Below are 72,089 nucleotides of genomic sequence, written 5' to 3' on the forward strand. Positions count from 1 at the left end.
TGATACAATGTCATAATTGTTGGTGTTTTGGACATATAAAATTGAATTGTAAGAGCAAAACCATGTACCATTGGTAAATATTTAAACCAGGCTTACAAAACAGATAAAGGAATAAGTCATGTAGGTCAAGTACATAATAAAGGATTTGAGAATAATTATAACGGAAGGTAGAAGAAATAGATGACACCCTTCAGACAGCTTCTTAAAATTAAAAACAAATAAACAAACATGGACAATATTAATATTCTTCAACTAAATTGTAGGTCATTACTAGCAAACAAGGAAAGCATAGAAAGCCTGATGTACCATAAGAAAATTCATATTGCTGCTCTAACAGAAACTTGGCTGAAAATAGGACAAAAATTTAACTTTAAAGACTACAAAATATTTTGAAGTGACAGACAGGATGGTTATGGCGGCTCAGCCATACTGATCAGAAACAGTATTATCTGTGAGGAATTCACACATTTTCTGAACAACAGAGACATTCAAATGACTGCAGTTATAATTAAATCGACTACCCCCTTTTGCGTGGCATCCATATATTGCTCACCTCAGGCCACAAAGGATTTATATTTAACCAAAAATTTTATTGAACAAATTCCAGTTAGACTAATCGTCACCGGAGATTTCAATAGTAAACACAGCATGGGGAAACAAAATAATTGACAGAGGAGGAGCTATAATGTATGATATTGTAGATAGTCTCAACCTAGTTATCTTAAATGATGGAACTCATACGACAATACAAACTATCAAGAAAAAATCTACCGCCATCGATCTGTCCTTTTGCTCGACATCTACTAATGACAGGATTCATTGGAGTGTAATCCCGGAAAATGTTGGTTCTGATCATTTACCAATTTTAATAAAGTTGCATTTTAAATTTAACACAAGGATGGGTTGGTATCCCGGTCGAATATGGAACACTAAACATGCAGATTGGAAAAAATATGGTTCAGAGATTGAAGATATTCTGGAGACCTTCACAATCCCTTCAAATTGCAAAGAGAAATATAAGTTTATCCAAGATACCATAAATAAGGCGGCTGCAAAGCACATTAAACAATATAAAGTGTCGGATACCTTTAAACCGGTCATATGGTGGAACAGAGACTGTGAGATCCAAACAAAAAGAAGAAACAAAGCCTTTAAGAAACTAAGAAAGGATTTTAACTACAAAAATTACTCGAGTCTACAAAAAGTTATAGCACAAACTAAACGACTGTTTAAAACAAATAAAAGAGAAAAATGGCGTGAGTTAGTAAATTCGTTCAATAGGAATACAAATATTAACAAAATTTGGAACATCATCAAAAAAATTAATAATAAAAATAATAGACAGAACCAACATCATCAAATGAACGATAACTTTTATGAGTCAATTCTTAAGATCCATACTCCCGATTTTGTTCCTGGACCTGCCCAATATAATCAAGAACGGTCGGAAGACTGGATTGATGACAATGAACACGAAGAAATTAATGGATGCATCAAATATGAGGAACTTGTACTGGCACTAAAGGAGAAAAGAGACAGTTCTCCGGGATTCGACAACATAACATTAGCAAAAGCCCTAAGGCATTTAAAAACCTAATAATTGAGATGTTCAATTATATATTGCTTTCAAACTGAATCCCGGAAGAGTGGAAAAGAGCGGTATTAGTTCCCATACTAAAACCACAAAAAGATCCTGGTGATTATAAATCCTATAGACCAATAATGTTACTACCCTGCCTTTCAAAAATATTTGAAAGTATTCTAAAAAAAAGATTAGAATGGCATATAAAAAAGAATGTACTATTAAATAAATATCAGTTTGGTTTCAGAAGAGAAAAAGGCACGATTGATTTACTCAGCGAACTCCTGGTGGACCTATATGGCGCATTGACAGAAAATAAGTATGTTTTATTAGTTACGACAGATGTTGAAAAAGCCTATGATCATGTAGATCATAAAATACTCAAAAATAAATTAACAAAGATAAATATTCCAAACAACATTGCTAACATCATAATGTCACTTCTATCTGATAGAAAGATTTATGTGAGGAACCAGAATCGACTTATAGGTCCGAGAATAACTTACAATGGTATCCCTCAAGGCTCGATTTTAAGTCCCATATTATTTAACATCTATATGTCGGATTTCATAGAGACAGAAGGGTCAAAAGTGAAAAAATTACAATATGCAGATGATTTGGTCATGTATATTTCTTCGCGATCATTACAGGAATGTAGTGATGAAATGAACATCTCTTTAAGAAAAGATTTAGAATTGATGCGGGACAATAAACTTACACTAGAACCTCACAAGTCTAAATGCATTTTATTTACAAGGCATAGGCTTCCGAAAAATTGCACCAGTATAAATATAGGCACGATTCAAATTAATATAATGGAGAACATCAAAATTCTAGGAATGTTATTTGATACAAAATTAAATTTCAACAAACATGTTAACGAAATGTTAGCTAAATGCAAAAAAAGAATCAATATCCTCAGACGAGTAAGTGGCACCAGTTGGGGTGCACATCCTAATGTCTGTCTCTCGTTATATAAAGCTGTTATTAGACCCCACTTTGACTACGGGTGTCAAATTTATGGAGGGAGTTCTAAAGGGTTTTTGGAAAAACTAAATAGAATACAATATGCAGCTTTAAGAACATGCTTGGGAGCATTAAAGTCGACACCTACGAATTCGCTGTAGGCAGAAGCTGCAGAAGCTCCGTTAGACATAAGAAGACAGGTTATAACTAATAGGTTTTTGATTGAAAAATTTAATTATAATCATGCATGGATACAAAATTGTTTAGAGCCACTTGCAGTTCTGCATTTCGAAAATAGATTCTGGTATAATAAACCAATCCCACCTTTAATTGCTGGATTCCATACACTTAAACCACTAGAAGAAGAAATGATGTTAAATAACAGATTGACATACTTCACTATGTCTTGGAAAGGCACGTTACCTAAAACGTATGTACACTTATCAGATGACTTTGATAATGAAAAGAATATAGATAAGAAATTAATAAATCTGAAACTGAACAATTTAATGCATTCAAGATGGAAAAATTATGTTCAAATATATACCGACGGTTCCAAGACAGAAAATGGGGTTGGAAGCGCAGTTTGGATCCCAAGTCAAAATAAACAACTTCAAATTAAAATACCCGATTGGGCTACAATATTCACGGCGGAAGTGATGGCCATTAATGGAGCATTAGACCTAATCCGGAAACATAAATTGGAAAAAGTTATCATTTTGTCAGATAGTAAATCTGCTTTACATGCTTTAAATATACCTAAGAATTTTGGCAATCCACTAATTTTCGACAGTATTAGAAAGATAGAAGATTTAATCAAACAGAAGCATAAAATCGAATTAATATGGATAAGAGGACATTCGAATATCACCGGTAATGAGATCGCGGATGGGCTGGCCAAAGATGCACATAGCACATCCACAATTATAAATAAAATTCCTGCAGTAGACCTTAAAGGATTTATTACAAAAAATGGAATGTCTCAATGGCAAAAGGTATTCGATCAAGATTCATGTTTGAAAGGAACACTTTACCAACCGTGTAACCCAAAGGTATCGAGAAGGACATGGTTTCAAAACATAAAATGGAACAGGAGAGAAATAACAACAATCTATAGACTAAGGCTATCACACACAAGGAATAACAGTCATCTATTCAGAATCGGTATTAAAGAAGATCCGTTTTGTGCTTGTAGTATCACATTAGATACGTTGGATCACATATTTTGGAATTGCAAATTATATAAAAATGGACGGAAGAAATTGTATAAAAGGCTACAACAGCTAAAAGTTCAATTTCAAGTAAATGCAAGACACATTATTAGTGAGAGTAATATTGGAATATATAGAGTGTTGCTGGATTTCATGACTGATTGTAATATAAAATTGTAGAAATTTACGGAAATCAAGTTAATGATGATAAGTTATTATTGTTATTTTTTCTTCAGTTTTGTTAATAGTATTATTATTATTATTATTATTATTATTTATACATTTATACAGAAGTAATGTTTTGTAATGTATACTATTGTAGTATGTAATATGTATTCAATTGATATTGGCTAAAATGTCTGTATAGAACGAGGCCATTTTAATAATAAAAAAAAAAAGTAGAGGGAAAAATGTACAACCAGCCATCACCCTGATTCTTACGGCATTAAAAAAATAATTTTTACAAGAGATAAATTAAATAAATATTTATTCAAACTCTGCTGGTGATTATTTTAGATAAAATATCAAATCAAGGTTATATACAGAGTCATCTCTGTAAAAAATGTATGTATAAAATTCATATTTTTCATTGGATGAATAATGTAGCTATTACTTCGTTAAATCCCTTTAAAATTAAAAATAGTAAATTGGATTGTTTGTCCTCTCGCCGATTTTTCCCCGCCTATGGGGTAAAAAAGACCAAGTGACAAATTTTTTAAAAACAGCAAAATAACACATTTTTACAGTGGTGAATTAGCTGGAAGATGTACTGAAACATAGTCAGATGATTTTTTGTTTGATGTGTCTTATTGGTTGTTATGTTTTTTGTTTACTTTTCACAATATAATTGCTCAAAGTTAAATTGGACCCGCTTAACCTTATATATGTGAATTTTTTTAGAAATAATCTGCATCTTTAACGTGAGTCAAAATTTGACCTTTTCTCGACGTTTTCTCGTCTGAACTGATGTTAAAAGTTAAAAACTATAAAATGAAACTGGATAAGCGCTTGCGTTGATTAGTTTTTTGAGACAATTGGTCGATCCGTTTCTTTACTATTGACAGAAAAGTGCAAAAATGTTCGTCCATGTTTTTGTCAAAAATTCTTAACCGTTTTTGCTTAAACTATTCGAATGTTATCTAATGATAATTTGGAAATAAATGGCTTCTGGCGAAGATCGGTAAAGTCGTTTCTTTTTCATAATAGATTGTCATTTTTTTGGCAATTTAAGTGAAACTTTGCATGGCGATAGAGTTTCTGCTCTAAATGAACGTGGTAAACTATGTTAAGGCTCGCGACAAGTGGTTTACTTATGATAATTAAAGTTTGAATTATTTGGCCGAGCTTTTAAAAAATTCACCGTGTGTATGTATTAGGCTTCTTGTTTTGTATGTGTTTAGTGTGTAATATTCAAACCATTTTTCAAAAATAACTACTATACTTGAAAAAAAAAATAACTTGCAATAGTTTCTCACATCAAAATGGTTTACAGCGGTTAGGTATACTTCTCTAAATCAGTCATTATTAACTTCCCATAGGGTAGTTATAGTAATAGGCCAAAAATCTAACGTTTTGAAGGTTTCTGAACACTTTGGCATACCTCAGAAAAAATGGATGTTTGTGTGTGTTTTGTGTGTCCGCATTTTTTCGTCCACGTTTTCGGGCGCACGGATTAACCGATTTGAATGGTTCAAAAAGCATTCGGTTCTTATTGATAGGGATATATGCTGATTAGTTTTTGGCAAAGACAAGTCCAGCAGTTACGAAAATACGGAGTAAAGAGTGCAGAAAAGACAAATTGAGTTTTTAAGAGAACGGAGTATCCGATTTAAATGATCTAAATAACATTGGGTTTGTAATGATTGTGAGATAAGGTGATTAGTTTTTGGCAAAGGCAGGTCCAGCAATTTTGAAGATACTGAGCTAAATATGTAAAAAATGGCAGTTTTTGAAAGAACTGAGCGACCGATTTGAATCATTCAAAGGACTTTCTGCTTGCTTTGACAAAATAATTGCTTTTGAAAAAAAATGTTTCAATTTTTTTTTCAAGATTTAATTTTTTTTGTATATCGAAAATAATTTAGATTTTAATTTTAATTCTGACTAAAGTTTAAAACTTATATACTATGAATAAATTGTTTTAACTTTTCAATTTAGTTTATATAATTATTATAAATATTAGACCCTGTTACAATATTTATAATAATCTATTTGGAAACATTTAATATTCCTCGAACATTTCGTTACGGTACGGGAAGTTCCAGCAATTTGCCTTAAGGCACGATGCCATACACCACTAGTTCATATATTGATTAAGTCGTCTATTTACCGATGGTAGGATTACAGAAACTTCATGCATTCATGAATTTTGAATGAATTTTTTTCCTAAACTGTAATAAAACATATATTCGCAATACGATTAGAAACTCCTTAAATTTTAGGGTTTTTGACTCCGCCATTCGTCTACATTCAGTTAAATATTCAAGTTATGAAATGTGTTTGATAATAAGATACATAAATGAAATCATTATGAAGTAATTTTGTTTTGTGGAATTAACGATTCGATTAATTGATAAAACATTCGGTTCGTACTCGATCGCTTTTTTTCAGAAAAATCGAATATTTTCAAAAATTTCCAAATTCCTAAGAAAATTTAGAAAAAAACTTTTTTTTTTAAATTCCAAAAATTTTAAATTTCTAAAAAAATTTCAAAATTTTGAAAAAATTTCTAAATTATCAAAAAAATCTAATTGAAAAAAAGAACAAATTTCTTATAAACATGTGGTTAATAAGCACTTATTAATTTACAGTATGTATTTATAGTGCAGTAAACGGAGAGGAAAAAAGGGTATAACCTCTGAATTTTTTTACTGTGCTCCGAATTCAATGAAATTTTGGAATTAGGTTCATCTTACCCTCAAGTTCAAAAGTGAAAACAATTCGGGTTGCGCCATCACCCCCCGGGGGGGTGACACCTCCTCTCAATTGTGTAATTACATTTTTTCAAAATAACGTCAGAAATCGATAGAAGAACTAATTATAAGAAAAAAATGTCTCTTATAGTTTTTCAAAAAAACTAATACTTTTCAAGTTACTGGCCACTAAAGATTCATATATTTTTGGCGTTTTTCTTCGTTTTTTTGCAAATATCTCCTAAAATATACATTTTAACGAAAATCATGTAAGGAATAAAATAATGTCAATAAAAATATTAATAAATCGGTATTACATAAAGTGTTCTAGGTAAAATATTAAGCAAGATTTGAAAGAGCAAAGTCGTTTTTTATTTCGTTCAAGATATAATTGTTGTATTTAAAGCCATCTAGTGTCGAGGTTTTGCATTTTATCCATTTCGGTGAAATTGGGTTTTATAGTGCTCAACATAAGCTTTAAAATGAGTGCTGTTCCAAGTTTTTTGCGTGTAAAATGAATGAGCTATCATGCAAATAAGAAGCATATACGATGTTTTATTCTTTTAAATTTTTTGGTGTAATGAGCGCCATTTCCACCAGAATTAAAGTAATTCACATTCCATCTAGAATTCACTTCATTATAGACATCTTGATGGATTCTAGCAGATTCACTACTTTAGTACAAACTATTTTCAGAAAACTCACGATTTTATAAAAACTTTTTTTCCATTTTTTTTAAAAAATCGAAATTATTTTCATTATATCTCAAAAAGAATAAAAGATACGAATAAAAGCATATAGATAAAAATCAATGGAATCTTTCTGGCATATTATTGTTTCTTATTATTTTTCTCTCACACAAAAATTGACAGGGTTATGAATGTTTAAAGACTGCGCGGCCGCGCAAATAGGAAAAAAAAGTTTTTATAAAATCGTGAGTTTTCTGAAAATAGTTTGTACTAAAGTAGTGAATCTGCTAGAATCCATCAAGATATCTATAATGAAGTGAATTCTAGATGGAATGTGAATTACTTCAATTCTGGTGGAAATGGCGCTCATTAAACCAAAAAAATTAAAAGAAAAAAACATCGTATATGCTTCTTATTTGCATGATAGCTCATTCATTTTACACGCAAAAAACTTGCAACAGCACTCATTTTAAAGCTTATGTTGAGCACTATAAAACCCAATTTCACCGAAATGGATAAAATGCAAAACCTCGACACTAGATGGCTTTAAATACAACAATTATATCTTGAACGAAATAAAAAACGACTTTGCTCTTTCAAATCTTGCTTAATATTTTACCTAGAACACTTTATGTAATACCGATTTATTAAGATTTTTATTGACATTATTTTATTCTTTACATGATTTTCGTTAAAATGTATATTTTAGGAGATATTTGCAAAAAAACGAAGAAAAACGCCAAAAATATATGAATCTTTAGTGGCCAGTAACTTGAAAAGTATTAGTTTTCTCAAAAAACTATAAAAGACATTTTTTTCTTATAATTAGTTCTTCTATCGATTTCCGACGTTATTTTGAAAAAATGTAATTAAACAATTCAGAAGGGGCGTCATTTCCCCGGGGGGTGATGGCGCAACCCGAATTGTTTTCACTTTTGAACTTGAGGGCAAGATGAACCTAATTCCAAAATTTCATTCAATTCGGAGCACAGTAAAAAAATTCAGACCTAAAACGCTCCGTTTACTGCACTATTATAACAAATAATCTATTTAAAAAGATCAAAGTATATTTTCATTCCTCGAATGTTTAATTACGGTACGGGAAGTTCCAGCAATTTGCCTTAAGGCACGATGCCATGCACCCCACTAGCTTTTATCTTATTGGTAAATATCAGTATAGGTTATTTAAAAAAATTGGAACTTTTGAATTGTAGACATGGGTACAGGACAACGTCTGTCGGGTCAGCTAGAATATATATACAAACAACCCTCGGTTAACACGGCACTCTGGGTGCACGGTTCCCATATTACTCGGAACTAAATTTAATTAGATTATATAATAGCTATCTAAAAACACGTTTGAATTATACCAAACACATCTGAAAAAACGCTCGGCGGTTTGTAAAGGTTTGGTCGCGTTAGATGTAAACCGTCCTGTCAAATCATTGGAAACTGTCATGAGATGGCGCATGCGCAGTATACAAAATCATAACGCGTTTGAGGAAGTTGTGGATCGTCACAAACTGGCACATCGAACAGACCCTATGTCATACATGTCATTTCATCCGTATTATTTCTACTTCAAGTTGTATTTTTTAGTCTCCATACAGCACGATAAAAATGGTGCGATTTGTACTAACTCTGATTCTCATAGCTGCACTATATAGTCCAGTCATTTTAGCATTTCACCTCGGAATGTGAGATACCCAGCTGTAAGTTTGTAATAGTTGTATCTTGACACCCTAAAAGTTGTCTCAAAACCTACATATGGTAGGGTGTGCGCAACTATTAAATTTCGGGGTCAAAGGTCACAAAAATCGCGGTTTTTCGCTTTTTTTGTAAATATCTCATTTCCTATGGGTTTTTTGCTATTTATGTTTATTATCAATATTGTAGAATACAAAATTTTCCACAAATTTTCTTTGAAAATTTTTTTCATACGGTGAACCGTTTTTGAGATAGAGGGCGGAGAGCGCGCGGTCATAGCATCCCTTCAGGTCAACCGTTTATGAACTATTGATAGATCAATAATTATAAATATTTGTCAATTTTTATTAACTATTATATCATATTTTAGCATTTTCTTCATGCCTTAAATCTATATCTATTCAATAATACTGATCACCGTTTCCTAAAATTAAAAAATAATTAAGGAAAAAACTTAAATCATAATATGATTATTGTCCCATAAACACTCTTAAAATTTTAAATAGAAAATCATTAATCATTACTCTTCCAAAGAATTACTCTCAGAAAACAATTTGAAAGTAATCTTGAAGAATATCATCAATATGAATTTAGTCCGTATCCAACAGCTCTATTTGATAATAATGGCATGAGAAAAACAACAAAATTGTCATATGACAATATGAGCCCAATAATTGATTTTGTTCTCAATGAAAATAATGTGACGTTCATTATTGATGGCGGATTTCTTCCTCATCATGTTGTATGGAGCAGAGAAAATACTTTTTTTTATTATTTTTGATGAATACATAAATTATTTACAAAGGCATTACAGGTACAAAATAATTGTTGTATTTGACGGATATTCAGACTACAGTAAGAACGTAAAAGCTATGGAGCATCTGAGAAGAACTGCACTTTCAAAATCATATGAAGTATGTTTCGATAAAACAATAGTTGTACCAGTTTCTCAAGAATTTTTTTTTATCAAATCAAAATAATAAAAATAGGCTCAGTACTAATACAAACTTCCACTTTATACGATTGAATATTTATTCCATTAAAAGTAACCCATATGAACACATTTGATATATATATATATATATATATATATATATATATATATTGCATCTTTAGGAGATTATTCGCGGAGAGTTGTCTTATTCTTATAAATGTTTCTAACAGTGTCAACCAACATTAGATCAGATCACAACCTATTACATGATTCATATTTAAATTTTTTACACTTTTTGACAAACAATTAATATCGACTTTCTTTTAAGATCAACAATTTAAGTATTCACACCCTAACATATAAAAACACACACATACAATCTCACAGCTCTCGTTCAAGTGTTTACACGTGTTACAAATGACACACCAGTTTCAATTAGTTAATTTTCAAAAGCCAATCGTACAACATCTAAAAAACAATATTATTTGTGTTTCAAATAATAATTTTAAAAAAGACAAATCTTTTAGTAATTTTGATTTACAAAATCTAATTATTCGGCGGAAAATTAACTCACAAATTCATTTTTGTTAAAAAACTTGTTTAGTGAAAAAGTGCTAACATATATTCAAACATACAGGTAATTAATTCAACTTTGTCATTAACCTTTTCTTAAAAAATTTTTCCATAACTTTCAAAAAATTTTCTATTATGTTTAATATCCTGTTCTGATAATCCACTCATTTATTTTTATCATTTTTATCATTTTCATTGTGATCATATTAACATATTTCTGTACATTATTATATATATATATATATATATATATATATATTTTGCAATTAATTTATTATTTAAGAAAAATCTATTTTCTTTTCCTAAACATATTGTTTGCTAAAATCTCATCAAGATCATGTTTCTTGACAGATGTCCTGAAGATGGAACGTACCTAGTTCCGAAACGTCGACAGTAAAACAAATAATTAAATAAAGAAATTGTTTATTAAAAACTTTTCTTGTTTTTTATTTTGTATTATTTTTGGATTCTTGTTCGAAACTCTACAAAATATATATATATATATATATATATATATATATTAACTTCCCGCAGGGCAAGTTATTGTAATCGCAAGAAAATCGAAAATGGAAATTTTCTTATATCTTTACGTTTCAAAACCTTTTGAACATTTTGGCATACCTTAGAAAAAATGGACGTATGTGTGTGTGTGCGTGTATGTGTATGTGTGCGGATACAAATTTTCGTCGACGATTTCGAGAACACGGATGAAGCAATTTGAATAATTCAAAAATCATTCGATTCGGGTGGTTAAGGAAACGTGCTGATTAGTTTTTGGCGAAGGCAGGTCTATCCGTTCCGAAGATACGGGGCAAAAAGTGACAAAAACCGTAACTCAGTTTTTAAGAGATAGGAGCGTCCGCTTTTAATAATTCAAAAAGCATTTTACTTGTATTGACGAAATGAACAACTGGTAAAATTTTGGGGAAAGCAGGTCCAGCGGATATGGACTCTCTATAAAAATAAATTGAAAAATTGCCATTTGGCGGTCAAAAATTGGACATATGTACATCAAATTATCAGATATTTTATGGTGATTTTAATATTGTGTACACATTTTGTGTAAAATTTTTTGGGTTCCGTACCAAGATTTTTAATTTTGAGGTTTTTATATGGTTCAAACAAATGTCCTCGAAATTTTTGACAGCATGGAATAACTGGTAATCATACAACCGATTTGTATGATGAATAAATCATTCGGTTCGTACTCATCGCGAGGCGTTTTTGATGAATACATAAATTATTTACAAAGGCATTACAGGTACAAAATAATTGTTGTATTTGACGGATATTCAGACTACAGTAAGAACGTAAAAGCTATGGAGCATCTGAGAAGAACTGCACTTTCAAAATCATATGAAGTATGTTTCGATAAAACAATAGTTGTACCAGTTTCTCAAGAATTTTTTTTTATCAAATCAAAATAATAAAAATAGGCTCATTAATATGCTAATGGAAAATTCAAAGGCTGCAAATATAACTACTAAACAAGCCAGAGATGATGCGGATGTCCTTATTGTTGAAAGTGTAATTCAAGAATCAATGTCTGGAAAAACTGCAATTATAATAGAACAAGATATTGATTTACTCGTCATTTTAATTGGGCGTATCCTGTCTCACGAAAAAGAAATTTTCTTTAAAAAAGTTGGGACAGGAAATGTAAAAACGGAGATATAATAGACTAAAAATTTTGATAATTATCCTTATTACACATATTTTATTTCTGCACGCATTAAGTGGATGTGACACAACTTCTGGGTTTTTTAAAAAGGGAAAAAAACATTTTTAAAAGTTTTTGAGAAACTGACAAATTTGGATCAACTATCTAAAACATTTGAGGAAGAAAATTGTTCGCCCCAAAGATTATTAGAGAGTGAAACTCAAACCTTATTGGCAGTCTATAATGCTCCAAAATCTGTGAAAAGTCTCGATCATCTTCGTTATATGCATTACGTCAAGTCTACAAAACTTAATAAACCTGTTCAGCTTGCAAATATTCCACCAACAAGTGCAGCTACTCATCAACATTTCGATGTGTATATTATCAAGTTCAAACTTAGTTAGGTCATGATTTGGAACCAAAGGTATGAAGTTGGGCAATGCGAAACGATTTTCTGGAGCCTATCATGACTATTTTACCACCTGCTCCAGAACATTTGCTAAATACAATTTTCTGCAACTGCAGGAAAGCGGGCTTGCAATGCTCTTTAGCTTGTGGCCAATGTAATGGGCAAGCTTGTTTCATTGCTCTACCATACCAGAGCGACATTAACGAAGATGGAACTTTTTTTATATAAATTGTAGTTTTTGTACCCTTTATTTCATTTTTTTACTTTAAAAAAATAAATGTATCAAATGATATTTTTTAACGAAAAGATAAATTCCTAATTTATTTGTTTTTTTTTCATCATGTAAGAATTTATAAATATTAATTGGGTTTAAATTCAAATATAATTCTTATATTTTCATTAACAATTCTGCAATTACATGGGCAGGTAAGTGTTGTTAAATAAATTAATACTAAATAAAAAGTGGATAGGTTAGGAAAAAATAAAATATAATATAAAAGTTAATAAAAATTGACAAATATTTATAATCATTGATCTATCGATAGTTCATCAACTATATATGGCGCGATTTTGACCAAAGGCATCGGTTGACCTGAGGGGATGCTATGACCGCGCGCTCTCCGCCCTCTATCTCGAAAACAATTTACCGTATGAAAAATTTTTTCAAACAAAATTTGTCGAGAATTTTATATTCTACAATATTGATAATAAACATAAATAGCAAAAAACCCATAGAAAATGAGATATTTACAAAAAAAGCGAAAAACCGCGATTTTTGTGACCTTTGACCCCGAAATTTAATAGTTGCGCACACCCTACCATATGTAGGTTTTAGGACAACATTTAGGGTGTCAATATACAAATATTTACAAACTTACAGCTTGGTATCTCACATTCCGAGATTCTTGCCTAATTTAACCTAAAATGACTGGGCTAATATAAGGTTCCATAGAACGCACCCTAGGCCTAGAGAATATTAGAATTTAGTGTGTTCATGGAACGCACTACGAATTAGCCTGAATTGTATGTTAAAAACAAGTTTTTATTAGCACGCTCCCCATTCTGCACGGTACGCACTTGCCGCGTAAAGCGAGGGTTTACTGTATATTCGATGCGGTGTTTCAGTTGTATAAACTGAAATATCAGCATGCGCATTAAGTACACAAGGCGTGTCATGTTATCGTAATAAATGAAAGGAATATTTTGCACAATCGCATATTGAAATGAAATAAATACAAGTGAACGTAGCACTATTTATTTATTTTTAATTTTTGCTCTTAGTAGAAAAGATAATTTTAAAAATATTATTAAAAATTACAAGCTGTAGTTTATATATAATAAAAATTAACAATGTATTACAGTTATTAATTTTTCACTATAAATGAAGAATTCATAAAAAAGTGTGGTGTGTAGAATGATTAAGTGTTCAAGTCAAATTGTCAAATGTGCAAAAACTTTCAGTGAACTAGAATAACTTCAACAAAATTTTATAAAAAATTTGAAAAATTTGTAGAATTATGACGGCTTGCATACGACCTCAATGTTTGAGCTCATCACTTTGTTCTCTAAAAGTAATCGTTAAACATCAATTTATAAATTTATATAACAATAGTGAAATGTTTGTTAATGGAATATCATAACAGTGCTTTGTAATGGAAAGTCTTTTATTAAAATATAAATCGATGAAACTATTACTACCCTTACTTAACACCACAGGGAAAAAAATGTGGAATCAGTGATGACACAAACCCTCCTGGAAACCAAGATGCACCAAAGTCAGGGCGACATAAGTAAATAATTTACGAAGAACATGCTTAAATTGAGCTATTTTTTATACAAAAAATGAATATAATATTTATTCATAGTAATCGTATAATGTTCGTTTGCTCTCATCACTTCTACGCTAAGTTTTTATTTTTGAACTGTTTAAAATCATAGAATTTTAAATTTTTAATACTTAATATCAATATAAAGTCCATTTAATACATTTATTACGTATTTTTTATTTTTTATTAATTTTTAGTTTTTTATTAATTAGTTTAGTTTTAATACATTGTTCAGTACAGTTTTTTGTCGTTATTGGCATCGTTCAAACATTCCTGTTAAATAATTAAAAAGAGTAGATTAAATCATTATTAAAGCATATTATATATATTATATACTTGTTTTGTAGTATAAAATAGTTATACAAATCTCATTTCAAAGAAAAAAAATGCTAATTAATCCTTATTTTGGAACAGCTTTAAACATAATTACAAGTTAACTAATTAATGTACAAAAAATATAACTAATATTTTATATTAACATATGGTACTCGTGCACTTCTTAAAAAATCATTTATTACAAATTTCTCATTTATAATTTTTCCTCATTTTGTAAGATAAATAAATTGTAGTCGTGATGTATTGATTTAAGTTTCTACATACTATTTTACTAAAATTTGAATATGAGTACTAATACAAACTTCCACTTTATACGATTGAATATTTATTCCATTAAAAGTAACCCATATGAACACATTTGATATATATATATATATATATATATATATATACGTATATATATATATATATATATACGTATATATATATATATATATATATATATATACTCGTATATATATATATTAACTTCCCGCAGGGCAAGTTATTGTAATCGCAAGAAAATCGAAAATGGAAATTTTCATATATCTTTACGTTTCAAAACCTTTTGAACATTTTGGCATACCTTAGAAAAAATGGACGTATGTGTGTGTGTGCGTGTATGTGTGTGTGTGCGGATACAAATTTTCGTCGACGATTTCGAGAACACGGATGAAGCAATTTGAATAATTCAAAAATCATTCGATTCGGGTGGTTAAGGAGACGTGCTGATTAGTTTTTGGCGAAGGCAGGTCTATCCGTTCCGAAGATACGAGGCAAAAAGTGACAAAAACCGTAACTCAGTTTTTAAGAGATAGGAGCGTCCGCTTTTAATAATTCAAAAAGCATTTTACTTGTATTGACGAAATGAACAACTGGTAAAATTTTGGGGAAAGCAGGTCCAGCGGATATGGACTCTCTATAAAAATAAATTGAAAAATTGCCATTTGGCGGTCAAAAATTGGACATATGTACATCAAATCATCAGATATTTTATGGTGATTTTAATATTGTGTACAAATTTTGTGTAAAATTTTTTGGGTTCCGTACCAAGATTTTTAATTTTGAGGTTTTTATATGGTTCAAACAAATGTCCTCGAAATTTTTGACAGCATGGAATAACTGGTAATCATACAACCAATTTGTATGATGAATAAATCATTCGGTTCGTACTCATCGCGAGGCGTTTTTGCAAAAGGCAATTTTGCCGTTTCGGGGGTATGGAGCGCAAAGGGTGTAGGAACGGTTATGCAGTTTTTGAGAAAACGTATTATCCGATTAGATTAATTCAAAAATATTTTGCTTAAGTAGATGGTGTGCAAAAAATGCATTTACAGAAAATTTAGTAACCTTGAAAATTAAAAAAAAACAAATATTCAAAAAAATTCAAAGTTTCAAAAAATTCTAATTTTTGAAATTTGAAAGAAATTAAAAAAATTGACTTCTTACAAAATTTTGAGAATAATAAATCAAATATTTTCAAAAATTTCCAAATTCTCAAAATATTTAAAAAAACGTTTTTTAGATTACAAAAAATGTTATACTACGAAAAAAAATCAAAAAATCAAAATTATCAAAAAAATCTAATTTAAAAAAAATGGACTCTTGTAAACGTACACATTAGTTGTTTATAAAATACGCTCATCACTCAATTTAAAAAGCACTTATAAATTTACAGTATGTATCCATTTATAATAAATAATTTATTTGAAAATCCTCAAAACAGTTATTGATTACTTTTTTCATTCCTCAAATGTTTAATTACGGTACGGGAAGTTCCAGCAATTTGCCTTGAGGCCCAATGCCATGCGCCCTACTAGTTTTTAATTATTTTTTGAACAGCAATCTGAACCTAATAGTCCGATGTAATAGCTGTTGTGCTGATTTTGACTTAATACTAGTCTGTTTGACAGATGGCAACCCAATCAGTTGTCACATCTCTGTACGATTATTATTATTACAATTTCTGTAATAGGGCAAATATTTTTCAATGGTGCAGCAATGCCGGGCGAGGACTATTTTCACTTGGAAATATATTGCTATCTATATTTATAATGTAATTTATTTAACTTCCCGTAGGGTAAGTTATAGTAATCGCAAAAAAATCAAAAATGAAAATTTTTATATATCTTTACGTTTCAGAGGTTTCTGAATATTTTGGCATACCTTAGAAAAAATGGATGTATGTGTGTGTGTGTGTGTGTGTATGTATGTATGTATGTATGTATGTATGTATGTATGTATGTATGTATGTATGTATGTATGTACGTGTGTGTATGTATGTGCGGATACAAATTTTCGTCGACGATTTCGGGAACACGGATCAACCGATTTGAATAATTCAAAAAACATTCAATTCGTATTGATAAGGAGACGTGCTGATTAGTTTTTGGCGAAGGCAGGTCTAGCCGTTCCGAAGATACGGGGCAAAAAGTGCCGAAAACGGTAACTCAGTTTTTAAGAGAACGGAGCGTTCGATTTGAATAATTCAAAAAACATGTCACTTGTATTGACAAGATGAAGAATCGATAAAATTTTCATGATGGTAGGTCTAGCGGTTTCGGAGATATGGAGGAAAAAGTAAAAAAATGAGCCATTTGGCGGTCAAAAATGATCATTAGACATATGCACATCAAATTATCAGATATTTTATAGAGATTTTAACAATAAGTATACATTTTGTTAACATTCTTATGGGTTCCGTACCAATGCTTATGCGTTAGACAGCGACGCGGCGCTTACGCGCTTTATATTTTGTACCTATGCAGTTAAAGCAGTACGATTGCTTTGAAAAAAAGTTCAGATCTTCTACAATATGTCAAAATAAAGAAAAAAATTTTTTGTAAAAAGTAATTTTTTGTCCAATTTATAGTTTCTCAAAAATCTTATTTTTTCAAAGTAATTTTTTTTTACAAAAATGTTAATCGTTTTTAAAAAAATAATAATTTTTGGTACGGGAAGTTCCAGCAATTTGCCTTAAGGCACGATGCCTTAATTGCCTTAAGACAGAATTCCACTTACAGCTAGTTTTGTTTTCTTTTTGTTATGTTTTGTTTGATGTTTGGTGAACTACACTTTTGTTGTACCAGTTCAATTTGCAATTTTCTTATATTTTGGTGACAATTGAATTTGTTTAATGTATAATGTAGTAATATAGTAATTAACATATTAAAATTAATAATTCCGCATTTCAGAAATCGTTTTAATCAAGGATAATTCACAATTGTATACTAGTTCAATAGTTATTCTGAGTATTTATGGGTAAGGATTTTCATATATTATTTAATATATGTGGCACAAATAAAAATCGAATGCCGATATAATATTATTATTTGTGTATATTTTTCATTTTTTATTGAAGAAAAATTGTATGAAATATAAATCATATAGTATATTTGAATACACTATTTAAGCACCGTAACTTATAAACTATATGTACATCTATAAAATTGAAAATAATACATTAAGTTAAATTATATTTGTACATTCAATACACATTACACATATATACATTCAAAAATATCAAACAAACACAAAGGTTAATAAATAACTATGTCACGACAATAGTATAGAACTAGTGGGGTGCATGGCATCGTGCCTTAAGGCAAATTGCTGGAACTTCCTGTGCCGTAATTAAAAATCTTGGTACGGAACCCAAAAAAATTACATAAAATGTGTACACATTATTAAAATCTCTATAAAATATCTGATAATTTGATGTGCATATGTCCAATAAACATTTTTGACCGCCAAATGACATTTTTTAACTTATATTTATTGAGAGTCCATAACCGCCGGACCTGCCTTCCCTAAAGTTTAATCAGATCTTCGTCTTGTCAATACAAGTAAAATGTTTTTTGAATTATTAAAATCGGATGCTCCGTTTTTTTTTAAAAAAAGAGTTACCGTTTTTTGGACTTTTTGTCCCATATCTTTAGAACGACTAGACCTGCCTGTGCCAAAAACTAATCAGCACGTCTCCTTATCAATACAAATCGAATGTTTTTTTAATCATTCAAATCGGTTGATCGGTGTTCCCGAAATGGTCGATAAAATCTGTATCCGCACACACACACACATACACACGCACAAACACATACCTCCATTTTTTCTAAAAATAAGGTATGCCAAAATGTTTAAAAACCCTGGAAACCTTGGAAAGAAATATACAAATTTTCATTTTCGATTTTTTTGCGATTACTATAACTTATGCTATGGGAAGTTAATAACATTACTTTCATAACTATTTACACGTAAATATTATTAATTACTTCATTGACTATTAGTTATTAAGTACCATGGCCTGTAAGTATTTATGCGTCCAATGTTATTTATGGTAGGGTTCTAATTAACTAAACATGTAGTATAGTACTTTTTTGAAACACTGTCAATGTAGGTTTTTATGAAGGGTATATTAGTGGCTTCATGGAGAAATGCAGTGCTTATATAATGTTTTGTGATTGGGTTTTTTGATTGTCCTATAATCATCCTTGTAGGTGTAGCAGTATTTTGTAGTTTTTGTAATTTGTCTAAATTCAGGATATTTCTCATACACCAGATATGTTGAAATAGGTCTTATTATATATAGGATAGGTCTTATTACAGTTAGATATAACTTTCTTTTATTTTCTACATTTAGACAGCTGCTGAATTTTATTAATGGGTATAGCATGTACAAAATCTTTTGAGCTTGGTTAAGTTTATTTTTTTGTGTACATTTAAATTAAATTTTCTGTCCAGCGTCAGTCCCAAATATTTAACTTCATTATTCCATGGTATTACAATATCGTGCACTTGAAGTGATAGCAATGTGATTGGGTTTTTTCGTTGTTTGGTAAAGAAAATTGATTCAGTTTTGTCATAATTTATTATAATTTTTCATTTATGTGCATATTTTAAAATTTCATCCAGTTGGTTTTGGAGTCGCATAATATTTGAGTTTTCAGATGTACGTGAAGGGAAGATTGCTATATCATCAGCAAACATTAATAGCTGATGTTGTTATTAATTGGAATATCAGAGACGAAGATAGAATATAATACAGGACCCAGTATACTGCTTTGAGGTACCCATGCAGAGATATGTTTATTGGAAGATATATTGTTATACATACATACATTCTATTACAGAGATAACTCTTAATAATATTAATTAGATAATTTGGAAACTTTGTGTCATTTTGAATAGTAGACCACTAATCCATACTGTATCAAATGTCTTTTCAATGTCCAGCATTACCATTGCACTATTTTTTCTTTGGTTGAATTTGAGAATATTTCTTCTGTAATAATTGATAACGGATGCAAAGTAGAATGTTTTTCTCTAAACCCATATTGAAAATTTGGGATAATTGTATTCTCTAATAAAAACTTATTAATACTAATGTGAATTACCTTCTCATCTATTTTACTTAAGTGACTGACGGCCTGTAGCTGTTGGGTAGATCACTGTCCTTGTTCGATTTCTTTACAGGTATGATTTTAGAAGTTTACCATGTGGATGGAAAATAGTTAAGTTATTATTTATTTATTTATTTATTTATTTGGCCTTCGACCGTTAGGTCATTTGGCAATATTCACATATTTTGGTGTACATTATACAGTACAGTTCAATAATCTTGTTATTACATAAATACTATAGAACCTAATTTATGATATAAACTTACATAGCTATATACAATATATAAATATATACATACACACTATATATAGATCAAATCCTGATTAATTATGTAGAAAATGCAGTATAATTTTGTAAATATTGGGTTTGTTCAAAGCCATAGCAATTGCCGTGTTTATAGGGAAAGTTATATTGTTCCTATATAGTTCTTGCAGAAGATCTTCTCTTTCTTTTGAATACACAGCATTTCCAAAGGATGTAGTCTATTGTTTGAAATTCTGGTCCACAGGAACAGAAGGGGTCCTGTGTTCGTCCAGTTTTGTATAGATGAGACCTACAAAATGTGTGAATGCATCTAATTCTATTAATCATGGAAATGTCTTCTCTGGTCATATTTAGTTTGCTGAACCAGGTACTAAATGTGACTTGGGGTTTGTAAGGTTTAAATAAAGAGCCCTTTGAAGTCGATTCTAGGTCATAATCGTTTTGCCATTGACTTAGTCCTAGAGTTCTTATCAATCCTTTTGTTATTGGGGCCTTTTTCATAGGAACTACAGCAGTGCATGCTTCTTTTGCCAGTTTGTCTGCCCGTTCATTTCCACAAATTGAGGAATGGCTTTTAATCCAGGCTAACTTAATTATATATCCAGAATCCCGGAGGACTTCTATTTTGTAAATAGTATCAAGAGTCAAGAAATTTCCATCTTCTCTAGGTTTGTTCAGGGCTAAAAGAGCGGATTTGCAGTCTGTAAAAATTATTGATTTTCTGAGCTTTTCATTTTTGACGTACTCTAAAGCCGCATTGATGGCTGTTATCTCTGCTGTAAATACCGATGCAAAGCTAGCTAACTTGAATTGTAATTGATTATCTTTGGAAGGGACAAAAAACACGCAGCCGACGTCGTTTTCCCTTCTGGAACCGTCTGTGTAAATAACTGTAAAGTCTTTGTAATAGTGTTGTAACCATTCTTCAAATTCTAGGTTTTTAATATGATTTTTGAAATCGTGTGTAATGTAAGGTTCCTGACACCAAGAGATGTAATTCTTGGAAAAAGAGTATTTCTGAGGGAATAAAAAAGCTGGAAGTTCACTGTTTATATAAGTCATATCTTCCAAGGGTTTGATGCAGTAGAAAGCAGTTATCAGAGGGGTAGTAGGTTTATTCTTTCAGTAATCATTCTATAATGCAACTCAGCTAACTTCTGTAGTTGTTTTATAAAGACCGTGTAATCTGAATTACACTTTTTAATTATGAACCTGTTCGTAAGTATTTCTCTTCTGATTTTTAGTGGGGATTCGCCAGCTTCTACTAGAAGGGAGTTGCACGGTGTTGATCTTATAACCCTCAGACATAATCTTAATGCTGCGAATTGTACTTTGTCTGAAGTATACTCCTTCTTAGGAGATAATCCTCCATAAATCTGACATCCGTAATCAATATGCGATCTTACAATGGCTTTGTATACGAATATAAGGGAGGTCGAATGTGCTCCCCATCTTGTTCCTGAGAGTCTTTTAATAATATTGATGCCTTTTTCCGATTTTTTTACTACTTCTCTGATGTGTGTCTGGAATGACATGTTTTTATCGAAGGTTACTCCTAGAATTTTTATACTGTCACATAATTTGACCTGCAAATTGCCTATGTTTAAGGCGAGAGAATTCGGTATTTTTCTATGTCTGCTAAAGATGATTTGATTTGGTCGGAGATAGATTTAAATTGTTAGCGTTAAGCCACGATGATACTTTAATAAGAGAGTTTTGGATTTTATTTTTGAATACTTCCATTAAGACACATATTGTGTCAAGATCAGACATATAAATATTGAAGAGTAAAGGTAGTAGACCCGTAGAAATAACTCTTGGACCAATCTTATTTTTGAATTTAATGTAAATTGCCCTGTTATCTAATAGTGACATGATAACACTTGTAATGTTCTGTGGAAGGTTCATACCATTTAATTTTTGTCTCAAGACATTGTGCTCCACATTATTATAGGCCTTGTGGATATCTGCGGCTATTAATAGTAAGTATCCATTCCTTGAGTTTGAGATGTGTATATCATTCGATAATACACTCAGTAGGTCTATTGTACCACGTCCACGTCTAAAACCCATATGGCAATCATTTAATAGAGATTTATTTTCTACATAATATTGAAGTCTTCTTTTCAGTAAGCCTTCGAAGGTTTTGTGTAAGCACGATAATAGAGCAATAGGTCGGTATGATTCTACAAGTCTTGGATCTTTCTGAGGTTTTAAAATTTGTATTAGCAGTATTTTCTTCCAGTCTTTAGGAGTCCGGCATGTGGATAATATAGAGTTAAAGTTTTCTAAGATAAGTTGTTTAAACTTTAAAGGGCACCTATGTAACATTATATATGTAATATGATCTATACCGGGAGCGCTATCCTTTTCAGTTTTCAGAAATAGGTTTAGTTCTTCTAGATTAAATTTGGCGTTTAAATTAAAGATATCTTTGTATATATTATGAGGAATGTTAACCATGGCTTCCCTTTAGGCTGAACCCGGAGCAAAATTTGTTAGAATAGATTCGTAGAAGTCGGAGTTCTCCGGAATGAATTGAATGGATCGATTATTTTTGTTGTTGAAGGATTTGATTAAGTTCCACAATTTGGATGAGTTTACATTGCCGTCTAAGGAATTAGTCAAATTCATCAATTTTTCTCTTTTTTTGTTTTTGAAGAATTTTTTTGTTATGGCGTTTACTTTCTGGTACTCTATGAAGTTTTTATAATTCCATTCCTGTTTCATTTTCTTAAAAGCGTCTCTTTGTTTTTGAATTTGTATGTTACATTCCTCGTCCCACCAAGCAGCAGGTTTGGGTTGTTTGAGTCCAGTTATTTTGTTTTCTTCCAGGTGTGTCCTAGCATCTTTATATATGACTTTAATTAATTGATCGTATTTACTTTCATTATCTTCTGGAATCACCTCTTCTTGAAGGATGTTTTCTACTTCCGATGTAAATTTGTTCCAATCCGTTCTTTTTGTGTTCCACTTTCGTGATGGGTAATGATAACTGTTGACTTCTAAGCTAGTCTTCAGTTTAATACTTATTGTGACATGATCGGAACCTAAGCTGTCAGGAAAAATGTCCCAGTTGAGATTATCATATAGGTTACCTGAGCAGAAAATTAAGTCTAACGCAGCGGCTTTTCTTCTGGCTGAGATGATGGTGGTAGGTCTCCCATCATTCAAGCTGATAAGATTGATCTCCTCCAAATAATTGTAGAGTATCTCACCCCCTCTATCGTTTTTTTCACATCCCCATGCAATGTTCTTACAATTGAAATTCCCAGTAACAATCACTGGCATTTGAATATTATCAATATATGCTTTAATATTATGAAGAGAGTGGAATGCGTTTGGAGAACAATATTTTGATAGTACACAAATTGGATTACTCAACTCGATGACTGTATTACATCGAGCACAAATCTGTATTACATCGTTCTGGAAAGTGAGATGGAATTTTTAACTTGTGTGAACAGATTTTTTGACGTAAAGCGACGTTTTCTCAAAAACGGCTAGACCGATTTCAAAAATTTAAAAGACATTTGATGTATCTCGATGAGGACTAGCGTTTCTAACTTTTGTACGACGATCGGCCAAGCCGTTTCTTTGTAAATCGCAAAAAAGTGAAAAATTTTTCGTCCACGTTTTAGGCCGCAATTCTGAATCGATTTTGAAAATTCAAAAACTGTTCGAAACATATTGGTTGGGAATCGACCTGATTAGTTTTTGGTAAGGATCGGTCGGGCCATTTTCTTGTAATAGAGTGTTAAAAAATTTTTTTTCGACGATTTTCATTTTTTTTTTGACGGTAGATACCATAGTCTTAAAGATCATACTGAAATATTACGGTCCTATGACAAGTAGTTTAATTTTAAAAATTCGTCAAAGTTTGCAAAAATTAGCGTCTTTTTCTGACGTCTGTCAAAATTAAAACTTTCATCGACGTTTGCTCAAAAACGCTTGAACCGATTGCATAAATTTAAAAGCCAAACCTCAAACTACCGAATCGATTTTAAAAAATCAAAAACTGTTCAAAAGATATTATTTGGGAATGATACTGATTGGTTTTAGGTGAAAATCTACGAAGCAGTTTTCTTGTAATTAACTGTTGAAAAAAAAATTGAAGCCGATTTTTATGGAACTTTTTTTGGCGATATATATCATGGTCTTATAGAACTTACTAAAATATTACGGCCTTACGACAAGTAGTTTAATTTTAAAAATCCATCAAAATTTGAGAAAATGAGTAGTTTTTTGACGTTTGTTAAAATTAAAAGTGCTTAGTCTTAATGAACCTAAAACATTAACGTCCTACCAAAACTGGTTCAAATATAAAAATTGTTGATTTTTGAAAATTTGCTTTTAAAAAATAATCCGAGTTAACGTGTTCGCTCGTTTTCAATCATGGGTAATAAATCCACTCGGAATACTTTTAATCACTCATAAATTAATTTATTTTTTATTGATTAAGTAGATTATTTACACAGATCGGGAAGTTCATGTAACTTGCCTCAAGGCTAAATACCAAACCAACTAGTTCGGATTCTATATTATTTTTTACTAGAATGGCCGCACCTCCATAACCGTCATTTCTATCTTCTCTTAATATTCTGTAACCTTTGAAACAATAGTCATATTCCTTCTTGAGCCAAGTCTCAGAAAACCATGCAATATGTATCTTTTGCTCCCAAAGGCAGAATTCTATACTGCCTTTGTTGGTTATAAGCGATCTGCAGTTCAATTGTAAAATTTTCAGGTCCATTTTAGCTTATAATTGTAGTAAAGATTTTTGTTTAGCCATGTCTCTGAGGAACATGCTATCAATATTTTATTATCAAACAAAAAGGATTTTTTGCTGCCTCTGTTACTATGTAAAGAAATCGTAATTGAATTTATTTTGAAGTAGAAAAGTAAAGTTTAGCAAAACGTTAGGATATCGAAGATATCCTATATGTTCCGGTGTCATTATTACTAGAATTAAGTTTGTTTTCTGTTTCTCCTTTACTTAATTTATCGATAATAAATTCTAATTTTCTTTTAATGAAAGTCATCGTTTCATCATTGTCTATCTTGTGTTCTTCTGTAAATTTTTTGCATCTTTCCTTACTCTTGTATTGAGATTTTATATGGCCAAATCTTCAGCAATTATGACATTGTATAAGTCTTTGAATAAATGGTGAAACTCTACAGCTGACTGAATGAATGAAGACTCTTTCTGGTAACTTATTTCCCTTAAATAATATTTTAACTCTCTGCGAATTTGTTTTTCTTGACTCATTGTTCTTACTCTTTAGGCATCTAATGCTTATAATTTCGCTTACACTTCTAATGTTGCCTAAAATTTCTTCTTTGTCCAGGCTTGCGTTAATATTAAATATAATCCCAGATCTTACTAATTTGTGCCTTGGTATGTATGGATTAATATAAAAACATCCAGCATTTATCCATCCCTTATAACTTTATTTGCGCTTTTGTAGTTGTTAAATATCATTTTTATTTTATTTTTGCCAATGGAACTAATGTCTTCTATTTCTTTACTGATAATAATTCAATTTTTATGAAAAATTCTACCCACCGCCATCGGACGTAATCTACCAATATTTTTGTCCCTACTTTCCGCATGTAAAGTGAATGGGATTTCGTCTGTATTATGATAGTATTTCAATTCCTTCATAATTTCATCTGCTTTAGTCGTGACGTTTTCCTTCACCCACATGTTGTACCAACTAGTACCGGCGGCGCACTATCGGTGTCCATGATCTGTTATGTAACTTACACTTCACAAAAATAATTCAATTTCTACCTGCGGACGATGTGCTCCTCACGGCTGTCGAAACTCGAATGAAAAGTTAGGTTGTAATATACTATTTACTATTTTGGTTAATAATATTGTTACGGATTCCTCTTAATTCTTTCATTTATAATCCTTATTTTATTGTTAGTCAGTTAAACTCACTGTTACCTTTTATCGCGTACTGCTGAAAGATTATTTAAATTTACAACTACAAGTAATGAGAGGCGTTTGTTCGTAACTTAACTAAACAATATTCTGTATTTATATATTTACATACTTATTCCCTACTTAATCAATCTGAACTCTACAACTTAAATCTAAACTTATCTCTGTACCCACGGCGCAACCAGTGTCCATCACATGTCCATACATCGGGATCCCGATTCGCATCACACTAATCACATTTCATAATTACATCAAGTCTATCTTCAGTTTGGGGCAGCTTCCGATACGCTGCCCCCCATAACATTATTTTAACTTACATTATCACCAACATTAATTTGATAAAACATTGCGCGCACTGCACCGCGCTCATCCCTTCGACTTATACTTAAGAACGGTATCTTTCGACCCGACACCCCTAAGGGCCTACGACCGACTCCAAGACTGTTAAATCCAGACTACCACCCTCAGCCTGCGGACACATTCCTCATCAGGGACATGGTTTACACGCATAGGGAGAGGGGAAGTAATGTGTTATTGTACATCCGTGTGTGGGCCCTCACCCACACATTCGTAACACTACCCCACCTCCTCTAAAGATCGCCCTCGATCTTTCAAAACTCCATCCCTGGTGCTGCACCAGCTTTCTCTGCTCCGGAACCTAGGTGGCGCACTCCAATATCAGTCTGCTCCCCGGATAAAACATCGATGGCGCATTTCCACTTGTCCGATCTGCGGTCTGCTCTTCTCCCGTATGCTCAGACTTTCCTAAATCCGGCATAGCATCTGCACAGGCGTCGACCTCTAGCACCCTGATACACAATTCGGGTCGCGATGTTTCAGTAATGTAGTTGTACACGCGTTCAATTTTTTCTTGCACTGTTACACAAAATTACTTCACAACAGATTTCAACCAAAAGTAAGATTACATTAACAGTTTAGTGTATTTGTCCAAAAAGTGTCATAACAAACAAAAAAAAAAGAACATCACTTAGTCCACTTTACTTATTCACTGTTTGTTAAAACTTTGATCTAACCTTATTGCTTTTATTACTACCTACATAAACTACATTCAAATATAATAACAAAATCGATCAACGTTAATTAAACATATCAAATTTAATGAAAAAAATATCCGAACTTATCAAGTATTAAAAATTATCAAACATTATAAAAGTAAATAACATAAAAACACTCAGAAAATGAACATAAACTTATCTACACTTAGCACTTACTTCTACAAAATTTAAAAAAAAATAACACTATCTCATAATATTTTTTATCAACAGCTTTTTAATCTATTCTAACAATAGATTCTAAAACTTAAAATAATGACATTATAACTACAACAAATTTACATTTAACATAAATATTTGACATAAACGCATTTGTTTCTTAATCAACCTAAACCTAGTTACTTACTTATTACCAACAATGTTTACTTCAACAATATAAAAACAGAAAACACACAACAAAAGAAAAGCATTGCAAGAGTAAGACTAAGAGCGAGAATAAGAACAATAAAAGTCAAATTGAACATAAGTAATTAGAATACTCTACATATTATTTTAAAATTCGGGAATTGCTGACTGTTTTGAATTCGGCGGTCCCAACTCTATTAAACGCAAACATAAACCTAATTTTACTTTTACCTTAGTCTAACTATTCCTATCACTATTAAACCGTGTACAGCAAGTGCGCTTCTCAATATAAAAACAAGAAGTGAGCCGTCGGAATGCTTGTTTCCCCGGTGTTCCTAGGCTCCAAACGGTGCTAGATGCCCATAGCACCTTGCCTATCCAATAAAAGACCTGATGCAGCATCGCGCCCGCTTATAATTTCAGAAGGAAATTACCATCAGCAATAAAAACCAAACAACACACAACGTCGCGCGACGCTTACTGATGGCGGAAGTTTTTGAGCAGGCATCGGGAGCGGATATCTGCTCAAAAACCTCACATTAGCGGCAGTACAATGTGGTAAAAAGTACCGGCTCTAGCGTGAAATCCACAAAATTTCACTAAAATACATATAACATAATCAACAACCAAAGCTTCCAAATGGATAGCGTGATAGCAATCAGCTTGTATGTGATGTATCACGCTTCAACGGTCTCACTCAGAGCACCAGAACCCTCGCTGGGGGTGCTCCCACAGCCCAAATCCATATCCCCATGCTGTGAGATCAAAATCAAATACATAATCAATAACCATAACAACAACAAAACACCAGCCCGGGCGATCTTTCCCCAAAACCGTAAAATCCCAAATTTTCCCAAAAATCGCGAAACCCATTTCTATTCTCAATTTACTTTTTCTAAACACCCCTAGTATAACCCACATACATGATATCAAACACAAAACAACAATCATTTTAAAATTTATATTCACTCAAATCTTGCATTAAAACCTAAAACATTTTCATTCAAAACGAGGGAAAAATCAAAATATACTTATCTCTTATACTTAGCTGGCCAGCTGACATTCATAAAAATATGCATACTCACACACAATTTCTCAATTCCCGACTGAACTAAACAACCACTTTCACAACCAAATCAAAATATTCATCTATTCATGTTAATAATCATCTATTAACCCCCAATTTTCTCTTTTCGCGTCGTATTCTCTCATACGCGAATTATTTCCTTTAATTCCTTGAATCCCTCACAAGGACATCTTTTTTTTCTCAACATCTTTTTCCCCAATATCATTTTATCCCAACATTATTCTCAACGGTTATAAAGTATCGCCCAATGCTCTCTGAGTGATGGAAAAGAAACACCAAAGTACAAACCAACGTCTCTACACTTGCTGTTAAACCGCCCTATTCTATCTCTAACTTCTAATTATTCATAACATTCTTTACTCAAAATCCTATTCGTAAATTTCTCCTCATTTTTTTTTTTAAGCAAACTTCTTTTATAACACCATTGTCTGAATTATTAAACGGTTAAATTTCATAATTATCAAAACCGTATTTATCTATCTCTAACAAAAATATATTCCTAATACAACTCGTCCGATTGCGCAATTTTTTTTTTATGATGGACTTACTCACGAGAAAAAAAACAAAATAAAATCATACGCATTTTTATTTTAAATTATAGTAATATGCAAATTATCAAATTATTCAATAGTACTTAAACTATGAGCTATTCTGTAACTCACTTTTTTTATCTTTATTTTGTAATCCATTTTGATCATACAATTTGCTACCTATGCATTTACTACCTTTTTTTTTACCTATATATTCTTACTATTCTTAACTCTATTCTATATTATTACTATTCTTAACTCTATTATATCGGGGCGTGCATTAATTGTATAAAGGAGAAAAAGAACAAACAGTTTATAAACAAGTAATTACTTTTATATAATAAATCTCGTGAAAAACGAAGAAACAACAGGTGTAATAAATAACAATTATATCAAAAATAACCTTACTGTTATTATAAAACGTTTGTAAACCGAATCGAGCATTGAACAAAAAAAAAAAAAAAACAATTAGTATACCCTCTAACTATTTGACCTATGGGTTATTCGGAAGCTCGCCATTTTTGTTTTTTATCTACTTTCTCCTACTTATGCCTATCTTTTTCGTAAATCCTAGCGACTTATGCATTCTTCCTTTTCGCTTATTAGGCTTTTTGCATTTTTTTTTATACCTCCCTCTAGCCCTACTTGCATTTCTATTTGTCCCTTCGTCGCATTGCATTCGTCTTCCCTTACGTGTTGTACACGCCCCTTTTTACGCATCTCTAACAGTTCCGTCTCACCTAGAGAGTACCCGTTCGCAAATTTATCCAACTAAATTTTACTACGTATCTATTATCTTATAATTACTATGATCCTATCACATTATTATTATCCTTAATCCTTTATTCCTATCTCCCTTATCTATATTTGACTAAACATGTGACTGCCGTCTTGTTGCGCTAATGGAATAATTGCAAAATAACATAACCGGTTGAATGAAAGGGACGAGAAACCTATGATTTTTAAACTAAAGAAAATAAAATTTATTCGACGTTTACTTTAACCATCTTTTCTACCGCGAAAACTAAATATCAATCATTAAGTACTAAACACAAACAATTCAACAATAATTCAAAAAACAAATTAATAATAAAAACAGCATCAAAGTATTTTTTAACAGTAACAACCATAAAAAAACTATCAAATATAAAAATTACATTTCTAATCCCATTTCACTATTGGCAGTATGAGCCGTATCGACCTTGATGTCAGTGGGCTCGACTGATTACAATTAGATCGGGGTGACTAAGTCCGCTCTAATTGAAAATTACCAAAGACATCCTGATCAATTCAAATGCATATCGAAAATCGGTGTCACCAAGAGCTTTCGCACTGAATTATATACAAGCTATCCAGGCGGTGGTGATCGACCTAACAAAAATTTGCCACAATTCAAATCCCTGTAAGCCGTTGTTTTCGACGCATTCCCAAACAAATATTCGGCACCTCATATGCACGGAGGCGAATAACTCCGCAATTCTCAAAACTGCTCTAAATTTTGAGATAAAACAAATCATAATAAAAATACTCTAACGCAATAGTGCAAACAAAACTAAACTGAAAAAGAAATTCGCTCGTGATTTAAAAATAGCCACATGTATTCGAAAACGATTGTAAACCCCTGACTCGACAAAAAAATATATATACATACAAAGACATCTTCCCTAATTTTAAAATATTTTTTTACATTACACTTAAAACTATCTACGCAACTCAAAAATCTAGTACTAAAACCAAAAAAAAAAGCTTTTAGCCTGGCGTTGACATATAGGGTCCATAAGTTCGCAACACGAGAACGATGTCTGGGCATTTTCGACCTCACATATACTTGCCACCCGCGTTGTGGCGTCTTGAAAACGTAGGGATGAAATGTTTACACCAAAAAAAAAACATAAATATTATCTTGCTGCGTCACTTAAATGTCTATGATTTGAAATCGAATTCTAAGAGAAAAGGACTTCAACGATATCTTACCCTTGCAATATGATATTTTAAAATAACTTTCTTTAAAATATTTACGACTATATATATAAAAAAAAAATAAACTCTACTCACAAGAACGATTTCCATGAAATAACACTTAACTGTATAACATAACTTAATGTATCTGGCAATCATCATAAACTTTATATAAAAAAAAACAAATTATTTTATGTATTGGTGTTTAAGAAAATGATTATGAATAACAGAATACGCTAAACAATCCTAATAATGTTCGTAATAAAAAAAAGGATTCTAAATCTGTATAGAACAACATTTTTCTATACACTAATTATAATAATTTCGAATTTAAAATTTATATTCTAATAATCTTAATTTAAAATGATGGTAATTATAATTAGCCTATAAAACGTATCTAATTCTACACGAACAAAAGCCTTTCCCGAAAACCGAAATCAAACAAAACAACCCCGCGCGACCGAACAAAACAAACGTTAACGAACAAAAATACAAATACAATAAATAGATTCAGCATTTCAAAATTATTATAAACAACACTTCGACATCAATAAATTAAATTTTTAATAATCACTCGACCCACGTGATTTTTCATTTTCGCGCCAACACATTTTGCGAACTGCCTTTACAATCGCGCATTAAACACATCGTCAAACTCTATAACCGTCAACCTATACCATTTATAGACTCAAAATAACAACTAATTTTCAAAATTCTTTGCTTACGTACAGTTCTAAGTGTTCTAACAATCATTTGTACACTCAACTATAGTAACAAAAATAAACGTAAATTCCAACAAAATATATTCAATTAATCTATCGCGTAATTAAGAAATGCCGAATCTCCGTGAACAATCAAAAACCAAAATCGATAAATAAAAATAACCCGACACTACTGTAAACTTAAACAAAAGAAAAAATAACCGCGAATTAACTAACAATAAAATTATATTACCGAGATCGTAAGTACTACCGTCGATGGTGGACCAGAGTGATTACCAAAATTATTTATGCTAATTTAATCATCTGATCGTTGAACCAACGAAAAGTAGTACCCGGCGCTTGTCCACCATTTGTTACGGATTCCTCTTAATTCTTTCATTTATAATCCTTATTTTATTGTTAGTCAGTTAAACTCACTGTTACCTTTTATCGCGTACTGCTGAAAGATTATTTAAATTTACAACTACAAGTAATGAGAGGCGTTTGTTCGTAACTTAACTAAACAATATTCTGTATTTATATATTTACATACTTATTCCCTACTTAATCAATCTGAACTCTACAACTTAAATCTAAACTTATCTCTGTACCCACGGCGCAACCAGTGTCCATCACATGTTCATACATCGGGATCCCGATTCGCATCACACTAATCACATTTCATAATTACATCAAGTCTATCTTCAGTTTTGGGGCAGCTTCCGATACGCTGCCCCCCATAACATTATTTTAACTTACATTATCACCAACATTAATTTGATAAAACATTGCGCGCACTGCACCGCGCTCATCCCTTCGACTTATACTTAAGAACGGTATCTTTCGACCCGACACCCCTAAGGGCCTACGACCGACTCCAAGACTGTTAAATCCAGACTACCACCCTCAGCCTGCGGACACATTCCTCATCAGGGACATGGTTTACACGCATAGGGAGAGGGGAAGTAATGTGTTATTGTACATCCGTGTGTGGGCCCTCACCCACACATTCGTAACAATATTATAGTTTTCTTGCCTAGATTTTTAATACAATATTTTGTATATCATCCGGGCTTGTTTTCGCTTCTGTTTTTTCTGCGTTGAATAATATTTGGAGTAGTATACTTAGTTATGAGATGATCTTAATGGTTTAAATATATCGAGTTTATTTTTGTTTTAACATAATCCGTAAATTCAGAATTTCCCAGTCCATTATTCTATTTATGAACTTATTAAAGACGTCAGCAAAGATATTTGGCTTGTCTTTATTCCACATTTTATTATTGTGTTTAATAATTTTATTTGAAATATCTTTGATTAATTTATTCCACAACATTTTAATAGCGGGATTTCCTGTTTTTGCCACATTTTTCTAATTTTATTCTTATATTTAATTGGGCTCGCCCGTAGGTAAGCGGTTAAGAGCGACGGCACTTGTTTCAGAGGTCGCGGGTTCGATACTCACTTTGAGCAGCTTTTTGTCAGGCAGCAGTGACAACGATTTTCACTTGAAAATATAGATAGCAATATGCTTCCAAGTGAAAATAGCCCTTGCCCGGCATTGCTGCACCAATAAAATGTCAGCCCTATTAGATTAATTCTAATAACAAAATCATCAAATATGGATGGATTACCCATTGGGTTACCATATAAAAAAATACGATAAACGGTAAGGTTCTGATTGCTGTTCAAAAATAATAATAAAAAAAAAATTTAATGGGTTTGAGTATATAGCAGGTATTGAGAAGTAGTTATTCGTTACAATTTTAGGTATAAATCTATTCATAGCCATTGCTACCTCTAATTGTTCAGTATTTGTGATATGATTGATAATTGTAATGTTTTTATTTACATATGATCAAAAACCTTTCCAGTTTGCTTCTTTGTAATTTGAATGTAATTGTATTTTGAGTTACTTCTGAGTTCTGATGTATTTAACCCTCCGTCGGTCGGATATTTTTTCACCTTCGAACCATTCATTCATTTTACATGCATTTATATGGGATAAATGAGTTTTTGGTGTCTTATGTATTAACGATTATATAAAAAAATCAAGAAATATAAAAAAATTGTTGCTTTTTTGTTAATTTTTAAAAACAATATTTATTCTTTTTCGGCGTCTTTGAAATTAATGTGTGCATTACTCATCCGATTTTCAGTGTTTGCGATTACCAATAAGTTTGGTAGGTTTTCAAGGAACTCTCGTCATGAAAATACTAACTTTCATGTTAGAACACATAGCAATGAATATAAACAACGCAGTTTGAATAGAAAATACCATGAAAAATGGTTTACATATATCAAAAAGCGTATATTTCATACAAAATGTATGGGTGGTCTGGACAGACCTTTCCGACCGTTCGAAGTATAAAAAAGTTAATATCCTTATAATTATCCTTCTGTACATTTTTTCGTCTTGATTTTTTCATTGATCGACAGCTAATGAAATTTTAGGAAAAGTCAAGAAATTTCAAGTCGATAGGATTACTAGAAGTATTTTTTATTTTTAATTGAAGTCGAAAAAAGTCTGGCCAGACCACGCCGACCGACGGAGGGTTAATGAAGCAGCTGTACTATTAACTTGATTTTTGCTGTTTTGATATGGAATTGCAAGAATAACTGGGTTATGGTCAGAATTTGTCTCTGAGATAGTGCATGGTAAATAAATGATATATATGTTGTTAGTAAGCGCATATCTAGTAGGGGAGGATGTGTAATGCAAAGTATAATTATTTATGTTGTTAATCAGGAAATCACATAGTTTTCTACGATTTGAATTATTATTACTGCAATTCCAATACTCATGTCTTGAATTAAAATCTCCCGCAATTAAAATTTTACTGTTTAAATTAAGTAATGTTACTAAATCCCGCATATCTCATTTATTATTTGGGAAGTATACAGAACAGAACGTTATTAATTGATTGTTTATTTGAATGTTTACTGCAATTGCTTCTGTAGTAAACAATTCTGCAATATGTATTTGTGTAAATTCAATATTATTTTTAACCCTCCGTCGGTCGGAGTGATCTGGCCAGACTTTTTTCGACTACAATTTTACACATGCAAAAGATGGTAAAAAAGAAAAAATCAAAACTATAAATATTTATTACTAATAATCGTTAATATATAAGACACCAAAAACTAATTTATCTCATAGAAATGCATGTAAAATAAACGGTAGTCCAGCCAAACCACTCCGACCGTTCCAAGGTAAATAAATATCCGACCGACGGAGGGTTAATAACCATACATATACCTCTTGAGCCTATACAGCTATTGTCTTTTCTAATTATTTTATATCCAGGTATATAAATTTTATTTTCAGGTTTAAGTAAAGTTTCAGATATTAACTCTTTGAGGACGGCTTCAATTTTCTTTGCTATAAACCTCACGGAGCCCAAGATTTTTCCAACGAATTCAAAATCGCCGAAATCGGTTCGTGCGTTCTTGAGTTATATCGTCAGGAAGTAAAACCCGACTTATTTTTATATAATAGACTAGCAACCCGACGAACTCTGTTTCGCCATCAGATGGTTTCGTGAGAAAGATGAAGAAATTTTTTGTTTGTTTTATATTTGAAAAGAAAAATTTTGATTTTATTATACAATAGTAATGAATTTATTTTTATTCTATTAGTTTTTCAGTTGAAATTCTCTAAGTAAATAAAGGTGAATCCGCAAATTATCCGTTTCATTGAAGTGCTCTTTGGTAAACCACATTTTTTGTTTTTTGGTCTGACGTTAACACAAACAAAACGGGTGGTTTTCCAACTCGTGAACAGGCAACGTATAAATGCCCATGTGAAAAACAATGATTTTCTAAATAATCTATTTGAAATTTATCCCGCAAACACTAAGCGATTGGCTTTGCGACTTGTTATTGCGAACGCAAGGCGAACTGAAAATTGCAATCGTTTGAAGTCAAACGGAAGACCAGTCAGAATTGGTATTATACCAAATCGCCAGCAATTTTTGCTTGAATGGTGAAATTCAGTGCGTGTACATCATATTTCTTGGCGGCAAGAATTGCTCGTTGACTTAACCAAGCATAATTCTGATAATTCTCACTAATGTCATTACTCGAATTTTTAATTACGGTGCGTGAAGTTTCAGCAATTTGCATTAGGGCACGATGCCATACACCACTAATTTTCTTAGCTATAAACCATGTCGAGCCCGACCTTTCCAACGAATGCAAAATTGTCGAAATCGGTTCGTGCGTTCTGGAGTTATTTCGTCAGGAAGGAAAACCCGACTTATTTTTATATAATAGACTAGCAAACCCGACGAACTCCGTTTCGCCATCAGATGGTTTTGTGAGAAAGATGAAGAAATTGTTTGTTTGTTTTATATTTGAAAAGGAAAATTTTGATTTTATTATACAACAGTAATGAATTTATTTCTATTCTATTAGTTTTTTAGTTGAACTCCTCTAAGTAAATAAAAGTGAATCCGCAAATTATCCGTTTCATTGAAGTGCTCTTTGGTAAACCACATTTTTTGTTTTTTTGTCTGACGTTAACACAAACAAAGCGGATGGTTTTCCAACTCGTGAACAGGCAACGTATAAATGCCCATGTGAAAAACAATGATACTCTAAATAATCTATTTGAAATTTATCTCGCAAACACTAAGCGATTGGCTTTGCGACTTGTTATTGCAAACGCAAGGCGAACTGGAAATTGCAATCGTTTGAAGTCAAACGGAAGACCAGTCAGAATTGGTATTATACCAAATCGCCAGCATTTTTTGATTGAATGGTGAAATTCTGTGCGTGTACATCATATTTCTTAGCGGCAAGAATTGCTCTTTGACTTAACCAAGCATAATTCTGATAATTCTCACTAATGTCATTACTCGAATTTTTAATTACGGTGCGTGAATTTCCAGCAATTTGCATTAGGGCACGATGCCATACACCATTAATTTTCTTGGCTATTAACCATGCGGAGCCCGACCTTTCCAACGAATGCAAAATTGTCGAAATCGGTTCGTGCGTTCTGGAGTTATTTCGTCCGGAAGGAAAACCCGACTTATTTTTATATATATATATATATATATATATATATATATATATATATAGAAGATAATCTATTTGAAATTATTTAAAACAATTATAGATTATTTTCATTACTCGAATTTTTAATTACGGTGCGTGAAGTTCCAGCAATTTGCATTAGGGCACGATGCACCAATAATTTTCTTAGCTATAAACCTTGCGGAGCCCGAGACCTTCCAACGAATGCAAAATTGTCGAAATCGGTTCGTGCGTTCTGGAGTTATTTCATCAGGAAGGAAAACCCGACTTATCTTATATATAACTAGCTGTAAGTAGAATTCTGTCTTAAGGCAATTAAGGCATCGTGCCTTAAGGCAAATTGCTGGAACTTCCCGTACCAAAAATTATTATTTTTTTAAAAACGATTAATATTTTTGAAAAAAAAAATTACTTTGAAAAAATAAGATTTTTGAGAAACTATAAATTGGACAAAAAATTACTTTTTTTTGAAAAATTTTTTTAAAAAAAAAAAAAAAATTAATTTTTTTTTTTTTTTTTTTTTTTTGGATTTTTTTTTTTTTTTATTTTGACATATTGTGGAAGATCTGAACTTTCTTTTCAAAGCAATCGTACTGCTTTAACTGCATAGGGACAAAATATAAAGCGCGTAAGCGCCGCGTCGCTGTCTAACGCATAAACATTGGTACGGAACCCATAGGAATGTTAACAAATTGTATACTTATTGTTAAAATATCTGATAATTTGATGAGCATATGTCTAATGATCATTTTTGACCGCCAAATGGCTCATTTTTTTACTTTTTTCTCCATATCTCCGAAACCGCTAGACCTACCTTTATGAAAATTTTATCGATTCTTCATCTTGTCAATACAAGTGAAATGTTTTCTGAATTATTCAAATCGGACGCTCCGTTCTCTCAAAAACTGAGTTACCGTTTTCGGCACTTTTTGCCCCGTATCTTCGGAACGGCTAGACCTGCCTTCGCCAAAAACTAATCAGCACGTTTCCTTATCAATACGAATCGAATGTTTTTTGAATTATTCAAATCGGTTGACTCGTGTTCCCGAAATCGTCGACGAAAATTTGTATCCGCACATACATACACACACGTAAATACATACATACATACATACATACACACACACACACACACATACACACACACACACACATACATCCATTTTTTTTGAGGTATGTCAAAATATTCAGAAACCTCTGAAACGTAAAGATATATAAAAATTTTCATTTTCGATTTTTTTGCGATTACTATAACTTGCCCTACGGGAAGTTAAAAATGGATCGCAAAATGTGTTGGTAATAGAGGTGGGTCGTTGACGGTTTTGCCGTCAACGAAACGAAACGGTTATCGGGGTTTCGTCAACTAGTTAAATAACTAGTTATTTTTCAACTATAGTTATTTTTAACGATTCAACGCTGGCAACGTTAAGAAACTGATAGTTGAAATAACTGTTTCATTGAAAGTTGGTAATATGAACTTTGTTCTTATAAAAGTCAAGTTGACGTTGGATTTGATGAATAAAAAGAAATAAATGTGAATTGTCACATTTATTACACACACACACACACACACATATATATATATATATATATATATATATATATATATATATATAATAAATAAAGGTTTAATTTAAAAAACTTAAATATTTTCATTACAGCAAAGCCATATACTAAAACATCGAATTTACATGTTATATAAAAATAGCAATATAAAAATGTATGGTTATATAAAATGTTATGAAAAATAAAAATCAATTTTCAGGTTTAGTTTAAAAAAATTATTACAAGACAAATGCTATGAGATTTTCATGAAAAATATTAACCATTGAAAACTATAATAAATGTAACTGATTTTCTAAAATTAAACGATTTGGCGCGTGTTGCAAGTTTCTTTTAAGATGTACATGTACATTTGCAAGCAGTAGCCTAACAATAAGCGATTTTCATAGTATTGGTTGATCCTTTCCGACGCAGGTACCTGCCTACGTTCGTTTTCGACAACAAACGAATTCCTATATCGTTGAAAAAACTAACTGGCCGCCATGTTTTCAACTGTTTCGAAACTAGTTGATTTTCAACTAGTTATTTCGTTGCGACGAAACGGTTAGTTAGTTAACGAAGAAGAAACGGTTGAAAATAACCGTTCGTTGATTCAACGCCCATCACTAGTTGGTAAGCGCATAATTCAACAACGCCTGGACCAATTTGGCCAATTCTTTTTCTAAAATGTTCGTTGAAGTCCAAGGGTGGTTGTTACGGCAAGAAAAAAACGAATAATTGCCGGGAAAACCCTAAAAACAGCCCTTTTCTTCTTTAATCGAGTAGGCAACGCAATTTGTAAAAAAAAACAATGATCTATGTCATGACATTTTGTGTTGTTTTTGATAATCTAATTTTGAATATATTTATATAAACATAGAAATATCTTTCTATTAATCAAGCTATATATATTGGCAGCCAAAAACATTGATGTAAATTAATTAAATTTCAAAATTTCAAGTACAAATTACAGGCGAATCAGTTGATTCGGCAACTAACCAAGACGATCCACCGGAGTTTTAAAACTCGCTGGATTTGCTAGGATTGTCACCTCACAATCTTCAATTAAAGGTTGGATCGGCAATTATAATGTTGCGAAATATCGACCAACTATATTCAAAGGATAGTATAAAGCAGAAGATGTTCTCGCACCATGCATCCCAATGAGTTTCCAGTGCGTTTATGGTATCATTAAGTGTTTGTGGCATTAATTTAAAAAACCCATGTTTCTCACATGGAAAATTGTATGTTGTTTGTTCCCGTATTGGAAAACCATCAGATTTGTTTGTCTATGCGCCAGGTAATCAAACAAAAAACATCGTTGATCACAAAGCACTACAATGAAAATTGAACTAATTTTTGAATTATGATTTAAATTATTAAAATTACTTACTTTTAAATGCTTATAGTGTTTTATTTAATTATTTTTAATTCACACCGAATTATTACCAGGGTGACGGTTCTGTTCAGGATAATTTTTTGCAAAGAATAGAAAAAAGGTAGGCACAAAACACCGCCACATTACATTTTTTTTTTTTTTTTTTTTTTTTGACAGGACGAAGTCTGTCGGGCCGGCTAGTTTTTATATATATAGAAGATAATCTATTTGAAATTATTTAAAACAATTATTGATTATTTTCATTACTCGAATTTTTACTTACGGTGCGTGTAGTTCCAGCAATTTGCATTAGGGCACGATGCCATGCACCACTAATTTTCTTAGCTATAAAACTTGCGGAGCCCGAGTCCTTTCCAACGAATGCAAAATTGTCAAAATCGGTTTGTGCGTTCTGGAGTTATTTAGTCAGGAAGAAAAACCCGATTTATTTTTATATATATAGAAGATAATCTATTTGAAATTATTTAAAACAATTATTGATTATTTTCATTAATCAAATTTTTAATTACGGTGCGTGAAGTTCCAGCAATTTGCATTAGGGCACGATGCACCAATAATTTTCTTAGCTATAAACCTTGCGGAGCCCGAGACCTTCCAACGAATGCAAAATTGTCGAAATCGGTACGTGCGTTCTGGAGTTATTTCGTCAGGAAGGAAAAAACGACTTATTTTTATATATATAGAAGATAATCTATTTGAAATTATTTAAAACAATTATTGATCATTTTCATTACTAGAATTTTTAATTACGATGCGTAAAGTTCCAGCAATTTGCATTAGGGCGCGATGCCATGCACCACTAATTTTCTTAGCTATAAACCTTGCGGAGCCCGAGACCTTTCCAACGAATGCAAAATTGTCGAAATCGGTTCGCGCGTTCTGGAGTTATTTCGTCAGGAAAGAACACTCGACTTATTTTTATATATATAAAAGATAATCTATTTGACATTATTTAAAACAATTATTGATTATTTTCATTACTAGAATTTTTAATTACGGTGCGTAAAGTTTCAGCAATTTGCATTAGGGCGCAATGTCATGCACCACTAATTTTCTTAGCTATAAACCTTGCGGAGCCCGAAACCTTTCCAACGAATGCAAAATTGTCGAAATCGGTTTGTGCGTTCTGGAGTTATTTCGTCAGGAAGGAAAACCCGACTTATATTTATCTGTATAGAATATGACTCAGTTTGCATCGAAACGTTGAATAGATTACATAGCAGTGATAATCAGTGTTGTATTTCGAAAATAATTATTAGTTATTTTAGAAGTATTTTTAGCCTTTTTCTTTGCTATATAGTATTTTTTTTAAAATGTAGAAAAAAACAACAAAAACCAGTGTCACACCACAAATTTATAAAAAGTCTTTGTAAATTATGTAAAAATTTTGTAAAACAGTTGAGAGGTGATTTTCGAAAATTTCAAACAGATCCATATCATCGTTTTCAGACGATATACTGACTAATCGTTGGCATGTTCTAAGTGCAAGAAAAAGAAAAAGGGATTGTACATGTCAAAATCAACCCGCTATGCAGATTGGAAACTGCTTTAAACGTTACCATTTTCATAAAATATTTAAAAGTAAATTGATTCTATAAAAGTATGTCCTTCAATGACCACACATTTTTATCAAACAAATTTCATAACCTACACATTTTTTCCTTTTATTAATAGTCATCACGAGGCAACAGATAATAAAAAATCTACTCCTCCGCCTTTATTTGTCTACGGGGTTCGAGATTACAATCTTATGATAGCGGATATTAATTCAATTATTAATAAAAACAAATACATCACTAAATACCTACCTAATAAAACTATTAAATTCAACATTTTTGAAATAGAAGACTACCGCAATTTTGTTAAATTTCTGCGTGAAAGAAACGTCGTTTTTCATACCTACCAGATAAAAGCGGAACGCTCATACAGGGTTGTACTCAAATATCTGCACTACGCCACAGATAAAAATGATATCAAAGCCGCAATTGAAAAAGAAGGTCATCCTGTCAGAAATATTACTAATATCATACATCCGAAAACTAAACAACTGCTGAACATGTTTTACATAGACTTAGAACCCAAAGAAAACAATTCGTCAATTTTTAAAATGAATAAAATGTTAAACCAAATAATTCATTTTGAGCCCCCAATAAGATCATCTAATATTCCGCAGTGTGTAAGGTGCCAAATGTACGGCCATACCCAGCGTTATTGCAACCGCAGATTTATATGTGTAAAATGCGGCTCTGATCATGAGTCTAAAAAGTGTACAAAAGCAGCTGAAGCCCCGTCCCTTTGTTATCATTGCGGCGATAATCATACCGCAAACTACAAAGGGTGTTCTTACTACCTTCACCTTGTCGGTGCAGATAACGATCAAGCAACAATAGGCAGAAGTAACGGGACTTATTTACACACAAATGCAAACCGGTACAAATCCAACCTACACAACAATAGAATTTCTCAGTACGCAAATCCTCAGCATATGTCTTATGCTCAGGTAATAAAATCGCAATCAAACCTATTTAACAACAATCAAAATCACATTAACAACAGTAATTCTCCATCGATGTCTGATTTCCTGACTGAATTTAGAAATATGTTTAGCCAGTTAATGGAACAAAACACCATGATTGTCAAAATGTTATCAACATTAATCAACATTAATAAAGCTAAATAATGGCTAATATTTTAAACTTAGGATTATGGAATGCTAACGGCTTGTATCAACACAAAGCCGAAGTAGAATTATTTTTGAGACACAACAATATCGACATCTTTTTAATTAGTGAAACACACTTCACCAAGTATTCAAATTTTTATATACCAAATTACAAGACATACTTCACTAACCATCCCGATGGCACCGCACATGGTGGGACTGCCATTATTGTAAAATCTAATCTTCTTCATTACGAACTGGATAAATACGAATCTGAAATTTTGCAAGCCACATCAATTTCATTAAAAATGAATTCATTCAACTTATGTGTTTCTGCAGTCTATTGTCCGCCGAGGCACAATATAACCAGTTTACAATTTCAAGATTTTTTCTCTACACTAGGTAGTCATTTCATCGCCGGCGGAGACTACAACAGCAAACACGTCAATTGGGGCTCAAGATTAAATAATCCCAAAGGAAAACAGCTATATGATACAATACATAAACTCAATTATAGTGTTCTTTCTTCAGGTTCTTCCACCTACTGGCCGAGCGATCCTGCAAAAAAACCAGATCTATTGGACTTTTTTGTATCATCGGGTATAAGCTCAATTCACAAGGAAGTACGAGCAAGCTACGACTTATCATCTGACCATAGTCCAGTAATAGCCAGCACTTCGGCAAGTATTTTTAAACCCTCCTCTAGGATCTGCAACCATAAAACAAACTGGGACATCTACCGGAAGTTCGTAGAAGACAAAGTTAACCTCAAAGTTAAACTTAAAAATTCCGCTGATATCGAAAACACCATCGATTCCTTTAATACTCTTCTATACGATGCTGCAAAGTTTGCTACTCCTACTCCTGTTACGACAGAAAACTCCTGCCAGACAACAACATATGAAATAAAAAGGCTCATAGCAGAAAAAAGAAAAGCTAGGCGTAGGTGGCAACATAGTCATTTGCCCACAGACAAAAACATTTTCAATAATCTGAGCAACAAGTTGAAAGCAAGGTTAAAGGAACTCAATCAAGTGAGATTTAATAACTATGTATCCAGTTTGAATCGTTTTGACAATTCTATCTGGAAACCCGTCAAAAACAAACTTAAACCTAACTTTCAAAATCCTCCAGTTCGTATGGATACCCAGACCTCTGCATGGGCAAGAAGTGACAAAGACAAAGCAGATATATTTGCGGAATACTTAGCTACAGTTTTTCGGCCTAATAATTTATCAAATTATAATGTCAACATTAGTCCTGCTTTAGACCATAATAGCAGTCACGAAAGCGAGAAACGTTTCTTGTCTCTCAAATTAGTAGTTAGTGAAATAAAGAAAGTTAAAGCAAAAAAATCGCCTGGAATAGACCAAATATCTCCCAGAATGCTCAAAGAATTGCCTGTAAAAGGATTCATTATAATCACCTATATCTTCAACGCTATTGTGAGACTTGACTACTGGCCAAATCAATTCAAGACCTCTTTAATAAAGATGATTCCAAAAACTGGCAAGGATCAACACTTAGTCACATCTTATAGGCCAATCAGCCTTTTTCCTATATTGTCAAAAATTTTAGAAAAACTGTTACTACAAGATATTTTGAAGGAATCCAATATCTTTCCTGATCACCAGTTTGGATTTCGTAAAGAGCACTCAACCATACAGCAGTGTCACAGGATTGCCAGTCATATCTATAACTCATTCGAATCCAAACAATATTGCACCGCCGTCTTTTTGGACGTCAAACAAGCATTCGACAAAGTGTGCCACGACAGACTCGTCACAAAAATTAGACTCTACTTACCAGTAAAGTATCATAATATCTTAACATCATATATTGTCAACAGAAAGTTTATAATCAAGGTTAATTCCTCGTCGTCTGACGTATTTCCTATCAAGTCAGGGGTACCGCAGGGAAGTGTGTTGGGTCCATTCCTATACACCCTGTTTACGCGCGATATTCCTACAACATCTATTACCACAATCGCCACTTTTGCAGACGACATATCAATCTTATCCACTGATGACAACCCTAGTATTGCTTGTTTAAAACTGCAGTATCATCTTAATTTGATTGAAGATTGGACCAAACTGTAGAACATAGGCATCAATGAGTCTAAGTCTAGCCACATTACTTTCACTCTTAACAAACAATCGTGTCCTGCAGTGTTCTTAAATGGCAATCAAATTCCAACAGTCAGCACCATCAAATATCTTGGAATTCACTTTGACGAAAAACTCACCTGGCGACATCACATTTGCACTAAAGTTAAGCAAATGAAAACGCGAGTTAAAGAACTCGGCTGGCTCATTGGACATAGATCCAAATTATCTCTAGAAAACAAGGTCCTTATTTATAATATGGTAATTAAACCGTTGTGGACTTATGGTCTTCAGATTTGGGGCTGCTCAAGCAAATCAAATATTGCTCTTATACAACGGATGCAATCAAAAATTACTCGTTTGATCACAGGAGCACCCTAGTACGTAACTAATCAGACGATCCATAATGATCTAAATATACAGTTTGTTAATGAAGTCATTAAATCAATCAGTGAAAAACATCACCGGAAGCTCGAAAACCATCCAAACACACTAATGGCGCCACTGTTAGCAACTCCAAACAGCAGAAGATTGAAGAAGAAATGGCCGAGTGATTTGATTTAAGCAGAATATTACTTGATGAAGTGACCTCTATTAAATATTTATAAATCTTTTATTGAGAGAGTGTGTGTGTGTGTGAATGTCTGTGCGTATGTATGTACGTATGTTAGTGTATATGATAATTTCATAACATTAGATCTTAAAATACGTAGTTTTCCCAGTAAACGGCCGAAGGACCTGAGCCAACTAGTATACCACTTGCTGAAGTGGTTACTATTATATAATTTCTTTTTTTGTTAACGTGCGTGTGAGTATGTTTGTGTGCATGTACGTATGCATGTGTGTGTATTTGTTAAATTTATCACAATAGCTTATAGGATACCTTGTATTCTGATTGCTGTAAATAAAGAGATAAAAAAAGAGATAAAAATAAAATTAATAGTCATCAGAACATAAAAACATTCTATAAATTATTTTGATTAACATTATTTACATATAATAATATATAGTATTTACCCCAGTGGGTAATTACTATTTGATACAATCTACACAATGAAATCAAGTTTACAGGCGGTACAGTAGATTGTTTTGAAATTGGTGCCGTTCCGTAAGGGTTAATATAATACCTATATTGTGATGATTTAAACAATTTATTAACTTCCCGTAGGGTAAGTTATAGTCATAAATAAATAGGCATAAATAGATCGCTATCTCGGGCGATTTGACGTTACACCCATTTTAATTTACGAATTGGCCATAACATGGCAGCCCATGTATAGTATGTAAATCAACCGCTGGTATTTTTTCTAGATATGGTTCGTATACGTAATACAGTAAAGGGTAACTGAAAGAATTTCTCATATTAGAATTGAGAACAAAGTATAAGAAGTGCAAAATATATTTTCAAATACATCACAAACACATTTTTTACATAACAATTAAAATTAGTAGTGACATGTTATAAATGTAATTATTATTATACATAAAAACTATTCCAGAATTATAAGTAACTAAGAAACAGTATTTACAATGGAATGACAAATTTACAAGAAATGAGTAATATTAATTACTTAATGACCAACAATGTATAAAAACTAAACAGAAACAGGGTAGGGCATTTACAATAGAGTGATAAATTCACAAAAACTGGCTAATAATAATTCCTTAATAATAATATAATAGAAAATTAAAAACTAGGGAGGGAAAAGCGTAAGAGTATTGATAATGGAACAACAAATTTGGAATGACAAATAATGCAAAAATTTAAAATGTTAAAATACTTTGTTAAAAAGTACAATACTTCACAAACAAAAAATCCTAATAATATTAAATATATATATATATATTGATATAAAAATTGAGAGAAAACTAAATTCCTGGGATTAAAATTCATTTATGACACATCTTCTTTATTAACTCAGAATTTAATAGTTATTTTGCTATCTAATCAATCATGAATAAAGTTGCATTAAGCTTAAAAAATCTTTGAATAGCTTCGGTATAAGTGTTTTTATAAACATAAGCAACCAAAACCCTGAACTACTTTTAATTTATGCCAATTGTAGCTCAAACCTATCTATCGTTTTAATCCAGTTTTTATTCCAAAGAGGTTTAGTTAAAACTATAACTAAACTCTTGCTTTTTAAAAACTACCTGGTTTTTTAGTATGCTCTCTTAATTGAGACAATAACAAAATTCTTGCCCTTACATTTAACGTTTCCGGAATCCTTTAATCCTTTTTAATCCCGAAACAAAATTTGATGTATCATACATCTTCTGGGTGTTAAAGCACTCCTACGCCTTATTACTGCATTCTGCAGCAATTTGCAGCTATAACCAAGGATTTCTATTGAACATATTGTTATATCATATTTGATTAATTAATTATTTTTGCTGCAATTATTATGAAAAAATACCTTTGCGGAAAACTGGCATCAGAATAGGTGACTTTTAACCTGCACTCACAATGCACTTGACAATCTTAGGGGTACTGCAAAAATATTTTCGAAAGTTTTTAGGCTTTCATCTCCTAAGAACATAAGATTCATTTATTAATATTTTTTCTGCAATTGGTATTAAAGTATTTAGAGTTATAATTACTTGGCCTTGTCCTTGGAGTTGCAGATTGTTCTCCTGGTTCTGCTTAAGAGCATTCTCCAGTGACCTGAGAACATACACATACTCAACTATTAAAGTCCTACGGAAACTGGTTTTGCTTTTAGAAAATACTCCAAGTTTACGTGTTTATTCGTTTTCAATTATGTGTAATAAATCCACTTTTAATCCCTCATAAATTAATTTATTTTTTATTGATTAAGTCGATTAATTATACGTATCGGGAAGTTCATGTAACTTGCCTCAAGGCAAAATACCAATACCAACTAGTATCATATATATTATTAACTTCCCGTAGAGCAAGTTATAGTAATCGCAAAAAAACGAAAAGAAATTTTTTTATATATTTTTACGTTTCAAAGGTTTCTGAATATTTTGGCATACCTTAGAAAAAATGGATGTATGTGTATGTGTGTATGTGTGCGTGCGTGTGTGTGCGCGTGTGTGCAGATACAAATTTTGACCGACTATTTCGGGAACACCGATCAACCGATTTAAATAATTCAAAAAACATTCGATTTGTATTGATAAGGAGACCTGCTGATTAGTTTTTTGCGGAGGCAGGTCTAGTCGTTCCAAAGATACGGGATAAAAAGTGCCAAAAACGTTAACACAGTTTTTAAGAGAACGGAGCGTCCGATTTTAATAATTCAGAAAACATTTCACTTGTATTGATAAGATAAAGTACTAATTAAATTTCTGGAGAGGCAGATCTAGCGGTTATGGACTCTCAATAAAAAAAAAAATTAAAAAATGCCATTTGTCGGTCAAAAATGTTCATTGGACAAATTTACATCAAATTATCAGATATTTTATAAAGATTTTAATAATATGTACACATTAAATAATGGCTTAAATAAATGTTCTCGACATTTTCGACAGTATGGAAAAACCGATTTGAATAATTTAAAAAACATTTGATTCGTATTGATAAGGAGACGTGCTCATTAGTTTTTGGCATAGGCAAGTCAAGCCGTTTCGAAGATACAAGGCAAAAAAAAAACAAAAATTGTAATTCAGTTTTTGAGAGAACGGAGCGTTTGAATTTGAATAATTCAAAAAACAATTTATTTGTATTTTTTAAACGAAGAACTGTTAAAATTTTTGGAAAGGTAGGTCCAACGGTTATGGACTCTCAATAACTTTTTTTATTATAAAATGTAATTTGGCGGTAAAAATGTTCACTAGACATATGCACATCAAATTATCAGATATTTTAAAAAGATTTTAATAGCGTTAAACAATTTATTTGTATTGTTTAAACGAAGAACTGTTAAAATTTTTGGAAATTTAGGTCCAACGGTTATGGACTCTCAATAACTTTTTTTTATTATAAAACGTAATTTGGCGGTAAAAATGTTCACTAGACATGTGCACATCAAATTATCAGATATTTTAAAAAGATTTTAATAGCGTTATATAGCGTTTTTGCAAAAGGCAATTTAGCCCTTTCGGAAGAATGGAGCGCGAATGGAGGATGTAAAAATGGTCGAGCAGTTTTTGAGAGAACGGATCATCCGATTAGATTAATTCAAAAAACATTTTGCTGGAGTAGACGGTGTGCCAAAAATGCATTTACAAAAAAATTAGTAATTTTGAAATTTAAAAAAAAAATCAAAGTTTCAAAAAATTTAATTTTTCGTAATTTTTTATCGTTTTCAAAAAAAAACTAAATTTTGAAATACTTCAAAAATATCAAAATTAGAAAAATCGATTTCTTACAAAAATTTGAGAATATTTCGAAATTTTCAATAAAATCGATTGTTCTCAAAAATTTCCAAATCCTCAAAAAATTTAGAAAAAACGTTTTTTTTAAAAAAAATCTAAAAAATTTCAAACTTCTAAAAAAAATTCTAAATTTTGAAAAAATAATCTAAATTATCAAAAAAAGAACAAATTTCTTGTAAACATAAACATAAGTTGTTTATAAAATACGCTCGTCGCTTAATCTAATAAGCACTTATAAATTTACAATATGTATTTATATTAATTTTTTTTAATTACAATAATTATTACAACTATTAAATAATATAACATCTAGTAATAATGATAAATAATAACATAAATTTAAATAAATAAGAGTACAAAGGATAGAATTTACATTAAAATGATATCCGCAGTATGATTTACTATAAAATAAAAGCAAATAACAATAAAAATAAAATTAATAAATAAACCAAATAAAATTTCTGTATAATAAAATAATACTACAAAAACAAGAAAATATAACAAAATAACAATATTAGAAATAATAAAATAATAATAATATTAATGTTAGCGTTTGCAAATGGCTATTTATGAGATCATTGGGAATTTTTCGATTTAGCCTGGTTGGGCGCGCTTCTGGGAATACGTTTTGTGCCAAGTAATTTGGGTGTTCGTCAATTCCTCTTTTATAGTTGTCTGTTTTTTGTTGAATTATTTTATTTACTGTCATCATGTGGCCTGGTGAATCAACCAGTTGGAAACGTACCTGGGTGCGTTCAGTGCCTGTCGTATGATCTTATTTTGCACTTGCTGAATTATCTGTATATTGTTTTTTTTTTGGCGGTGCCCCATAGTAGAAATCCATAAGACCACACTGGTTTGAATATATATCTGTAAATAACTAGTTTGTTGTTTGTCGATAGTTCGAATCGTTTATTCAGCAACCAGTAATGTTTTTTAAATAGTTCATAAATCTGCTGTTTTTTCTTGTTGATGTGAACTCTCCAGTTCAATTTTGAGTCTAGTTGTATTCCGATATATTTTACGCTTTTTTACTGGGATTTCCTGTCTATTCAACTTAATTGTAGGGAATATACCAGTACGCAGCGTGAAAGTGATATGCGTAGATTTTGCGCCGTTTGTCATAATTCTGCATAAAGAAAGCCATTTTGTAGCAATATCTAGATGTTCTTGTAATAGCTGCGAAGCTATTGCGGGATCTACATTGGAGACAATGATACATGTATCGTCAGCAAATGTCGACACGCTTGTTCCGGAGTATAAATGAAAATCCGCTGTGAATATAAGAAATAGAGTTGGAGAAAGGACGCTTCCCTGGGGCACCCCAAAGAGGATCTTCCTTTTGGTCGACTCCTTGTTGTTTATACTGACAAAAAATTCCCTATTTTCATGGTACGATTTTATTATTGAAAATATCGGTTCTGATGAACAAAGTTTTAGTTTGTTCAACAAACCAGTGTGTCATACCTTGTCAAATGCTTGCGCAACGTCTAAAAATACAGCCGAACAATAGTTTTTTGCATGGAACGATTCGTTTATTATATTTACTAGGCGATGAACCTGTTCTATGGTTGAGTGTTGTTCTCTAAAGCCGAATAGGTGATTTGGAATTAGGTTTTAATTCAACAATTTTTACTTATGCTTTTTCAAATATTTTCGAAATACAAGGAAGAAGGCTTATTGCCCTATAGGAAGACAATAAATGAGAGTCTTTCCCAGGTTTAGGTATAAGAATTATTTTAGCTATTTTCCAAGCTTAAGGGAACACTTTTAATCTTAAAATGTAATTGAATATTATTGTTAATAATCTAAATCCCTTTTCTAACAGTTTTTTTATCATTTTTATCGAAATTTTATCTGGTCCAGGAGATTTATTAGAATTTGCATTCTTAACATAAATTTTACTTCGGTCACCCTTATGCGTTTTACAATTTGGCCTGGTATAGATTCATTTTGTAAACAATTGTGGATAACATCTTCATCGTTCACGTTGCAACTGCGGGGATGAGGTTGGAATGTATTTTTCAAGTGTTCTGAAAATTCTTCCGATTTTTCTTCTGAACTTCTCGCCCAAGAACCATCAAGTTTACGCACTGGAGGTATATGTACTATCGGTCTTTTTAATTTCTTCGTTGCCTTCCAAAGAGAATAATTTGTGTCTTTATTACATGAAATATTAGTTAAATAATTTTTAAGACATTCGTTCTTATATTCACATAATGGTGTCTTAAGCTTACTACAGGCACAGTTAAATTTGTTTTTATCGGTCGGTTTGCAAGATGCTTGCAATTATGTTTGGTAGTATCTCCTTTTTTGAATGGCAAAAAAGTGTATTTAACGTGTTTTTCGAAAATGTAGGGATAAGTGGGCCACCCAAACTTTTATCTGAAAAAATGCTGCTATATGCTCAAATTCTTACTCTGACAGTTTTCAAATATGCTGATTACAAGTCTGTTGGCAAATTGACAAAATTCGAAATCGTTGACTCGAAATGAAGGGTAGAAATTGAAAAAACAGTGACTTCAGTAAAAATGTTTATTTAAGTCTGAAAAGGAGTAATAAAGTTGGAATGATAAAATTGTTGAAAAAAAAAAAACATTTTGCATCAAGCACAGATTCTATAATTGTAAATAATAGCTCGCATCGATTTGTACTGCCAAACATAGAAATAATATCATAAGCATATTTCTTAGTATTTTCAAATCTGACTGGTAAATATTTATAAAATTCAGGTACCCCCACTTCAATAAATTTGGCTTTCAAATTTGAGTTACACTGAATTTCGATTACCTCCATTTGCATGTTGCTGGATACTGAAAATATATCTACAGAAAAGATCGAAAAGAACAAAAAAAAAAAAATACCTTTGAGTGAACTAAAATCTTGAAACCGCATTTCAAATTCCGTTTTTAAATTAGCAATGTTTTCTACATATTTTTTATATGAAGAAGTAACATCCAAGCTTGATTTATTTATGCTGCACGTCGGAAAGTGTGTCTAATTTTCACTTTTGAGCTGTTTTTCCCAAAGGGCAAGTTTGCATTTAAAAGCTTGAATTATGTCGAACATGTTTGTTATAAGGTTGTCTTTTTCCTGCAATGACAAATTTAGGTCAGATAGGTGTTTGGTTATATCAACCAAGATCCTGTTGATTATTTTCGGGTACAGCACTTCTTGATGTGAAATGCAATGGGTATGATAAAGATTTTCAAATGCACGAAGAAACACTGCTAGCTGAGCCGTGCCACTGATATCCGTGGTCTTGTCACAGGCAATAGAAAAGCTATCGAAAGAAAATGATCTATTTTTGATTTGATCACTCAAATTGGCGGCTAAGTCAGTAAATCGTTCTGCAACTGTATTGCAAGACAATGTGTTCTGAACGGATAAGTCCAAAGAGATCCGGATCAAGTGTTGCCAACTCCATCATAGAACAAAGATTTACTATATGTTAGAAACCGCTAGTTACGCCGTTCACAGTTGCGTTGGCGCATATTTGAAACGCATCATTACGGAATATTCAGTAACCACTGACCATAGATAAATACGCATCTGATGAAGAAGCTACTGACAATAAGATCCAACACTACGAAATATTAAGTAACTTTACGCGGTATAAACTTTTGGTAAACAATAAATTATTGTTGATTTTATTAATCGTAATTATTGTTAATTTATTTAAAGTAATCGTTAATTACTTAGCAGTTGAATATTTCATTTTTTTCCTCATCGAATTGTTATTTATTGCATATTATCATTTGTCAACATACTTTGTTTGTTTTGCGGGCAGCCGGGCCGCAAAAATATTTGCTATGGGCCGTCATCTGAATAATTGTAGTAACTTTTATGGCTTTGCTTGTCAAATATTCAAATATATCTTGCGTATTAATATATTGTGGAATACCTTTAGCAACTATCTTCTTCTTGGTATTATTGATTTTTGGATATGTAAAATATTGTAGCTCATCAGCATTTTTTCAAGACCGCATTGTAATCCCTGCTAGTTGTTGTTATTAGGTAGTTATCGATGCCTCGATATTGTGATAGCATTTGAGTCTTGCATAACTTTTGTAGTTTCCATATATAGTGACGGTTAGGTGGAATACTTTTAATTTTAATTGGTGGCATTTGGATTGATGATTTTTAATGACTATCTGATACATTATGATTTGTATTATTCGTGCCATTATTTCTTGACTTTCGTTTTTGAATTAAATTGAAATCATTTTCTGATCCTGTAGTATTATGTAGTAATTGATTGAATATGTTGTGGTCTGCAAAAACCATATTATTGCCATTGATATTGTGTACAATACTGTACATTTGATTTGCTGAAGTTGTTGATGGTTTACTTATATCCATGTCATACAATGTTTTTGTAGATGAATTATTATTATATTATATTTAAAAAATCATTAATTATTGCATCAGATATATCTGTTTAATTTTACATAATTCTATTCCAGCTTTCACATGTGTTATCACTCTTAATCACTTTGCTTTTACTGCCAATACCTTTTTTCATTAATTGTTTTGCTCACTAAATTACTGTTTTTATTGCTAATAATTTTATTAGTATCACTATTAACTGTATTTATATGTGTATATTGTGAAATTACATTTTGTTGAACATTATAAATTGTGTTTATAGCATTTGCGATGCTTGAACCTAAATTGTATAATGTTTTATAACTACACGTCATCATCGTCAGACGGACCTTCGTCCATGTTATGAAAATATTAATTGTTTTCAGAATCGATGTTAACTCTTTGAACGATCGAATAGGAATGATCAGAGTATACACACGTTGTTCAATGTCCCATTTCAGCAGATATATAAAGTACCGAAATTAGTTAGTCAGACAAAGTTGCTTACAACAGAGTTGGTGTAAGTAATTACAGAGTTGCTGTAGGCTACAGCAGAGTTGCTGTTACACAATAAAGTACACAATAAGTACAGTATAAAATATTCGAATAAGTGTTGTTCTTATAAAGTGCAAAGACATTTCAGCCTTTACTTTTTACTAAGAGCTCAAGGCGTCCGAAGTACTACTTCCAGTTAGTAAATCTATATCACCGCTTGGCAAGGCATTATTGACTAGAAGATACGCCAGGAGGACAAGTACCAACCCTCTGTAGTCCATCAATACCAACCACGCTAACCAACCGAAAAACATTTCATGGAATATTAATTGAATATAAAATTGATTAGCTTTTAGTAAAAGCGCAAACCTTGTTCTCAAAACAACCAGTTGAACACTTTATCTAAATAGCTCATTCTCAGTTCTTATTAATTAAGTCATTCATCTCATAGATAAATAAGTATAAATAGATTTATCATAGATATTTATCTACAGGTATGGAAAAGTTAACTCTTACAATTACTTTAATGTTTCGATCCTTTTTTAAGTTAAAACACTATACACATAGGATTATTATTGCATCTAAAATTCTAGGTTTAAATGTTACCGAATCTTCTATGAATTCATATAATGCCAGTGTGTCTCCATATAAGATGACTGTCTATAAAATGTCCAGAAACTTAACCGAAAGCGTTCCGGGAATTTTCTCTTCCCAAAATCTTACAGATAATTTAACAGGTCAGAGTTATTATTTTACACCAGAAAGTTATAAGGTTTTTATATCATAACATATATAGAAACAAAAAATATTAATTCATTAAGTATATTTATATTTAACACCCTTTTTAGGACTCCTGATGTGGAATGAAGCAGATTTTTTTTGGGACGATTCTTGGTTAACCGATGCGAATAATGCAAGCAACTTAACCGATAGTGGGATTCTTTACAATTTCAGCGATTTTGACAAAGTGAACATGACCATGCCTGGTTATTGGTTTTGCGCTCAATGGACTGCGGCACAACAAGACTTATTTCAAACAGCGCACATTTTTGTTGCTATGGCTTTCTTGGTACCACATAGTTTCAAAAGTAGTATTATTATTGTCAGGTAATAAAAATGTTGATCAATTTAAAGCAACGGATTAATTTGAAACATTTTTAATTTATTATTTTAGAGCACTGTTAGCGCTAGGATTTCTCATTTCGGCTCTATGGGCTGGGAGCGATATTTGTGCTCCTGATGTGATGATTTGGAATTTTACTTTGATGCTTGTGAACGTTGTCCATGGAGTATTACTAATTATACGGTATATTAGTACTTTATCCAATAACTAACCAGCGCATCAGTTTGTCGTGCTGTTTAACTAAACCAAATTAATAAAAATTGAAACATTGAAACCAGGATAATACCGCCAACAATGTCAGTAGAGTTAGCTGATTTGTATCTACGCCTCTTTAAGCCATTGAGAGTGTCCAAGAAACATTTCTCTGAGTTAACACGCGATGCCCGTATTTTGCTTCTAGAAGCGGGCGAACCTTATGCTTTAGAAGAAGTTAGTCCTGCGGATGAGCGTCTGTCAATACTACTACGTGGGAAGTAAGATAAAAAATGTTGCTTCTCGAAACTGTTATAATGAATAAAGCATTGTTTTGATATAAAGTGTAAGTCATTTATATATCTTTATTTTTCAGATTAAAAGTTTCATGTGATGGAACGCATTTGCATTATATTAATCCTCATCAGTTTATAGATTCTCCAGAATGGGAAGCCAATCATGAACATAGTGATGATGTATTTCAAGTATATAAAAATATTATAAATTATACAATTCTTTTTACCATAAACCTAATTAGAATTAAAACAAAAAATAGGTATCAATAATGGCAGAAGAAGACTGCTATTATTTATGCTGGCCAAGAATGAAATTAGAAAGGGTTCTTCGCCACAGACCATCTTTGAAAGTTGTCTTGGATAGCATCATAGGTATATATTTTGGATATAATGTTGATTTTATAAAAATATTCAAAAAAATAATATATATACAGGTAAAGATATTACAGGAAAGTTGTATTCGCTAAATGAGCATCTTTGTTTACGCAATTCCAAAGGATTAACAGCCACAAAAAATGGTGACCCTTTTCCAAATGCTACTTTGTTTCGTAGTATATCTGTAGACGCTGTCTATACAGGAACACGCGGCAGAGTACGTTCTGATGATTGGAAAGCTCAAGAACGTAGAGACTCTTTTCCTACATCACACAGTAAGTTTTTATTTACCATGAAATTATAATTTTTATAAAAAAAACAACTATTTTATATAACTTATATTACAAAAATTACAAACAGTTTAATTGAAATTTAATTGTTTTACTAAATAAGAGTGTAAAAAGAGTAAGGTATAGGTTTTTCAAACGGGTTGAATCAAACTTTAAATCTTGAGAGCCAATTTAAACAGGCATTTTGTGTTATCTAATTAAGTTTTCTACTAAATATCATTCCTGGTAATATCTAAAATAGGTACTGGTATAAATGTTATGTATTGACTTAAAATGTATTTATTCAGAATCTTCCTCCGAAAGACATTGGTTTCCATATGTTGCACGTCATTTTCCTGAACATTTTCCATTTCCGCAATCGCGACCTCCAACCGCATTGCCGCCTTATCCTGCTGCTACACCGCCTCCATATGTTACTACTTCGCCGCCAGTGATACATCAAAGCTCGGATAAAATGTTGGTGCCAATTCTTTCGCCGCCACCTCCAGCAGCTCCACGGCCCATGCGTAGAGTGCGAGAAGTTAAATTTGCCGAACCAAAGGATGTAAAAGCTCTCCGAAGATCTGAGCAGCCTGTATGACCTGGGGCAAGCTGGCGCATTCGCGAGGAATCGGAGAGCTCCGAAGAAGACTCGATGTAGACATCGCGCGTCAGCTTCAAACCGGATTAGCCGGATAATATAACTATTAAATGTAATAAATAATTTTAACCCTTGTGGACTCAAACGCATGACTGTGATAAACATCATATATAACTCGGGTTTTGTTTTATGTATGATTTTTTCGTAAATGATATATATATATATATATATATATATTTATATATATATATATATATATATATTATATATATATATATATATGTATATATGTATATATATTTATAAATTAATTGAATAATTAATTGATAAACTTAATAGTACAGTAAATTCGAAAGATTCAAAGAATAATAATTATATGTTGTAAATTTTGTTTGCAGTAAAATGCTCATGCCGCCGCTACGGCGGCATCCGAGTCCAAGAGGTTAAGTTTGCACAGATTTAAACAGTTTGCACTTTAAACTGTAGACTTAAACAATCTGGATTAGGTTATAGCACTAAAAATATACTTAAAGTTAAATCCAGATACATTTACTATATACTATAGACATATTAGTTTAAATTAATGTGTCAAACATATAAAGCATTACTGTAATAATTAGTTTAGCAAGTATTTATAAGTAACGACTTAACGTTAAATATGCTATGTTTTCTTGAAATATATATTTTCTCAAAAAGTCAAAGTCTCTGTGTATAATTCTACATATTTAAATCCTACAATTGCTAAATCACATAAGGTAGTATAGGTCTAAAATTTGTTAGAAGTCAGACTTGCATTATGATACTGAAAACTGTGCAAGCAAAACTAAAAATTTGATGAAAAACTAAATAATCATTTTTTATTATTTTTTGTGGTAAATTTATAGTCATTAATATAACCATTGTAATATGTGAGATGATGAAACAACTCAAGTGATTCTAAATTTTAATTTTAATTTGTTAATTAGTTAAAAAAAATTTCAGTTAAATAAAAATTAAATGTTTTCAAAGTCTGCAGTAAACTAATTAAAAATATATTTTTATATTTTCACATTTTGTAAATTACAATGCATCTTTAAACTTCATACTTATACACATACGTGTACAATCTCGATTTTACTAGTATAATTGTACTTATGTTTGCTTATGCAGTTTGAATAGTTCAGTTGTACTAGACGGGCTGTAGATACTGCTACTACAAGAGTGCGAATTTTTTTTATTATAGTATATGTTCTTTTAAAGAGTTATTTTATATGTTTCTAAGATACTTAAGAACAAAAACATTTTAATATTGGATTCACTCTTATTTTCTTTCAATAAAACGTTTATTAACATAAAATCTTTTACCCCATATAATCTACCCCTTTTATGATTATTCCTTCTAAGTTAATTAACCTTGTGTTTAATATCAGAAGTTAGTTTGTCCTACAACCTACAATTCAACATCACATATCAGTTTGTCCTACACTAAGAAGAAAGTATGTAAATACGTATAATATGTGTACTTTTATAGATTTGTTCCAAACATACCAATATTTGTTTGCTAAATATATGCCATCCAAAAATTTTATATTTGGAAATCCACCGAACCAGACTTTCACAAAAACTAGTTATATCTTCACACCGTCAACACAAGCGATATGATTTTTAAATAATTTTAATCGGTCCTTCGCTTTCTTAAAAAATAACATTTTTTAATTCTTTTGCCCCGTATTTCTAGTAATATTCAGTAACTACTGACCATTGATAAATACGCATCTGATGAAGAAGCTACTGACAATAAGATCCAACACTACGAAATATTAAGTAACTTTACGCGGTATAAACTTTTGGTAAACAATAAATTATTGTTAATTTTATTAATTGTAATTATTGTTAATTTATTTAAAGTAATTGTTAATTACTTAGCAGTTGAATATTTCATTTTTTTCCTCATCGAATTGTTATTTATTGCATATTATCATTTGTCAACATATGCGGGCAGCCGGGCCGCGAAAATATCTGCTGTGGGCCGTCATCTGAATAATTGTGGTAACTTTTATGGCTTTGCTTGTCAAATATTCAAATATATCTTGCGTATTATTATATTGTGGAATACCTTTAGCAACTATCTTCTTTTTGGTATTATTGGTTTTTGGATATGTAAAATATTGTAGCTCATCAGCATTTTTTCAAGACCGCATTGTAATCCCTGCTAGTTGTTGTTATTAGGTAGTTATCGATGCCTCGATATTGAGATAGCATTTGAGTCTTGCATAACTTTTGTAGTTTCCATATATATATATATATATATATATATATATATATATATATATATATATATTTATCAAATTTATATGTAATAATCAGAACAAACCAAGTAATTCTATGAGCTACAGTGAGAACATAATCTAAACAAATCAATAATGTAAAGTAAAGGAAAAAAATAATAATAATAATAATAATATATAACTAAAAATAAATAACTAACTATAATAATAATAATGATAAATATAATAATAGAATAGAAAACTGTTCCATTGATCAGTTAACTAATTATTTAATTAAATAAATTAATATAAATCATATGGAAATTTCCTCTTCAGTCTTCTAGAATTAGGGATCTCAAGTAGTGCTGAAACTATGTGGTTTGGGTGTGATTCCAGTTTTAAGTGATGGTGAAGGCTATTGCTGCTAATTACATCCACAATATATGGAATGTTAAGATCATTGTGGATAGTTTGATTGCTGATGAACCAGGGGGCATCAGCGATTTGTCTCAAAATCATTGATTGGGCACGTTGCATGAGAACTATATTGGACTTACTAGCACAACCCCAAAGTTTAATGCCATAAGTCCAAATAGGCTTAATTATAGTTTTGTAGACTAAGTTTTGTTTACAAGTGGTAGTTTTGATTTGCGCCCTAAGAGCCAGTACAGGTCTTTAGTTGTTTGCTTCATATGTTTATTTTGGCTAAAATGTGAGATTTCCAAGTTAATTTTTGGTCCAAATGAATTACCAAATACTTAACACTAGTTTTCGTGGTAATTATACGTCCGTTGAAATTGACTTCAGTGCATGTGAGTTTGTTGAGTGAAAATGAAATATGGTAAGATTTGGTCTCATTTATCTTGATGCGCCATCTTTTGGTCCATTTTTCGATATTATTCAGATGTAATTGCAATTTGGTTGAAGCAGATGTGGGGCAGATATCTGTAGATAGAACCGCAATGTCGTCAGCAAACATGGCAGTAGTGGTATCTGTAAATGTAGGAAAATCGCTGGTATATATCAAATACAAGAAAGGACCCTGTACACTTCCTTGCGGAACACCCGCTTCAATTGGAAATAATGCAGACATTTCAGCATTGACACGAACTTTAAACATTCTAGAGTCAAGGTATGATTTCAGGATTGCGTAGTAGCCAGACGGGGGAAAAGATCTAATTTTAGATAAAAGACCCTTATGCCAAACTTCATCAAACGCCTGACTTACATCAAGAAAGACAGCAGAACAATACTGTTTCGATTCGAATGTGTTGTTAATTACATTTACAATCCTATGACACTGCTGTACCGTAGAGTGATGTTTTCGGAAAACAAATTGATGGTCAGGGATGATATTTGATTCCGATAACATATCTTGCAACAGTATAATCTTTCAAAAATCTTGGATGTAATCGGTAACAGGCTGATTGGTCTGTATGAAGAAACTGAGCCAGGATCTTTTCCACTTTTAGGTATCATTTTTACAATTGATATTTTGAAAGAATTTGGCCAAACATTAAGTCTTAAAATAGAATTGAATATGTATGTTAGGTAAATGAAACCTTTTTTTGTCATTTCTTTTAACATTCTTGCTAATATTGAATCAATACCTGGAGCCTTTTTGTTTTGTAGTTTAGAGATTTCTATGATAACTCTCTTTAAAGAAAAAAAATTCTTTCTATTATTATGTATAGTCACTGGATCTTCACTTACGTCAGAGTGGTCATCAAAAGAAGTCGGATTTGGCTGAAAGACGGAGCTTAAGTATTTGGCAAAAAGTTCAGATTTTTCCTCATCGCTTCGTGCCCAGGAAAGATTGTTATTTGATTCCCAGCGCACTGGTGGAATTCTACTGCATGGCTTAAGTTTGTTCTTGATAGGCCTCCAAATAAAGTTATCAAAGCGATTAAGATTGGTAATGTAATTGGTAAAATTTGTATTGTTTAATTCTTTCAACCTGGCTTTAAGCTTATTGCTGAGGTTATTTAAGATGTTTTTATCGGAAGGTAAGTGGGAAGTATGCCATATTTTTCTAGCTTTTCGCTTTTCAGCAATGAGCTTTTTTATTTCAAGAAAAGTAGATTAGTACTTCACGTCATTCATTATAAGTGTAGCAAAAACAGCAGCAACATGCAGAATTTTGTTAAAGAAGTCAATTGCACTATCGATATCCGAAGGGTTTTTAAGGCTTATTTGTAAGTTGATTTTTTCTTCCACAATTCTGCGATATGTCTCCCAATTAGTTTTTGTTGAGTGAAGTTTTGAAGTATGAGGAATGTTAATTACTGATGAACATATACTAGCTATTGTGGGAGAGTGGTCAGAAGAGAGATCATAACTTGCTTAAATTTCAGTGAAATTGGTATTAATGCCATTCAAAACAAAAAAGTCTAACAAATCGGGTTTTTTATTTATGTCTGTAGGCCAATAAGTTGGACTGCATGTAGAAAGAGCTTTGAAGTTACATTGATGGATTGCTTCATATAATTGACTACCTTTAGGGTTGATCAATCTGGAGCCCCAAAAAGAGTGCTTGCTGTTAAAATCACCTCCAACGACAAATTAAGGTCCTAGGGTTGAGAAAAATGCACAAAACTGCGAGCAATTTATTATATGCCGTGGTGGACAATACACAGCCGATAGTGTGACGACATAAGACGTAAACTTAACTTGTACAGATGTTGCTTGCAAGTAATCTTCACTGTATTTTTGGATTTCAAAATGCGAAATATTTGACTTCATTAATATGGCTGTACCTCCGTGGGCACTACCATCTGAATGAGGTGTGTGATAAAGACTGTAGTGAGGTATAAATAGGTTTGAGAATTTGGTAAAGTGTGTTTCACTCACCAGTAAAACATGAATTTTATTTTCAGTGAGAAAAACTGTTAATTCGTTTTTATGTTGACTTAGCCCATTAGCGTTCCATAAACCAATCCTAATGAATTTAGCAATTTGTCTATTTAAATTTGTTAATAAGAGTGGATAACATATTAATAATCATGCTATTTTGCTGCATGAGCTGATTAATCATCATTTCAAATTTATCCAGGAATTGTGACATTGTTGAATTGGACTGACTTTCAGATGTTGAAATTGAATTTTGCGATTTAATGGCCTGTGAGTAGGACATATGTTGAGAGTTGGCAAGTCTATTAACTTGTATTCTGGAGGTAGCACTCCTTGGAGTAGGAACAGAGTTGTTTATATTTATTTGATTTTTGTTAGTATGAACGTTCATAAATTTTTGATAGTAGGGACAACCTTTGTAATTTGCGAAATGTGATCCTAAGCAATTAGCGCAGACTGCAGGTGATTCAGACGGCTATTTGCAAGCTTTAGTACAGTGATCATTTCCACACTTAACACATACAAACGGACGATTGCAATATGACTTAGTGTGGTTATACAATTGACAACGTCCACATTGCGGAATATCATTTGATCTAATAGGAGGTTCAAAATAGATTATTTGGTTCAGAATTTTTCCAATTTTAAAAATTTCGGTGTTGTTTTTGTTAGGTTCTAAATCTATGTAGAACATGTTAAGTGGAGTCTTTGTCCTAAAATGTAGAACATTTGTTATATTCCTTACTTGGTGACCTTTTTTTCGATTTCTTTCTTTACTCACTAATGTCAGTTTTGAAGTGCATATATTTTAAAACTACTCCATGAGCTCTTTCAGTCTGTACTTGGTACGTGTGAAATACTATATTGCGGGCTAGAAGAAATTTGACAAAAACTCTATAATCTTCGATTGTCGAAAAGTTAAATCTTATGCTATTATTGGACATAGTTTTAGTTGTATAGTTGCTGTTCAAAACGGTTTTTAAAGCGTTTATCATATCTGGAAAATCAATGACATCATAAATAAATACTGGGGGTGGATGTATTTTTTTAACTGGATCAGCAACTGTAACGGGTATTGGCTTGTGATTAGTTAATAAGCTAAATCTGTTGACTAATTTAATAGATTCATTTTGATTGTTGAGACGCTTTCTTTTAACACCCGGGCTTGGGACCACTTGCCACGGATTCAAATTTTTAACAACACTACTGGGTTCACTTTCGGTTTCCATATGTCACTGTATTTATTGGTAACTGAACATTTTCCGTTTGCCTTTGTTGGCTTACTAAATTATTGACGTATTCAGCGTTTGTATTTGAATCATCTGCAAGTACTTCGGCTGATTCAGCGATTATTTTTCGCACCCCAGAGGGGTTCACTATTTATTAACACAAATTTTCACTATTTGTTAAAAATCACTAAAAATTAATTAATTGAAAAGAAAACGTAAATTTTAAAGTAGGTTATTCAACTATTTCACAACACTATAATGTCTGCGGCATGCGTCACAAGTATAATGCACGAACACTGTTACGCAACTAACCTTTTTTTATTTTCATATTATATAACAATCAGAGTTATTTACATACCCTATGAGTTATATGGCTAAATTACACATAATAATAATAATAATAATAATCACAAAAATAAATGAAAAAAAAAACAATAATAATAATAAATAAATAAATAAAAATAGATAAAAAAATACAGAAAAAAATAAAGAAAGTAAAAAGAAACAAAAGAAAAAAATGTAGTAATTGCTCCAATATGCAATTGACTATGGAAAACAATTTTTTACATTAAGTCTATAGGCTGTTTCTTGCGTAGTCTTCTTATAGGTGGATTATCAAGCAGATGAGCCAAAGTTGCATTAGGATGTTCAAGAATTTTAGCATAATGTCCAGTACTGATATTCTTGATGACATCCACTACGAAAGGCATGTTGAGGTCATCGTGTATGATTTTGTTGCTGACAAACCACGGGGCATCAGTAATCGTCCGTAGTGTTTTAGATTGTAATCGTTGAACAAGTCCCACATTTGATTTACTACAACATCCCACAGTTGGATTCCATACGTCCATACAGGTTTAATTATGGTCTTATAAATTAGAAGCTTATTATCTAATGATAATTTTGATCTTCGACCAATAAGCCAATTTAATTTTGAAAGTGTAACGCAACTAACCTGTATTTACAAATAAATATTTAGAACGATGCTACTCGGTTGAGTGTCAAACGTTAACTGTGTTTCCATATATAGTGACGGTTAGGTGGAATACTTTTAATTATAATTGGTGGCATTTGGATTGATGATTTTTAATGACTATCTGATACATTATGATTTGTATTATTTGTGCCATTATTTCTTGACTTTCGTTTTTGAATTAAATTGAAATCACCTTCTGATCCTGTAGTATTATGTAGTAATTGATTGAATATGTTGTGGTCTGCAAAAACCATATTATTGCCATTGATATTGTGAACAATACTGTACATTTGATTTGCTGAAGTTGTTGATGGTTTACTTATATCCATGTCATACAATGTTTTTGTAGATGAATTATAATAGAATTTATAGTCATTAATATAACCATTGTAATATGTGAGATGATGAAACAACTCAAGTGATTCTAAATTTTAACTTTAATTTGTTAATTAGTTAACAAAAATTTCAGTTAAATGAAAATTAAATGTTTTCAAAGACTGCAGTAAACTAATTAACAATATATTTTTATATTTTTACATTTTGTAAATTACAATGTATCTTTAAACTTCATACTTATACACATACGTGTACATTCTCGATTTTACTAGTACAATTGTACTTATGTTTGCTTATGCAGTTTGAATAGTTCAGTTGTACTAGACGGGCTGTAGATACTACTACTACAAGAGTGCGAATTTTTTTATTATTGTATATGTTCTTTTAAAGAGTTATTTTATATTTTTCTAAGATACTTAAGAACAAAAACATTTTAATATTGGATTCACTCTTATTTTCTTTCAATAAAACGTTTATTAACATTAAATCTTTTACCCCATACAATCTACTCCTTTTATGATTATTCCTTCTAAGTTAATTAACCTTGTGTTTAATATCAGAAGTTAGTTTGCCCTACAACCTACACTTCAACATCACATATCAGTTTGTCCTACACTAAGAAGAAAGTATGTAAATACGTATAATATGTGTACTTTTATAGATTTGTTCCAAACATACCAATATTTGTTTGCTAAATATATGCCATCAAAAAATTTTATATTTGGAAATTTATATTTTTTGAAAATAAAAATTTTGAAACCACCGAACCAGACTTTCACAAAAACTAGTTATATCTTCACACCGTCAACACAAGCGATATGATTTTTAAATAATTTTAATCAGCTCCTTTGCCTTCTTAAAAAATAACATTTTTGAATTCTTTTGCCCCGTATTTCTAAAGCAGTTGAACTTGAATGCGCCAAAAACCAATCAGCACATCACGCCGTCAATACGAATTGAAAGGTATTTGATTTATTGAAACCGGTTGCAAAAGTTCTCAAAATCTTGGACGAAAAATTGTATCTAATCATACACACACACATAGATACATATTTTTTTCTAAGGTATGCCAACATGTTCAAAAACCCTTAAATCGAAGATATATGCAAAAAAAATTTTTTCAGATTTTTCAGATTTTGCTTTTTTACTGATATGAGTGAGAACAAGAAGCTGTTTGCAGATCCTAAGGTTAAACTTTCCACACACTTCACTATCCTGACCGGCCGACCAGATATGCCACTATCTGTACAGACCCATAATCATAGAACAAAAGATTGGGCATAAACATTGACATCTACCAGACTCGTGAACGTGAAATTTTAGATTACTCCATAGCCAACTGCCATTTTTTATACACATTGTTCCAGAAAATATATGACACACGATAGCTATTGGGACCAATACATCGAGGAGGCTGTGATACATCTGATACAAACGATCAGAGATACTGTCTAACAATGATTCTAGGCGTAATTGGTGCACATCAAGTCGGTGCAGTTGGTTAAATCCACGCGCTTCAAGAGGAAGGGTGCGTCGTAGTTATCGCACTCGAAGGAGTTTTTTCTTGACAGATATGCCAAGACCCAACATCAATATATTGAAAATCATGCCAAAATTGTTGTTTTTACTTGAGGAAATCGTAGAATTTCATTTTTTGTCTTTTCCACAGATGATCATGAAGTATTTGGCCTTCTTGGGAACTTACGCTGGTACTTGAAATTTTTTACCCTGTGCTGCTTCTGCCGCGACCTCTCTATTTTTAAGGGATGTATTGAGGCGTTGAAAAGATAATTTGCTAACGTTGGTATCAGCAGAAGCAACACTCTCCGATATTTTTTATTTTTAATTCGTTCAAAGCAATAAACAACTGTTCATAATTCACCACTTTTTGGAGTTTTCTGTTTTCTTAGGAGGCATTATGACTAAAGAGATAAAAATAAATGAATAAAACGATCAATTAATCTATAAAAATATTTTACTGTGCAAAGAACTGCATTGCGCAAGTGGCTTATGTCCGTCCACAAATAGTGTTCCACTTCTATCTACAAACGCCTTTTTTTGCATATGCATCTCACAAAAACACAAGATAAACAATCGGCAAAAATTACTTTGCATTTCAAAGATTATCTATATGTATAAAAGTGGATTGCTTAAGTAGCAACACTTATAACTCACGAACGGCTGAACCGATTTAGATGAAAATTGGCAGGGAGGTAGTTTAGAGCCAGGAGAAACACATAGGATACTTTTTATCCCGTTTTCCATTCTAATTCAAAATTAATTTTTTATAAAATATCCATTTAGTTTATTCAATCTATGATTTTTTCAATAATTTTATCCATGACATTTACTTTCAATTGTCAATTGTCAGTCGGTGTTTCTGTTTTGATACAAATATATTAATATGCATTTTTTTAAACCACTTTTGGAAAATTATTACGTGAATAATAGAAATTTTTTAATAACCACGGAAAATTATTACGAAGTGGCAAGTAAATGAATTCTTAATAATAGCAAGCGATCCAAATAGACGATGGAGAAATTTATTTCTTGGCAATGGGAATGTAATTATTTATATAAGGTAAACGTACCATATTACGGGATGTTAAGGAACGTTTGACTTTAAAGATGAATTTTAGAGAAAATAGGAAAGTGGACAAACTAAATCTGTTATATTTTATTAATTAGACTTTTAAGATTATTATAAAACAAGATTTTTCGTCGTAGAACGTCATTTATAGAAATAATCGGCATTTTGGTGAACCACGCGTTTGTCCCTAATTCCGTGACAAAAATCGGCTCGTGAAAATAATGCCGGGAGTCGTTGTACGTTATTCCGTGATAGCGCTCGAAGCATACATTTTTGATCGTATTGCCTTGATAAATATAGTTGAAGGGTTATAAAAAGTACGGTTAATTATGAAATAATACTTTGATATGATTTTAAACATTTATTTAGTTTTATAAAAGTCATAAAATTATAAGAAGTTTAAAAGCTTATGAAAAAAAAAATAAAATAAAAGCTGGTATTATTATAGTAATAGCAGTATAATAATCATTATCAATACTGTTTCGGTAAATCAAAAAAATGAAACAATAAAGAAATAATTTTTAACGGTAATTAAACTAAAATATAAACTTGAAATAAATATAAAATTTAAACTCAAAATAAAAAAAATTAACTTGAAATAAAAGTTGCAATTCTGTCTACAAACGTAAATCTTTAAAGACTTTAAAATAATATTTAAAGACTTTCAAGTTAACAATAACTACTAGCTTAAATTAGGTTTGATTGGAAATTTTGTATGTTTTAGAAGGTTTAAAATACATTCAATATAATATGGCAAATTTCTTTTAAAGCCTTTTTCAGGGTTTTGGATGAATATTTAATTGGAGCCATCGTTCTTTGAAAAACTGAAAGACCGATTTAAAATCATACCCAAATAAATTTACTGATATTGAATATAATTTTAATAATATTTAATAAATTGTATCAGACTATTAGAAAGTTACTGCATTGAAGAGTGGCCTCGGCAACTTATTTTCGAGTAATTGCAATTCATATTAATCTAATAACTTACGATGTATGTTCGTTTTAATAATATGCAGGTTATATAATGGTTATATTCCAAAAGCTTAATCGGATTAAAACTATCGTGTTTACAGGAATGTCCCTAGATATCTGCATACATACATACATACCAGCGCCCTAGTGAATCCGCGCCCTATAAGTACCGTGCGCTATACGGGGTATACCTGTATTTTTATTCAATTTATATAATAGAAATAATTGATCATAGATAAAAAGGTAGAAATAAATGATTTTCTCATTACTACAATATTCTAGGTATATTGGGACAATGCAAATAAGTGAAAAAGATCATGTACTTTCTTACTAAAGAGTAGTCATTTCAAACTCAATTATTAGGGTTAAACATTTAAAAAAACATATACCGTAATTACGTTACAGTTTTCTGTAGTCATTAACAAACTTAATAAAACCAGAAACACCGCCGAATTTAAGAACAGTTGAAAATAAAAGATAAAACTATTTCAAGTCTACTTCTCGTAATTGCGGGATACTCACGGTATTACGTTCATTGGTTCAGTTGTGTGAACCTAATTGCGGGAGTCATGAAATTGACGATTTCTTGACAAATATATGTTCGATTTAACTATGGAACTAATCTCTTATTATTACTGATCAAAAATTTCACATATTTGAACCGATTAAGCTTATCGGAATCGAATAAAAACCTTAAGCAATGGAACCGTTACATAACCTAACTCGCGAACAAGCCAGTACGAAATGGCGATCGAGTCAAGACCGACGCTTTCAAAAGCTTTTTACGGCTTTAAAAACTAATATTTATATTCGAAAATCGTACTATTTTATTAGGGTTCAAATTATAATTGATGTGCTATTGAATAAAGTTATTATTTATTGACCGTTTTCTTATTTTGCGATCGAAATAAAAAACTCCCGTAATAATGTACTATCCCGGAATAGTGTACGTTTACTTTACTTAGGTATTTATGTATATTTGTTTATATGTATTTAAATAGAGTATTTGAGGTTTTTGTATTCTAAATATCAGCAATAAGTATAATCATCCACAAATAAATTAAAAAAAAAATATTTTGAAATATAGTTTCTTAACATAACCTCAAAATTTGTAATAAACATATAAATAGTTATATATTAATTGTTGTTAATTTATAATTTCTTCATACATATCTTATAAAATGTTTTAGGTGTTTACAACTAATTGGCATATATATTATCAGCAAATAAGCTTTGATTCGACAATAAAAAGGTCTAATTGTATTTACTCGACTACCTTATTTTAACTATAGTGATAGAATATTAGTTCTTGGTTCTATATATATATATATATATATATATATATATATATATATATATATATATATATATATATATATATATATAAAGTCGTGTTAATTACTTCACTTATAATACTGAAGAAGGCTAAACCGATTTAGCTGAAAATTGGCAGTAATTGGTAGTTTAGAGTCAGGAGAAGGACATAGGACACTTTTTATCCCGTTCGACTTGGAATAACAATAAGCAAATGACAGCTATGTAATCACGTATGGATAACAATTTGAAATTTGTAAAGAATTATTAATAAAATTATTTCTTTTAAATAAATAATTGACAATTATAATGTAATGATAGTTTCATTGCCCATTCGTATAAACAGTGAAGTGAACTATAAAACTCAGCATGGTTGACAAATCATATTTTTCTCAAACACGATGCTCTGAAAGAACTCATTTGTATAATTATATACTCATTAGTATTTTTAAAACATTTTCTAGAATTTTTTTTTATTTATGTTATTCAAAATCAGAACCTAAATTTGGAATCTATCAAAGGTACATTTTGTCGAATAACTTATTCCCAGATAATTTCCCGAATTTATCGAAGAATGGGTAGTAATATTTGAAGGTCAGTAAAGCTAAGCATTGTTTGACAATACTATTTGAAAGTAAAGGGAAAAAGATGTATAACCAGCTATAACCTTGATTCTTATGACTTTGGTATTGGGAGATAAATGGTAATCTTTGAAAATCCATAGTAAAAGTGTTTTCTTCCGTTGGTAGTTTTTTAGCAATTAGATAAAAATGTAATTATTTTGTAAAATACCTTTGAAATTAAAATATGACATTAGACCTGTTTGCCATCTGGCCGTTCCAAGTTACCCCGTTATAAAGTAAAAAGGTCTAGATAAAAAATCTTGAAAGACATAAAAAAGCACATTTCTACAATGATGAAGTAGTTGGCACTTTAACTGAACGTAGTCAGATAATTTTTCGTTTGAAATGTGTAATTTGTTGTGATATAATTGGTTTGATTTTCATAATAAAACTTATATTTGCTCAAAGTTCAATTGGACTTTTGTGACTCGCCCTGCTCTACATATATACTTTTTATTGAATTTACTTTAATTCATCGATTGTTACTTGAAACTTTTCAAAAAGCAGATCAAAGAAGAAATACTTAATTTATTTTCTATTTCTTCTCGCAGAAATTTGAATTTTTTTTATAAGGTCAGTAGTATTATTAAAAATTATACATAAAATCCAGAATCCAAAAAGAATCTGAAAAACTTGAAACGTAATCAATAAGTCGAAAGACCAAAAAAGACTTGGATTGGATTATGCCATATTTTCTATTGAAAGTGCATAAAACTTCCAGTTTGATTGTATTGACAGAATATAGACGAACTAATGGGATATATTGTTTTTATAATACCTCATTGTATATAGCATTCAAACAACACATCCTTATACACTTAAAGTATTAATATTTTTGATTCTCTAGAAATTGTTTAGAATATACCTTACTAAGCAAAATAACGTTCGCCGGGTCGGCTAGTATATCTATATAATATATTGCATATTTACTAGTAGTTTTCCCGTGAAAATTCGATGACAAATCACGTGAGAGCGTGCGATGCTAAAAACTTCCTCAACAGTGCGAGAGTAGGTTTATAACCTCCAAATGCTTTTTAAAATTGAGCAAGTATCAAAATATGATGAATATGTGCGCGGTTCGACATACATGTTACTACTGTTAGAGTTATTCTGCTGGCCCACTTCAATAGTACGGGAGGTAGCAACGTTTTCGAGCAAGCATTTTAGTCAGGCTGGTTTTTCGGTATGTGGTCCTTGGTGCTCTCTTGGTTAGAGTACGGGCCGTCTGGCAGCTGGAAGTGGTTGCGTTAATTAGTACGCAGTCAATTTGTACAGCGGGATTTCAAAATTTTGAAAGCATTTTACTCAGCCTAATTTTCGTTTTTTTGGCTTCGAATAGGTTCACCAGACTCACATTTTTTGTTGCCAGACATTTTGGGCGCTGCTGAATATGTGCCAGACGCCAATTTATTTATTAATTTTTTTAAAAATTCAAATCATTTTAGTTCGTTTGAAATTTCAGTATTATGTTCGTTAAGGGTAAAAACACATAAAATTAATTTGCCAGACGTTTCTGCGGTTGTTAACCATGTCTGGCAAGCAAAAATGTCTGGCAATATGATACTAGTTTATAACATTTTAGTCAGTCCAATTTTCATTTTTTGACTTTGAAATGAAAGCAAGTTGTCTTCTCTTAATAATACTACTGATACTGATTTGTTTTTAAATTAGGTGTTTCTACTAGTCATTTATAACGTCTTTGCAATTGATTTAAATAACCAAATAGCCATCTTTGCCAAAATAAGTTTCTTTTGTAAATTAAGTATTGTCATATTAATATTCTATTAGTATTTATTTCTTTGAGGCTTGGCGTAGGAAAAGCAGTTAACGCGTCGCCAATTAAGAAATGACCTAGTGTCTGGTGGTAAAAATGATGGTTCTGATGCGTCATAGTAAACGTCAGTAATAGGTCTCGACTTTAATATCGCTTCAATTTGAGTTAGCACCGTGTAAAATTCTTCAAAAATTAATAAAGTTCTACCAACGACCTCATGAATATGATATTTAGTTAGCTTGACAGCCCTCTCCCATAAACCCCCAAAATTT

The 72,089-nt window shown here is 31.4% G+C and overlaps 1 protein-coding gene across 1 annotated transcript; it reads left to right on the forward strand.

Annotated features, from left to right (window-relative positions):
* The first annotated feature begins 14,323 nt into the window (after positions 1-14,323).
* LOC113377657 (blood vessel epicardial substance-like) lies at positions 14,324-57,047 on the forward strand. Its single transcript, XM_026618043.1, has 9 exons — positions 14,324-14,433; positions 54,642-54,785; positions 54,897-55,155; positions 55,223-55,354; positions 55,450-55,644; positions 55,740-55,848; positions 55,920-56,031; positions 56,094-56,309; positions 56,612-57,047. Exons 1-9 carry the CDS (start codon positions 14,382-14,384, stop codon positions 56,902-56,904), a joined length of 1,512 nt encoding a protein of 503 aa, XP_026473828.1. The 5' UTR covers positions 14,324-14,381; the 3' UTR covers positions 56,905-57,047.
* The last annotated feature ends 15,042 nt before the right edge of the window (positions 57,048-72,089 follow it).

Source organism: Ctenocephalides felis, unplaced genomic scaffold (assembly GCF_003426905.1).
Source record: "Ctenocephalides felis isolate EL2017-DRISC unplaced genomic scaffold, ASM342690v1 CF-g0.4_SCAFFOLD_01886, whole genome shotgun sequence".
Taxonomy (NCBI): domain Eukaryota; kingdom Metazoa; phylum Arthropoda; class Insecta; order Siphonaptera; family Pulicidae; genus Ctenocephalides; species Ctenocephalides felis.

What these genes read in the sequence shown, in the direction of transcription:
- LOC113377657 (XM_026618043.1), top strand. Translation starts at nt 14,382, where the DNA reads ATGACACAAACCCTCCTGGAAACCAAGATGCACCAAAGTCAGGGCGAC. An exon ending in GGAGTATTACTAATTATACG is followed by an intron (nt 55,355 to 55,449) that starts GTATATTAGTAC and finishes CATTGAAACCAG; the next exon opens with GATAATACCGCCAACAATGT. An exon ending in ATAGTGATGATGTATTTCAA is followed by an intron (nt 55,849 to 55,919) that starts GTATATAAAAAT and finishes AACAAAAAATAG; the next exon opens with GTATCAATAATGGCAGAAGA.